The 72,089-nt window shown below is 34.8% G+C and overlaps 4 protein-coding genes across 5 annotated transcripts; 3 read left to right on the forward strand and 1 right to left on the reverse strand.

The window, feature by feature from the left end:
• Positions 1-10,144: 10,144 nt before the first annotated feature.
• On the forward strand, positions 10,145-22,088 carry LOC122610686 (alcohol dehydrogenase-like 6). Its single transcript, XM_043783658.1, has 10 exons — positions 10,145-10,287; positions 10,380-10,516; positions 11,408-11,454; positions 12,430-12,752; positions 13,845-13,927; positions 14,011-14,086; positions 20,226-20,287; positions 20,387-20,482; positions 20,565-20,726; positions 21,651-22,088. Exons 1-10 carry the CDS (start codon positions 10,230-10,232, stop codon positions 21,768-21,770), a joined length of 1,164 nt encoding a protein of 387 aa, XP_043639593.1. The 5' UTR covers positions 10,145-10,229; the 3' UTR covers positions 21,771-22,088.
• Positions 22,089-22,798: 710 nt separating this feature from the next.
• Positions 22,799-23,746, forward strand: LOC122585847 (NDR1/HIN1-like protein 6). The gene has a single exon (XM_043757969.1). The coding sequence runs from the start codon at positions 22,851-22,853 to the stop codon at positions 23,595-23,597; it is 747 nt and encodes a 248-aa protein (XP_043613904.1). The 5' UTR covers positions 22,799-22,850; the 3' UTR covers positions 23,598-23,746.
• Positions 23,747-28,674: 4,928 nt separating this feature from the next.
• Positions 28,675-36,031, forward strand: LOC122611281 (transcription factor TGA2.2-like). 2 transcript variants are annotated; one of them, XM_043784285.1, is made up of 9 exons: positions 28,675-28,893; positions 30,274-30,414; positions 30,580-30,645; positions 30,982-31,041; positions 32,271-32,348; positions 32,429-32,480; positions 32,659-32,930; positions 34,309-34,554; positions 35,565-36,031. In XM_043784285.1, exons 2-9 carry the CDS (start codon positions 30,346-30,348, stop codon positions 35,709-35,711), a joined length of 990 nt encoding a protein of 329 aa, XP_043640220.1. In that variant the 5' UTR covers positions 28,675-28,893; positions 30,274-30,345; the 3' UTR covers positions 35,712-36,031. The 2 variants fall into 2 exon arrangements, with proteins under 2 accessions (XP_043640220.1, XP_043640228.1); XM_043784293.1 differs by having other exon boundaries at positions 30,274-30,405.
• Positions 36,032-37,546: 1,515 nt separating this feature from the next.
• On the reverse strand, positions 37,547-39,335 carry LOC122609192 (calmodulin-7). Its single transcript, XM_043782253.1, has 2 exons — positions 39,214-39,335; positions 37,547-38,181 (listed from the first exon to the last, which is right to left on the reverse strand). Exons 1-2 carry the CDS (start codon positions 39,287-39,289, stop codon positions 37,808-37,810), a joined length of 450 nt encoding a protein of 149 aa, XP_043638188.1. The 5' UTR covers positions 39,290-39,335; the 3' UTR covers positions 37,547-37,807.
• Between the last annotated feature and the right edge of the window lie 32,754 nt (positions 39,336-72,089).

Consider the following 72,089-nt stretch of genomic DNA (forward strand, 5'->3'; position numbering starts at 1 on the left):
AACGCTGTGGAGTCTTGGTGCATAGTTGGCCAAAAATATCCCAACCTTATGGCCTTCGTCGCGACAGACCTTGCCCCTGAATGGGCTCCGCAGATTCCCTCGTGTATTTCTCTGATTATCATCTCCGCTTGTTTAGGCCCTACACAACGAAGCCACGGCCTGACGAAGCCTTTCTTGTATAATTTCTTGTCTAGGATTTTGTATTGTGGAGCTTTAACTCTAATTTTCCGGGCTTCGTCTTTATCGGCCAGAAGTATTCCGCTTAGCAAGAATTCGTAGATGGGGTCATCCAATTTTTTCCTTCTTCCTCCACTAGGTCCGAGACCTGTTTTCCTTCTATTGATCTTTCCTTCAGGACTTCTACCAGTACTTGTTTTCCCAAATGTCCAAATGTGAGCGAAGCTAACTTACTCAAGGCATCTGCTTTTTTGTTCTGGTTTCTTCGAATGTGTTCTATCTCAAAATGACTGAAGCATTTTATCAAATCCCGCACCTTTTGTAGGTATAACTTTGTTGTTCCCTGCTTTGCATCGTACTCCCCTTTCACTTGACACGCCACTAATTGGGAGTCAACGTATGCATGGATATTGCGGATTTTCATGTCCCTGGCCATTCGCAACCCTGCCAGCAATACTTCGTATTCGGCCTCGTTGTTGGTTACTTCGAATTCAAACCTCAGCGCATAAGTGAATTCTTTGTCCTCTGGGCTAATTAACATAAGGCCCGCCCCGCAGCCGTCTGAACTGGCGGCCCCGTCAGTGTACAACTTCCAGGTGTCATATTCGACGCTTCCCATCACCTCCAATGATACAGAATGCATCATGGAGTTCTTTCCCTCATGGACTTCGGTAATGAAGTCAGCTAGCACCTATCCTTTAACAGCATTCCTCGCTCTAAATTCTATGTCATGTTCTCCCAACTCAATGGCCCACTTAGCTACCTGTCCTGATTTTTCCGGCTTCACCAGTATTTGTTTTATCGGTTTATCGGACAGAACAACGATAGGGTGCGCCTGGAAGTATCTTCGTAACCTACGTGCTGCATGAACAAACGCCAGGGTAAGCTTTTCTAGCTCTGGGTAGTTGGCTTCTGCACCTTGTAGAACCCTGCTTACGAAATAGATCAGGACTTGATGTCTATCCCTTTCCACCACTAGTACTACACTTACACATTCAGCCGATGCTGCTAGATACACAAAAAGAGTTTCTTTTGACCTCGGGGCCGTAAGTGTTGGCAGATCTGCGATATATTCTTTCATTCGTTCTAGCGCTTTGTTTGCTTCATCCATCCACTTAAAGTCCTTGTTGCTAGCGCAGCCCTTTAGTATCTCAAAGAAGGGGAGCTGCCTGTCTGCGCCTCTGGAAAGAAAGCGACTGTGTGCGGCGAGTTTTCGGCGTCCTTAATTGTTTTCGGCGTCGGGATCTGCTTTAATTTATTTATCTTCGATGGGTTTGCATGGATCCCTTTGTTGCTGATGTAATACCCTAAAAACTTGCCTTCTTCTACACCGAAGGAGCATTTTTTAGGGTTCAGCTTCATGTTTATCCTGCGGAGGTTCCCGAAGGTCTCAAGTACATCTTCCATGAGGCTTTTCACGTCTCTGCTTTTGACGACCATATCGTCCACATATGCTTCCAGGTTCCTCCCGATTTGTGTTGCGAAGGCTTTATCGACCAATCGTTGATACGTTGCCCCTGCGTTCTTCAAACCAAACGGCGTCTTTTTATAACAGTAGGTCCTCCTACTCGTGTAAAATGTTGTTTTAGCTTCATCTTCTTCCGCCATTTGAATTTGGTGGTACCCTTTATATGCATCCAGGAAGCACTTTAGTCTATGTTCCATCAGAAACTCCACCTTCCAATCAATTTCCGGCAGGGGATAACAGTCTTTGGGGGCAAGCCTTGTTTATGTTCGTGAAATCGACACACATCCGCCATCCCCCGTCCCCTTTTCTTACCATTACCGGGTTAGCGATCCATATTGGGTAAGTGGACTCCCTTATTATGCCGGCTCGCAACAACTCCTCTACCTCCTTTCTGGAAGCTTCGTCCCTGTCCGCGGAGAGGCTGCGTTTTTTCTGGTGGACTGGTTCTACATGTTTTCGCTCGTTCAGGTGATGCTCCGTCACAAAAGGCTTGCCTTCTAATGTGAGGATCCGAGGTACTCCAGTCATATCATCGTATTCCCAGGCGAAAATGTCCATATTCGCCTGCAGCAGTTTTTGGAGCTTGTGTTTGCATTCATCCGAAAGGTGCACACCAATAAGATTGTTTGGTCAGTGTAACCAGGGTTGATCATGACTTTCATCGTATTTTCCTCTCCTTGCGTATCCTTCAGGGCGGGCGGACTTCCGTCATCGCCCCTTTTTACGTCACTGACTTGTTTAGCTGCCTCGTAGGTAGAAGAGATTGTTCATATCCCTGTCTCGGATTGGAACTTTATAAGCCTGTGAATTACTGAGGGCACTATCTCCAGCTTTTTCATTGCGGTTCTCCCCAGGAGAATATTATAGGGTGATGGGGAGCGTACTATCGAAAGATCCAGGGTTTCGGTTCTTTCATGTATTCCGTCGCTGATGGTGATGTCCAAGTCGATTTCCCCCAACGGCCATGCCTGCTCTCCCGAGAAGTCAATTAATGGGCCCTGGGGGTCTATTTTTCGGCCTTGCAGGGCGTCTTGGAGTTTGAGGAAGCAGTGCTCAAAGATTACGTCACACTCACTTCCGCTATCTAAGTAGACCCTTCTCACTTCGATGTTGAACACCGTGGTTTGAATAATGAGAGGGTTGTTGGATGGTTTATCCTTTCCCAAGGGAGGGAAGTAGAAACCTTTTGTCTTGATCCGACGCGGATCTAGGGGACTGGTGGTTCCTTGGCTGATCGCCAGGGCTGCCCTCCTGTCCTTTAGGGGTCTGCTTTTGTTCTTCTTCACCATTTCCTGCGGTGGGAGTGGACAAAGATATTTGTCGTGGGTTCTTGATTCTGGTTCGGATCCCACAGATGGCGCCAAATGTTTGTGCACCAAACCGGGATTAGGTTTAGAATGGAAAATGATTGGTGTTTTTGGTTGTTTGTTGGCGATTCCCCGAAGGTAGAGTGAATCTCCTTACGCCGGATGAGCTTATTTGTGGTTTGTGTGATCTTCGATAATCTTTGTGGGCTCCGTCTTCCTCCTTTTATAGAAGAAGATTTTCTTGAAGAATAAGTACACGCCTTAGGGTTTCCTAAATCTTAGGTTGGAGATATAATTTCCTTAGTTACCCATCGGAAATGATAGGACCAAATCCCGAAATTATAGGAAACAATCCTTATCCTTTTTACCTTACTGTGGAAGCCTTCGTTACGGACAGCCTTCGTGTTGTAACGCATTACTTATTCCTTTGTGTGACAAGATCTGCGTATTGCTGAGAGGGTACATCATCAGTAGCTAAATCAGTTTCAGGTTTAAACTGTTGGTTTTGAAATCATCCTCAAATTTGTTTCTAATTCGTTTCAAGTTACCTTTGAGTTAGTTTCAATTCCATTAATTTTGTTCTTTTATATCAACGTTGTAGTGAGTTGAAATCAAGGATACAGATGTACGAGCCTATAGAACAGATCCTGTTCAAGTAAGGTCGTTTGTAGTGAGTTGAAATATATAGTTTACTTCAATTTGATTCTTAGTTTTTATAGTCCTTAATCAGAAACATGACTGATATTCAAATTTAACGTTGCAGGATACGAATGGAGTCATTAGATATGAGACCCTCTTGCAACTCATGATTCCTATCATGTCTTTACAGGTAAATCTAAGAACCTTTATGAAACAATAGTTGCAAAAACTGCTTCTTGTGCATTTTAATGACCCTTACGTTTCATCTTTTTACTAAGCAATGAAGCTTCTCAAAAAGTGTAAAGTATTAACTATATCATATACAGTAGTTAATACTTATAATATTTTTCTATTGCAGTTAATATATTTATATTTATATATATGTGTGTATATATATATATATTGTGAATTAGCTAAAAAATCTATTTCTTATTTTAACTCGTTATAGATTTGGAAGCATAGAAGTCTGCTGACGTCTAAAGAACTCAAGGATTTCACACAAGCTATCAACTTCGTGCTTTCTCCACAAGACAGGGCGAAGAATAATATTTTCAAATTTGTATATAAAGATGTATCTATAGACATATAATTGTAATTATGTGTAAACTAACATATAATGTACGAAATCTTGTACTTTTAAATTTGTGAAATGCTTGTATACATCAGTTCCCAAATTTGTTATATATGTATATTGTTATGGTTTGGTGCATTTGATATTTTGATATGTGTCATTTACTGTGGTGGTGCATGAAAGTGTTTTGTTGTATTATTATAAATTATAAATTATATATTAGATATTTATGTTTTTAAAAATAAAATAAAATTAATAAATAACTATTTACTAGTATTTTTACCATACCAAAGTATGATCTATAAATTCTCCAAACCGATCTCTAAAATCTAAATAATTGATCCATAAAATGAGAAATAGTTGTTCTAAATGAACCATAGAAAGTGTTCCATATAAACCACACAGAGTTGTTCTATAAAATAATAATAGAAATGATCTAAATAATTAACGAAACTGTTCTAAAAAAGATTTTATTTTTTCGATCACAATCTTTTAGATCGTTTTAAAACCACACAAAACAACCATCATGTTTGATGCTTACCGGGAGGGACATCTTAGGCAGTAGAATCGAGCGGTGCCGTTCAGAACCAACCCAACAAACAAGGAAAGGATGACTATTTTTATAGTTCTAAAAAACATGTTTGTGTAGTAGTAATTAATAGTTCCAAAAAACATGTTTGTGTAGTAGTATAGTAAGCGATTCGGTTTTGTGCGGTTCATCAAAGTTGATAATGCGCATAAACATTTGGCTAATCTTAGAGGGATTTGGTTTGTGAATTATCTCATGTTTGCAGGATTGATGAAATATAGTCGGAGCAATGGGTTTCGAAGAGCGGATGCTAAGAAGGTTAACCATGTAAATGGCTCTCAGAAGACTACAAGTCAACAAGTGAGATCAAACGGCAACCCATAGTATTATTCTAGATGCATCAAGTAGCTAGAAGATTTGCACTTGGTCTAAAGTCAAAGATGAAGATCAAGGATAGAATGCCAAGCTGATGGGTGAAGTCAGCTTGGATGGTACAGATACAACTTAGACTATTGCAGGTGCTCTATGTTTTACAACTTTGTATGACTATCACTTAACTAGATAAGCATTAGAGATGACATTCTAGAGTTCTAGTTTGTGATTGTAAACATTCTATGAGGTGTCCATTATCATGTGGTTGCACGATCGTGTTGGAAAGCATCTGGGAATAAAAAGGACAATGTCACTATCATTCAGTATTGATCTTGTAGAAGCCATTGGATCAAAACGGGGAAGCCAATGGACGAAATCTAAGGCATAGTTGATGCTGATGAGCGTACATTTGTGATTATTTCCCATAACATTTGGCCACATTTCAATGTCTAAATGAGTTTATATATGTGAACTATTGGTACTTAATGAGATGCAATATTGATGCAAGTTCACGGAAGATGCGAACGAGGGTAAATGACATCTATCAACTCAACATGAAGGCCAATGGACTTTACAAGACACAAGATGGCGAAACGGAAGTTAATCGAAGAATATCTGGAAGTCGTTGAGTAACCAGCGCCGCTGGTCATCGTAACCAGCACCGCTGGTGGAAGAACAATAGCACCCAGCGCAGCTGGGAGCTCTTTCCTAGCGTCGCTGGGCGACCCGAAACCAGAATCGACTTACAACCTTATAAATAGAAAAATAAACCCTTAGACTCAAAGGCGGGTAGTTTTTCAGCCACCAGACACCCCATACAAACCCCAGGTCGAATTTTGCAACTATCAAGGAGGATTTGGAGCTTCCAACACTTCTTAATCTTTATCATCAACCTAGATCTATCATTCTTCTTTACTTTAATTGTTGGTAAACATTGTCTTTAATCTTTTCAGACTTTGTTATTCCTTTAATAATGTATGGCTAGTAGGATGAATACTTGTTTGGATTGATTTGATCATGTAGACTTTTATTTATCTTGTTTAATAGTTAGATTTGTTGGATTGTATTTACTATTTGTCACAGATCCATGGTTAATGAATTCTTCATATTGTTCTTGGTTCTATATCTTGATATATTAGTTTAATTTTGATGATCGACCTATAATATTCACTAGGACTAATATACGTAGGATGAAAAACACTAATCGATCTATAATTAGTTGCAAAAGGTGATTCAGTTCTAGCGGACGAATCCAGAACCATAACAATTAGAATTAGCTAAACATGAAGCTTAACATTGTCCAACACGATCTAGTTACATGGTAACGTGCACTATAACCACCGGAGAGAATTAATGCACAACCATGACTTAAGAGCTAAGCATAGTTAAAGATGAATCATTAACACAAGCTTAGATAATAATGCTTGAACAGTGAATCTAACGAGAATGTGTTTAAAGAGTAGTGTGAGTTTAGCGACAACATTACTAAATAGGCGAAGTGAATTGATATCGCCTATTTTATATATATTTATTTTATGCGATATCATTTCTTTTATTTATTTTATGTTTGAATTATTGTCATTTTTATAGATTTTTATACTTAATTTGTGAATTATTTGATTATAGGTCTATAAGATGAAAGATGATAAAAATGTACCGAATAAAGACCATTTATGAAAATAAATATTGGAGCTAAAAAGACGAAGAAGGCATTAAGATGACTCGGTTAAATGGAGTGTACAAGACACAAGACGGCGAGATGTGGTATGCGGTCAACAAAGTCAATGATTAATTGTGGGATTAGAAGTTGCAAAGTGGTGGTTTTTTCTCGTTGCCTCTGCCCAGCCGCAAAAGGAAAGCCCATTTGGCACGTGAGCAGCAGCCTAAAGTGGAGCAGCCACTTGGGCCTGTGGGGTTTGTACGTGAGAGGCAGCCCAGCAGAAAAGTAGAAACAGGTGGGCTCGGCCCAGAAGAAGAGAAATGGGTTGCGGCCCTTTTGTGGCTTATGTAGGTCGGCAGACAGGGAATTTCCCTTACGGGGGAATTAAGAAAAAACTATTATATATAGTTATATTAATAGGGATAAGTGCCCAGAAATGTAGTCAACTAATGCTCAAAAGTTATTGTGTGCACGAACTCTAGGTCAGCTTTATCGTGTCCACGAAACTTGAAGTTTTGGTTATTGTGATAATAAAACAGGATTATGGCTATGTGGGACCGGTTACTTTCACGTTGACCCGTTGACTGCTTATGTGGCATGCACACAATAACTTTTTGGGATTAATTTATGCATACAATTAAAAAAAAAAACAGATCATTTTTTTTCAAACTCGCCGGAAACATCAAATACTCGCCAGAAAACTTAAAAATCCAATTAAACATTCGTTTCTTTGAATTAGACCACGAAATTCGCACCAAAATGCTGAAAAATCAGCCGCAAACAAACCCTCAGTAAAAGTTAAAGCGATTGAGACTCGTCGAAAAATTCACCAATTCGCCGGAAAAATTAAAATCACCATAACTTTTTTGTTTATTCGAGTTTCGACTTGAAACCAACACAAAACTGCTCAAAATTGTTGTCCGAAACTCAAAGAAACAACAAAGTTTTGGTGATTTTAAATTTTCCGGCGAGTTGGTGAATTATCCGGCGAGTCTCAATTGGTTTAACTTTTGCCGAGGGTTTGTTCACGGCTGATTTTTCAGTATTTTGGTGCCAATTTTGTGGTCTAATTCGAAGAAACGAAGGTTTAATCGAATTTTTAAGTTTTCCGGTGAGTATTTGCAGTTTCCGGCGAGTTTGAAAATAAATAATCTGTTTTTTTTTTAATTTTGTGCATAAACTAATCCCAAAAAGTTATTGTGTGCATAAACTAATCCCAGAAAGTTATTGTGTGCATGTCACGTAAGCAGTCAACGGGTCAACGTGAAAGCGGTGACCGGCTAACTTTTGACCCGGTCACTTTTGCATGCTATAGGACTATTAAACAAGTTTCCTTAATACAATAAAGCTGACCTAAAGTTCGTACACACAATAACTTTTGAACATTAGTTAACTGTATTTCTGGGTACTTATCCCATATTAATATTAATTGAGGAGTGGATCATAATTCGTACGAGGGATTACGAATTGAGAAAAGTAGTCGGTGCGTGAAGGGCTGCGACAATTCGAAGCAGCTTGGAATTAATTCAAAAGATAGCCGCTAGTAACATCTTTGTTCGATCCTTTTTTGTTATTATATTTATCTTTAGTTACATATTGCAAGACATATTATCATACAATTATTACTATGAGTTTTACTTATTTAATAATTGTCATTCTGTTTATTTTTCTTGTCATCAGTAGTTAGCTAAATACTTTATCATCCATCTTGATGGAGTGAGACAATATGTAGGATTGCACTATTTTATTAATTCAAAGTTGATTTCAATCATCGTTGTGTCATGATCTTGATGATTTAATTCCTTATTAATTGTTATTTTGATATTGATGGCATATGTGTTCTTCGTTAGTGGTACTAGTTGAAAACGTATGTGATTTTCTATTAATTGTTTGTCTATAAACAGTTATCACTAGTTCATGGTATGATAGTGAATGTCATTTAATAAAGGGAGTTATTTTGTCAACGTGTTGTGTAATGGTTGGTGGTACCACGTTATCTTCACATAGGTACAATTGTTAATTAGATAGTCAAAAACTAGTTGGTTAGGGAAATTGTTTTAAGCATTGGTGGTACCGACTTTTACAAAGGAACTGATTAATTAGGTGATTTAAATGATTTTATAAACGTTGGTGGTACCCGTTTGTGTCTTTATTTTGTCACGATTATCTTTGTCAACTTAATTGAATTTGGACCTCATTTATGTGCAATCTGAATATGTTGTCGAGCGAAATCAAAATGGACTTTTAAATCTCTTTTGTCATAAAAAAGCACTAAATTCTCTTTTCGATTAATCCTGAGGGATTACTAATTTTTTTTTCTACTAATTTTTGCAAAGTGACAACTCGGTTACAACCCCTTTTTATTTGAATTACTTTATTATCAACAACTGCTTACAAAGTCCTTGTGTTCAACCTCGGATTTACCAAGTTATATATACTGCATACGAACGGGTCCACTGCCTGTAAGTGTGTAGTAGTCAGTTTCTATGTGATCCGTGTTATAAATTTTAAGACTCGGAAATACACATCATGAATCTAAGGAGAATCTGAACTGTGAATAAGTTTTCCAGCAGACTAGCAATGATAGAATAATAATTGTCATATTACATATGATCGGAGATGCCAAACAAATATTTGTTTTTACTGTTACTGCCTTTCAATTCTTAGTTTCTAGAAAAAAGAGGCTTCTCGCTAGACCAAGCGGTTGCGGCCTGCTATTTACTTTTATTGTTTTTAGTAGTTTAAATAGGAAATAGTGACAACCCCCAACCGCTAAAATTACACACCTTATTAGTCTAGGTAGTGCAAGTGTCTCTGTGAACAATCATGTACTTATCATTTACTATACTACAACTTACCAGGTTCTCTGCTCATTAGTGTGTTGTTAGTTTGAGGTAATTACTTATGCAACTCATTTTATAAATTTAAAAAGAAATAACCTTTTTCGACATCGATAATCAATGGGAAATAAGTTAATGTACTTAAAATAATAAGTTGTACTAATAATTAGGTACTATACTATTTAATGTTTAGCTTTTGGTTTTTTCAGTTCTGTTTTTGCTGCCTAATCAATGCTCAGTTCAGTTGTATGCAAATTTTCCTAATAAAAATGTATTTTTCTTATAAGAAATAATAAATATATTACAAAAAATGATAAATATGAAGCTTCAAATATGTTATACTCGGTAACGGTAGACTTAATAATAATTTCTGTTATACAAATATCAATTTTTTTAATTATAAAAAAGATAAAAGAAAATATATCACAAGAAATGATAAATATAATACAATGTACCAGCTTCAATTATGTTATGTTTAGACTTAATAATTTCTGTTGTATAAACTTTTTTTTTTCAAAAAGAAAGAAAATAAAAAATGGCTTTAACCTACCACAAAGACAGAACCAACCAACCAACCCACCACCTCCCTATAATTTGTCACCCACAACACAGTACACACACTATGTTGACTTTTCTAATCAGAAAGTGTATCTTTGCTTTACCAATATGTCAAGTAGCAGTTATAAGTTTGTCAAAAATCCTGGTGGAATCATCAAATGCAAAGGTATATATATATGTAAATATAATATACACACACAATATATATGTGCTTGTATATATATATATATATAATATAATGGATTGATTAATTTGCAGGTGCAGTGGCATGGGGAGCAGGGAAAGAAATGGAAATACAAGAAGTTGAAGTCAGTCCACCCCAACCTTCTGAAATCCGGATCAAAGTTGTTTCTACTTCCCTTTGTCGCAGTGATGTAACCGCTTGGCTCTCTCAGGTAAAACCAACACACACAAATTAAGTACATTTATACATTTGTTGTATACTCATCATCATTTTGTTAAAATGTCCCTGCCTGCCTAGGTTTAGATATAATATTGTATATATGTGTTTTGCTGTTTTTTGGGACTCCCGATTATTAATAAGATGAAACTTTGCCAATGGGGCTGGTGGCCTGCCGGTAAGGTCCTTGTACATTGAGGTTAATTTCCCAATTCTCACCCGGATTAAAGTCCCACTGCTCACATTTGTGAAGTCATGGGTTCTATCATAAGCATTCGGGTAGTTGAAGAGCAGGAGTAGGATAGTTTGTCGTTTTAATAAAAATAATTAAGAAATAAAAAGAAAAGATGAAAGTTTATTATGCCTGAAACTGCAACAGTGCCCTCTTTGTTTAGCTGTGTCTAGACTAGAGTTCCAATACTTAATTCTTGCACTCAATGAGCTTTAAGGTTTTAAAGAAAAAAAAAAGTTCTAATAAACTTTCTAAATGTGTAAATATTGCCTTCAACTTTTCTAAAACTTCATATTATTGGAGGTAATAGAACTTGCATCAAGTCGTTCATCTGATTATAATTTTGTTACTTTGTAAATTAATTCATTAACTCTGTTGAAACATACATATAATATTCCATCCTCAAGTCCCAAACTACCAGTGTGGTTCTTTAAAATACTCTAAAACCAATAATAAAATTTATACATATTTTAAAGGCCAAGTAAAAGAAATCATTATAGGCCTTTTCTTGCACACTTGCACGTAGTTAATGATATAAACATATTCTTGTCGCAATTCTCATCTTTGAGCCTTTTCTTGTAACTGATATATTTGTCCTTCATAAATCATAACTTGAGTTTTTTTTTTTATAATAATTGACTTTGAAATTTTCAGGCACAACCTCCATTATTTCCCCGGATATTTGGCCATGAAGCATCAGGGTAACTTATCAGCATTCTTTTCCCCTTAGGAACAAGGCAAACTAAACTTTCAACTTGTAAGACCTTTTTTTACCAGGTTAAAGCCACCGTTATGTAAAATATTTTCCAAAAAAGTTAATACTTTTGTGTACTAGTGTACATTTTTTTGGACAAATTTCATTGTGTAATGTACTTTCCAAAAAAAGTTCACTTAAGTTAGTGTTATGTTTAAGTTTATATAGAGAACCTCACAAGAAACAGCTCAAGGAGTCTTCTGAGAAGTGTTTCAAGTTTTATAGATGTAAATAAGGTTTGGAGGGAAGAACATATGATTATAGTTTTGTAAAATATGTTGCACAATGGTGGCTTTACCCGTTGATGGATTATAGTTTACAATATAATAGTTGTCTAGCAATTAGTTGATGTATTCTATGATATAAGATGGACCTTTCTATTAGGACTTTACAGGAGTGTGTGGCTTAGCATATGAAAGGGGCTTATTAGCTTACTAGTAGCATAATAAGCTCTTTTTCATCCAAACAACTTATTGGATTTTCAATTTATTAGCCTTAGATGTTGAATGAATTCCTTACAACAATATTAAGTGAAAATTGTAAACTTAGTATAGCAGAATTGATTCCTGTTGAAAATACCTGGGCGAAAGCATGTAAAAGATTCATCTTTATTTGTTAACATTTAAGAAGCAAATTGCCTTAAAGATTGAAAACTAGAAGGTAAAGAAGCCACATTTTTTACTTCATATACCTGATTTTAATTCTTAATAACATAAACTTCCGGTTACAGGGTATTTCACTTTCACCATCATACTTTCGCATTCATGTCTGTCATAGACACAATTATTTAACTCATTCCCATAAGACATAAATCACACGATCCCATGTTTTTTCTAAAGTTGTCCTCTTAAAAAGATAAAAAGAAAAAGAAGATGAATCTGATGATTAAATATTTTCTGAAATCTTTATGGAGATTTTGCAGAATTGTTGAGAGCGTGGGACAAGATGTAACTGAATTTGTGGAAGGTGACCATGTTCTCACTTTGTTTATTGGAGAATGCATGAGTTGCAAACAATGTATCTCTGGTAAAAGTAACATTTGCCAACAACTAGGATTGGAAAGGAAGGGTGTAATGCACAGTGATCAAAAAACTCGGTTCTTTGTCAAGGGAAATCCCATTTATCACTATTGTGCTGTTTCTAGTTTTAGCGAGTATACAGTTGTTCACTCTGGATGCGCTGTCAAAATTAGCAAAGATGCTCCTCTAGAAAAAGTTTGCCTCCTCAGCTGTGGGACAGCAGCAGGTAAACTTTTTAATAAGCTCATTTGTTTGATAGCGTTCATACATTTTTTGAAATAAATATTTTGCAAGATGATTTACCAACAATAATATGGGTGAAGTTTTTGTCCTTGTTCTAATAACTATGTTGCTTTCTTTTTAAACACCCATTGATTACTGAAAGAATTTTTTATGCGTTTTTCTCCTTGCCCTTGCCGGTATGAGCAATATGTTTCTTCATTGTCATTGAATTACTGATGATATATTTTTATTAATACGCTCTCGGAATTACTTTTGGTTGAAAGTCATTTCATTTTATCCTGCTTTTTTTTACCATTGTGTTTGCATTTCTTTTTCTTTTATTAAAATATCCAAGTTTGATGAAAAGAAATTTGCATCTATAGATATGACACTGCTAGTTCGAGTTTGATCTCCTCTCATCATTTTTCACGGCTGTTATGATTTATCTTTCAATATGTTACAAACTTTGCTTCTGTTTGTTCATAACTGGATGTATGAAAGTAGTCTCATTATGCTATGCTATCACTATCAGATTGGAAACTTCTGAACTTCACCAGTTTGTAGTAGTACTCATGAATAAAAATTGGAACTTTGAGGGTTTCTACACATTGATGTATAGCTTGGCCATTTTTTTATGCTTCGGAGTTGCAAGTGAACTGGACAAGTTTAAGAAATGTATGGAAATTGCATGATCTGAAGAATGACCAAGAAAATTTTGAAACTGAAACTTTGTGTATATATTCTAAGTTGAGTTGTTTTATGATTTAATACTTTATAGATACCATAATGGAATATATGGAAACAAATTGGCCTTCTACTACTTACTAAGTGTTGGAAGGGGCTAAATTTCCACTTGATGACACATCTTGTTAAAGTCTGTGAAACCCTAACATAGATAACTTCATATAAAGCTAATTTTAGTTCAGGTTTACCAAACAAAACGTGTAAGTTGAATCACGTATTATATCGGACTTCCAATAGACATGGTCCATGTCTACTCATAATACATGGTCAGGTTCAGCATTATGTATCTGTATCTAGGAGACCTCTGATCATTATTTATGTGCCTCTTACATAAGCTGCAATCTGTTTATAGGTTTGGGTGCAGCTTGGAATGTTGCTGATGTTACAAAGGGGTCAACGGTTGCCATTTTTGGACTGGGAACTGTAGGATTATCTGTATGTATATGTACATGCTTGCATAAGGTTTTATTGGTTACTTAATAGCTCTATCTAACTTTATGAGTTTCTTTATTATTAAGGTTGCACAAGGTGCTAAAATAAGGGGTGCATCTCGGATCATAGGAGTGGACACTAATTCAACCAAGAAGGAATATGGTACATCATAATTCATTTTTAAAATCTATAGCTAATGTAGTTTAAGGCCTCTGTTAACAAATCTGATCTAAAATTTTGTTTTATATTGTGATAATGGCGGTTTGCCATTTAGAGAATCGAGAGAGAAGATGATTTGGAAATTTGTTAAATATTTCATTAATTGATAAAAATGAATTTACAAATTATATATTTACACTAACCGACTAACTACCTCAATCCCTAATATTTAGACAACTATAGAACTTAACAGAATTGATCCTAACTAAGATAATTACATAAACCAAGCTAAATTGAGCTACATGTCTTGAACCATTCTCTATGCCAAAGATGTTGGTTTGTAGTAACATTGATGGATGGTGTATCACTTGTATATTTACCCCCACCACCCCCCCCCCCCCCCGGGCCGTCGCCGCTGCTGCAAATTGGCAGTGTGAAAGGATCACAAATGCCAAATTTGGCAATGCAGCGATGATGGGGAGTTTTGCCAATGTGTGGGGATGAACATGGGAAGGATCTGACCATTCTTAATCTTGTCTCTGACAAAGTGGCAATCTATTTCAATGTGGTTTGTATGAGCATGCCGGACATGATTAGATGCCAGAGCAATAGCTGAAGAATTGTCACAGTGTATTGGAGGGCTCGATATTCAGCTTCAGTTGAGGATCTGGAGACAACATTTTGCTTCTTTGATGGCCAGGAAATGAGGCAAGATCCCAAAAATATACAATAACCAGTAATAGACCTTCTGGAAAGATTGCAAGATGCCCAGTCACTATCACTAAAGGCATTTAGAGTTCCACTATCACAATAAGCTGCCAAAGTTGTTTTCTATGGATATCTAATCGAGACAGGAAGTGAAAGTATACTTGGAATGATTGGAACGTGAACCCTTTGCAAGATGGATGACTTGACCCGTTTGTTTTTCGGTCTGTGGCTGTACCCATATGGGACTGTAGAAGATGGTCGTCCGGTTGCTGGAAGCATTGCAATGTGTAAAGTGATCAGTGAGACGTGCATCATTTTGTGTATGGTTGATTGGAGTTGCCCTTTCTGCTTGTTGAAGATCTTCATCAGCAACTTATGGATATTAGGTAGTCATTACATGTTTTTATTTGCATTGTTTTTATTATATGCTCCTTGTAAGTTGTAACTTTTAGTTGCCCCCCGTGTCATGTTTGGGACTTCATAAAAAACATCACGAGGTGAAAACCGGTGGCTCGGCCCTTGTTGGTTGGGAGTTTTTCTTGTGCCTTCTTTTGGTAATTGACACCAGTTTTTTTTACTTATTTTGAAGTCCTCGCAGTTAATGATGCGGGATGAGTCTAGAATTTGTTCTTTAGTTTCTTTTCTAGGTTGTTCTTGTAATTGTTACTTTTGCATCTAGCACCTTGCTAGTTTGCTCCTTTTAATAATATTTACTTCTGCCGTTCGAAAAAAAAGTTGTTTTGGTGGTTCTGGGAAAATAGAGGCCTTGACCAAGGGAAAGTTTGATATATCTTAAAATTTTGTGGAGAGCTGTTAGATGTGTTGTTTTAGGATTATGTGAGAATTGACTTAATGCTTGTGCTGCAAAGAAGACATCTGGTCTGGTGATGGTGAGATAAATGAGTTTCCCAACTAGTTTTCTGTAGGTGGAAGGATCTTCTAAAAGGTCACCTTCATTAGATGTGAAATTGAGATTAAGATCCAAAGGAGTATTGGAAGGTTTGCTATCAAGTAGGTGAGCTATAGTGAGAAAATGCAAAGCATATTTCCTTTGGGACATATAAAGACCATCTTTATTTCTGAAAAATTCTACACCCAGAAAAAAAATGAAGAGGTCCCAAATCCTTGATACTAAAAGTGATGTCAAGTTGTTTTATGGAATAGATCATGTCTTTATTGGATCCTAGAAGTAAAATGTCATCAACATAGACAACCAGAGCTGTAAAGCTGTAAAGTGTGGTGGTTGTGAGAGGGTGAATAATGAATTATCAGTATAATTCTGAGTGAATCCCAATTGGAGAAGAAATGTGGTTAATTTGGTGAACTATTGCTTGTTAGCCTGTTTGAGGCCATATAAAGATTTGTTTAATTTGCAAACAGAATTGGGAGGGACTTTGACTTTGTACCCTTGTGGAATTTTCATATAAACATCCTCATGTAAGTCTCCATGGAGGAAAGCATTATTCACATCTAGTTGCTTATTGAACCATTCAACATCTATAGCTAAAATGGTTCTCACAGTGACCATTTTAGCTACTGGGGAAAAAGTTTCAGTGTAGTCAACACCTTCTTTCTGAGTGAAACCTTTGGCAACTAGTCTTGCCTTGTATCTCTTAACGCTTCCATCAGCATGGTATTTAATTCTGAACACCCATTTGCAACCAATGGATGTTTTGTCAGCAGGTAATGAAGTGATGGTCCAAGTGTTATTTGCTTCAAGAGCATCTATTTTTTTGGACATAGCCTCTACCCATTTCTCATCTTTAGAAGCCTGGGTATACGAATGTGGTTCCACTTGAGAATGCAGAGAATTGAGAAAGTGTTTATTGTGAGAAGAAAAAAACATTGTTGTAATTGATGTATTTGGTGTGATGGAATTTAGAAACAGAGTTGATGGATTTCTTAGGAAGAGAACAATGAAAGTCTTTGTATTTAGAAGGAAATTTCAGAGTCCTAGTAGAAGGTTCTCTTGCAGGTGGGGGGTCAATGGCATTGGAAGTGGATTCTGTGGGAATGACAAATTCATTTCTGGGAGATTCTGGTGGAGAAATGGTGGAGAAATGGGGGAAGGTGGGGTGTTTTGAGGATGTAGAGATGAAGATGATGAAGAGGATGAAGAGGAGGGTGCCGGATTGGTTGGTGTGTCACATGTGTCTAAAGATATAGTATGAGGAGAAATGGGAGTGGGAAGAAATATGGGTTAAAAGAGGAGATGGATGGTGGAGAAGAGTTGTGAGTAGATTGATTTGAGAGTTTGAATGGAAAAATTGATTCATGGAATTTGACATGTCTACTCACAAAAGTGGTTTTGTTTTGTAAGTCATATAAAAGATAACCCTTCTGGGTTAAAGGATAGCCAATAAGGACAATTTCAGTTGCTCTAGGTGCAAATTTATGTGAGCAAAGGCTTTGCAACCTATGATTTTCAATGTGAGTTAGGTCAGGTGGAGAATTTTAAAGTAACTCAAATGGTGATTTGAATTGAAGTGGTTTTGAAGGGAGTCTGTTAATGATATAGGCTGCAGCCATGATACAGTGTCCCCAGAAATGGAGAGGGAAATTAGCATGAAATCTTATCACCCTTGCAATTTCAAGAAGTTGTTTGTGCTTTCTTTCAACTCGTGCATTTTGCTGGGGAGTATAAGGACAAGATGTCTAATGAGAAATTCCATGGGTTGTTAGAAAAGTTTGAAGAGAGGAGTTAAGAAATTGAGTGCCATTATCCCTCCTAATGGTTTTAATTGAGATTTTGAAATGATTTAAGACATGGGAGTGAAAAGATTTGAAATGAGAAGTGGCAAAGTGTTTTGTTGGGTAGTAAATATACCCATGTGGCTCTTAAAAAATCATCAACAATAGTGAGGAAGTATTTGCAATTATGTAATGTAGATTGTTTGTATGGTCCCCAAATGTCCAAATGGATTAAGTCAAAAGGTGCAGAAGCATGAGATATACTTGATGGAAATGGTAAAGCATGTCGTTTAGACAATGGACAGATAGTACATGTATTGATAGAGTCATTACATTACAACACAGAAAAGGAGAAACGGTCTTTATTTGTTTAAGAGTATGAAAAGAACTTAGAATGCCATAAGTATAAATCATCCTTCCTGGTAGCTTGGAGAGATTGAGCAGGTTGTTGTTTGGTTGATTGAAAAGTGGTGAGAATTTTGTGGTTGTGATTGAGAGGAGCTTGCTGATGGAAGATGTAGAGACCATTATAGAGGGTGTCATGGGCAATTCTCTTGTGATGGTCCTGAAAATAGCAAGATAAAGGACTGAAAAGAATTGCAAGATTCAAATGAGCTCCTAATTTACTTATAGAAAGTAAATTGAAAGCAAAGGATAGAATCTAGAGAACACCATGAATGGTAATGGTAGGAGTTAAAGTGACAGAGCCATGGATGGTAACTGCAGTAGTTGTGCCATCAGGAAGTGTGACATATATTGCAGAGGGAAATTTCTTAAGATTGTGCATTCAAGTGAGAGATTTAGATACATAATCAGTGGCACCACTATCTACTACCCAACCATTCTTTAAATGAGATACAATAGAGGCAATAAAAGCATATCTTTGAGTAGTTAAATGGGAGGCAATGAGATGAAATTTACCTTCTGCAGGAGTGGTGGGAACAGGTGCATTAAGTTGAGACTGCTGGAGCATCATGGTCACTTGGTTGAGTTGGTTTTGTAGTTGATCCATCCTGGCATACATGGCAAGGTCAGAGTTGGGTCCTTGTCCATTGAGAAGTATTGGTGAATTGTTGACTGCAACAGACATTGGGGTAGTCTGTGTGGTATTCCCAGTTGGAATAGTGGTGATGTGGACAGTGGAGTAGTGGTGGTGATGTGGACAGTGGAGTAGTGGTGATGTGGACTGCCCTGAATGGTTGTGTTTGAGGTTTAAGGTTTCCATGCAATGGGTGAACAACACGATAACCAACAATCCTGCAACATTCCTCCTTTGTGTGCCCTTCTTTGAAGCAATTCTCACAATAAATCCCCTTCTTAAAAGTGCTCCTTCTATTATCAGAGAATGATGGGTTGTTGTATTTGGTCATTGAAGTAGATGGTTTGGTGTGTGTGTTGAAGGTTTGTCTAGCATGGTGAGATTGTTTTACCATCCAGATCCATCAAGAATTGTATAAGCCTCTTCCTATTATCTCTTTCAGAATTCTTTTTACCATTATCACAAGTACAGGTACAGAGAAAGGGTGTTTCTAGTGCATCAAGCTCATCCCAAAGACCCTTTAGTTTGTGATAATACACTTCAACAGCACAATTATTTTGTTTTAATTCAGTAATGTCATGAGTTAATTGATACACCTTATGACCATCTAATTGTGAGTAATGTTCTTGCAGTTTAGACCATAGTTCAGCAGCATTAGTAATGAAATTGAGAGAATTACCAATGTCTTCACTAAGTGTGTTGAGTAGCCATGATATGGTCATGTCATTGTTCCTATCCCCAAAGAGGTTGATTTTCAGTTGTGACATCACTCTTCTTGTATTCTCCTGTAACAATTTCCAGTTTATTTTTGGCATTCAAAGCAATCATCATTGACCTTTTCCATGCACCAAAATTATCAGATCCTGAATCAATCCTGGATCTGGATCCTGAATCAATCCTGGATGATCATTCTGATGAAGAAACAGAGGGTGATTTGGTGAATTTGTATCAGGAAGGTTAGGGTTTGATGAGTTTGTAACAGGAGTGGTTGTTGTAACTGTCGGAGCCGTTACAAACAATTAATTGAAATTTATTGAAAAATTAGGGTTTTGACAAGAAAATTTGGGGATTTTTGATGAGAACGGAAATCTGATCAATTATGATCAGTTATGAAGTGGAATATTGATTATTATGATGAATTAATACAGAAAATCAGTGTTATTGGTGATAGGAGACGAAATTGAGAAATCTCAATTTGGGCGGGATTTCGAAATTTCAAGAGAATTTAAAAGAAAAGTCGCCGCAAAGAATGACGGTTGAAGATTTCCGATTATTGATTCAGAAATGATGATCCACAGAATAAAAGTCGTGATTTTGAGCCCTGATACCATGATAATGGCGGTTTGCCATTTAGAGAATTGAGAGAGAAGATTATTTGGAAATTTGGAAAATATTTCATTAATTGATAAAAATAAAAATGAAATTACAAATTATATATTTACACTAACAGACTAACTACCTCAATCCCTAATATTTACACAATATACCCTCATACTATAGAACTTAACAGAATTGATCCTAAGATAATAACATAAACCAAGCTAAATTGAGTTACATGTCTTGAACCGATTTCTATGCCAAAGATGTTGGTTTGTAGTAACATTGATGGATGGTGTATTACTTGTATCTTTGTATTGCTTTGCTGACAGCATTTAAATCTTAATGATATATCTTGACTCTTCATGATCATTGTTATATTTGCAGCAAAAGCTTTTGGAGTAACAGATTTTATCAACCCAAATGAGATTAACGAGACAGTTCAACAGGTGCAGATTTTGCTCACCTGAAAACTATTTTTGGACTACTTATATAGAGTATACTGAGGTAATAATGCCGATCTTTATTTTTTACTTTATATTTTTCAGGTTATCAAGCAAATGACTGATGGTGGTGCTGACTATTCTTTTGAATGTATTGGCGACACTGAGATGATAAATACTGCTTTGCAATCATGTTGCGATGTATGTCCAGTGTTACCTAAAGCAAATCAGCCAGTTTTTCACTTGAAGTTATAGATTTTAATGCGATTCTTCTTACTTCTAGGGATGGGGTGTGACAGTTACCCTTGGGGTTCCCAAGACAAAACCAGAAGTAACAGCTCACTATGGGTTATTTCTCACTGGGAGGACACTAAAAGGATCTCTTTTTGGAGGATGGAAACCAAAATCAGATATTCCGAGCTTGATTGATATGTACTTAAAAGAGGTATGGTTAACAATAGTAATTTCTTCATGCCTTTATCATGCATAACCCATTAGTAAAAACTTAATTTTAAGCTTCAAATGATAGGTAAATGATTTTGAGATTTCTAGAGAATGTATAGGATGGCCAGATTATAAATGTCTAGAGAGGGGATTTGTTCTGAGTTTTATTAGTTTCTTTAGCCTATCTTGTTTCTAGGTTGGCCAAAATATCTCCAATGAAGAAATGTTTCAAAAGAAATTTAAAATGAAGAAGTGAAGATGACTACAAATAACTACTAAACAAGAAAAAAAAAGTGCTACTTTAGGATATGGGTAGAGAAATGGGTGTGTTTGGTGGTGGACTGATGGGCCAAAAGGAAATTTACACGGCAAGTCAAAATGGGCCGGGTTGGGTAGCCTTGACCCATCTTTTTGTCTTTTCTGCTTAAGTACTTTTCTAATTACACAAATAGTTATCACATTAAAATATGAAATTATGATTATATAATTCAAGTAATTTGAATAATAAATTAGAGGTTGTGACCATTTGGATAATGTCATGGGCCTTTCTAACCCACTCTGGCTTTTTATAAACTACGCTTTTATATAAATGGGTTCAAATTACTCCCAAACTGTTGTATCTCAACTGTCTGAAGCAAAAGGTGCCAGTTTGTGAATTAGAAACCTTATTGCCCTAACTTCGGTAAAAACTGTATACAAAAACACAGCTTTCCAAACGGTGCAAAGTCAAGGAGTTTTTGTTCACAATTGTCACCCTTTTTAAATACTTAGGTATATTTTTAAGTTTTGCCACATTCTGTACAGCTAAACCCAAGTACAATTGTTACAAGCTCGGTTTTATCTTTTTCATATTGTTTTAAACATAGAAGGTTCATAACATAAAATCAAAAGCTGTAACACACTAACACATAACTCGTATGTACAGGAAATCAAGATCGACAACCTTATTACACACAATATGTCTTTTGAAGACATAAATACAGCATTCTCTTTAATGGTTGAAGGAAAATGCTTGCGTTGCGTCATCCACATGCCAAATGAATGAATGTAAGCCCAGTCATTCTTGAGGAATTGCAATATCTGGATCCACTTACCTCCGAATCATGCTTCTTGTTGACGATAACCTGTATAATCACATTTTTTTGAGAAAAGAATAACATTTTAAACTTGTGTTTAAAGTTGCGGGGTTTTCATAACAGGCCGTGTTAACTGGAAACCCTGCAAGGAATTTACACTTTTCAAGATATCAAATGATTGTTGTATGGTTCTGTTGAATGTTTCTTTATGCAGCTTTGTGTTAAATTAGCAAGAATGTTGGCTCATTTTTAATCATTTGTTAAAGAAAACGTCAATGTTTTGTGTGCATCGTGATTCTGTTTCAACTTTCAACATGCTTGTTATTACAAGTTCCAGTCTGTTTCTGGAGTTATTATTACGTTAGACCTAAAAGACCTGGTGATTTTATTTTTATGATCAACTTATTGTCTTGTTCTTCGTTGAGTTTTTGAACATTCGCCCTTTTTTTGAGACGTGTGGTCAATGTGTGTATTTTGGTGGTGTATGGATTTCGTTGAGAGCTGATTATTTTGTCAATGTCTGTATTTAGGTCTGTAAGTGTGTTAATTGTATCCTCCAGAAACAGTCGATAATATTATATTATACTTTAACTCACATAATTAGAAGTTAGAAAAAATAATTAACTTTATGCCAAGATTTATCACATGAAGACAACAGTTACTATTTAGAAAAGAGTCGTCACATTTTATAAGAATATGTATATTTGTACCACGTACAGATTTATAGATGGGTGTACAGATATTGTGTACATATGTATGTGTGTGTATATGTGTAACACATACAGGTTTATATCTAATATAAACTATAGACTTCATGACAGATGGAACAAAAGCATGTATATAATTTAGAACACGAAAGCATTAGTCAATAGAATACATGTTGTTGTAGTTGCAGCTGACCTAACACTAACCTTCAAACTCCTTTACATATACCTGTTTTTGGTTGAGAAAGTTAAGGAGCTTCTTACCTAATTATTCTCACATATTTTAACCAATATTTCTCTTCCAGGTGACACTTAAACACTTGAATCGATTTGAGTGGACCAACGATGGGAGACCACGCGACCAAGAAAATTCATCCGGTAGCAGATGGAAACATCAAGAGTACTACCGTACCACCAGCCCACGGATCATCGAGTCTTGGCCATCAGCTAAGACCACCGGTGCTGCCAATAACCGCACCACTGGCACCACCACGAACGAAAAACAAAAGAGGTTTTACATGGTGCAAATGCATATGTTGGACTCTAAGTATCTTGATCACATTGATCATAATTCTTGCAGCCACTATTGGTATCCTTTACCTTGTTTTTAAACCAAAACTACCAAATTATTCTGTTGACCGCCTCACGATATCCCAACTTACCCTCAATCTCGATTTCTCCCTTTATGCAAGATTCAACGTCCAGATAACTGCTATCAACCCAAACAAGAAAATCGGCATCTTTTACCAAAAAGGAAGTCATATAAGCGTATGGTACAAGAACACAAATCTATGCCAAGGCTCAATACCCGTGTTCTACCAAGGCCACCAGAACAAAACCGTGCTAAATGTTGCATTATCAGGTCAAAACCAATATGGTCGGACGTTATTGGCGGCGATACAAGAACAACAACAAACAGGTCGGATTCCATTGGACCTAAAAGTTGATGTCCCAGTCAAAATTGAACTTGGGAAAATGAAGTTAAAGAAGGTGAGAATAATGGGGAAATGCATGTTGATAGTTGATAGTCTATCTGCAAACAACAAAATTAGCATCAAAGCAACTAGTTGCAAGTTTAGGCTTAAATTATGAGACAAATGTGATGTTTGTATGAGTTTTCATTGCGCTATTTTTGTATTATTGTCACCAGTTTGTTTTTTTTTCTTTTGAATATTCTGTTTGGATTTAAATTTTTGTAATCATTTTTACAATAGATCAAAAAAAAATATTATTTTATTTCATTAATAATGTACCAAAACAAATAAACAACAATATATATAAATCTTGATATTATTTTATGGTGGAACTAATATTGTATCTCACCCGTAATACCATATATTTGATAATACTCCTCCTTGTAACCAACATGGTAACAATATGGACTAAAATTGTTTTGACGATTTTTAGTGGTTTAAAACTTTTGGCTGTTTTACGATCTTTTAACAATTTTGACAATTTCGTTAGATTCAATGTTTAAAAGAATGTTTCAAAAGATTAGATCTAGTTCCAATCAACATGTATCTCGTAATTTAGCTGCAACACCATCAAAGAATATACTGTAATTGTTTTACTATATTTTCTTACACTAAGCTAGGTGAGCTATGAATAGCTACTTCTCCAATTCATATATAGTTCCGTCAATTAGAATCAAACATTCTATCATTTTAAATACCTGAACTTTTTGTTTAGGATATCTCTATCTCTATATATAATAAACAAGATTGTGTTTATAGGTATTTTTAGAAAGTTTTTGATGTGGAAAATCCATATTTTACCTTAAAACTCTTTTTATTTAATTATGATAGTCATATATAAATAAAATAAAAAATGCTCTTTTTTACATGTTTAATAAGAATATCAATCATTTATATAAAGAATAAAAATAAAAATTCTCTCTTATATAATATTACAAACAAAATGTATTTTTTATATTTAATTGATTTATTAACTAGATAATTATTGTGTTAATAGAATTATTATATTTATATCAAGTTATGATGTTTTAAGAACAAACATTACATAAATTTTTTTAATATATTTTATAATTTTAAATTTTAATTAACATAAAGTAAGTAAGTAAGTAACTGCTCAGTTCCGCCTTCCGCGGGTTTTGAGCCCCAATACCTCAACGGTGTATGGGGGAGGTTAAGATGTAGGCAGACCTTACCTCTAACAAAGTAGAGAGATTGCTTCCAGTTTCTACCTAAATGGTAGAAAAGGCCCTCCAACCTTTGCATGGGATGAAGATCGAACCCATGATCTCTGTCTTCAGAGGCAAGGGTGTTTACCACTGATCCAACCATGCTGCTTTAAACTTTAATTAACATGCCCGGATTAAACCCGGGTTAAATTATGAGACAAATGTGATGTTTGTATGAGTTTTCATTGCGTTATTTCTGTATTATTGTCACCAGTTTGTTTTTCTTTCTTTTAATTATTTTCTATTTGGATTTAAATTTTTGTAATCATTTTTTACAATAGATAAAAAAAACATTATTTTATTTCATTAATGTACCAAAACAAATAAACAACAATATATATAAATCTTGTAATTATTTTATGGTGGAACTAATATTGTATCTCACCCGTAATACCATATATTTGATAATACTCCTCCTTGTAACCAACATAGTAACAATATGGACTAAAATTGTTTTGACGATTTTTAGTGGTTTTTAAAACTTTTGGCTGTTTTACGATCTTTTAACAATTTTGACAATTTCGTTAGATTCATTGTTTAAAAGAAAGTTTCAAAAAATTAAATCTAATTCCAATCAACATGTATCTCGTAATTTAGCTGCAACACCATAAAAGAATATACTGTAATTACTATATTTTCTTACACTAAGCTAGGTGAGCTATGAATAGTTACTTCTCCCATTCATGTATAGTTTCGTCAATTAGAATCAAACATTTTGTCATTTTAAATACCTGAACTTTTTGTTTAGGATATCATAATAAAATATCAATGTCTTTTTGTATTATGATTACTTTGCATAAAGATCTATAATCAAAAATAATATATCAAGCTTTTAAATTTTTCATTTATCTTTTTATCAGTGACCAAGTTATATACGATTTAATTCAATGGGATAACTTTATTCTCATTTAAAATAAGCCCTAATTGGGTTGGCCAACAAATCAAAACAGGTAATTTTTTGTCTTGCTTGTGTTGTTATAAACATTGTGTGTAATTTTGTAAAGCATGTTTGTCTCTATTAAAAACCTACAAACATTTCAATCATACATTGTCAAAGTTATTAAAACCTTAATTAAACCATTAAATTTTAACATCTAATAGAATTTGTGAGTTATTTGTGACATTTTAACAATCCGATAAATATGCTAGCAACTTACCAACTCACATAAACTCCATAACAACCACGAGTACAAGTATATGAAAGGTGAGGATTCCTTCAGGTTTCTCAATTTGGATGTCCCTATCGGGTTTGAACCATTAAAATCTAACATTTGTTGTTCGAAAAAAAAAGATAATTGCAAGAATCATCTTGTTTGTGTGAAAGTTACTTTTCTACCTATCATATGTCCCTCACAGGCCCTGGTAACGGTGAAAAATAGACGACCATCACTTTTTGTACTAAGAGTGCAACTAAAAGTTGAAAGTTGAATCACTGTTGCAACGATAAGTGACACGTCCCACGGTGTAGCAATATACAGAGTATATTATACACAGAACAGTTGTAGAGGGGGGGGGTGAATACAACTTTACTCGATCTTTTCACCCTTTTATAGATAGTTTAAAGATTCAGCTAATGTAAATATTTAAACTAAATAACATAATCAATGAAACAGTAAAGCTGGAAAATAAAATATTCTTTGGCACAGATTGGTTTTCAAATGTAATTCTTTATTCAAGATATAATATATACAAAGAATTACTGGGTTGTTACGGAAACAAGATAGCCTACAGATATCTAAACAACCCTTGAAATGACAAACAACAATCAATAAGTTCCTACTCACGAAGATTCAGCCAAAGCTGATCTTCTACAGACTAAGCTGTGTATAAGAGCAGAGAACTTGTGTGAAGAATGATTATCAGGAATGTCACACATATGCTTGTCAAGGAGTGGAGCATTTATAGGCGAAGGCTCTACATCACTTGGTGTCCAATTTAACCACATAAATCACTCTGGTTAGGTGACAGAGGAATATTTGATCATGCTCTTTCATCGTACTTGTGGTCCCCATGTACCACTGCACATTCTTTCTTCAACCAATCGCTGTATGGATACGCATACGTAAATGCAACCACCAACCTGAATACAAGGAATAATCCTAGTCACATCATTTGTCTTTATCTTCACATTCAGGTTGTTATCTTCACTTGATTGTCAGGCACAGACTGGGCCGTTTGTCAAAGCACCAATCTGCACTCCTAAGCTGTCTTCCACTCTCAGCCTAGTCCTCTATCTTCAATCCTCCTCTTCGACTTGGATTGAATGCTATTACGTTTTAATGCAGCTTGAATAATACTAGCTTCCATAATATATAACAATTACAACATATGAAGCATGATCTGGGTCAGAGACAGATAGCAAGCTGTGTGAGTTTAGACTGACCCAGATCAAATTACAAAAACTCAAAAATTACTAAGTGTTTATGCATCAGATTTGTCATCATTAAATTTACAATTACATTGGACTCAACAATAAGTGAATTTGAACTGTGCATGCGAATTAGATTACAGCACATGACCACAAATGCAATTGACTCTCTTTATATTCTCTCTTTTAAACAATTTAAATCTTTAAAAGAGTTTAGTTTAGATCAAAACCTACCATGACTTTATGAAGTCTTGGAATGTGTGCTTACGTTTCTGCCTAATTTCAAGATCTAAATTTGATGAGTAAAATATTTAGGCCAAACTTTCTTTACATCTTCAAGGTACTCACGAACCATGGTTTAATAAAGGGTTTTTTCTCTAAAACCTCCATATACTTTTTATTTTGTCCCTTTTAGGCCATCAAACTTTTTTGTTCCTTAATATGTCATTAAAAGTTGTCAAATTATCTCATCTAGGTCATCGAATTTTTTAAATTCTTAATAGGTCACTAAATGATGTTATTAAGTTTTACAAAATGTATCACTTGGTTCGAGTTCGTATTCGGGTTTGGGTCCAGGTCTTGGAAGGGGATTTTTAATCGGGTCTGGATCTAGAATTACCTAAACTCTACCCATACTAGGCCCGTTGGCATCCCTAAGTATCAATGGATTTTTTTTAATTGAAAACCTAAATAAAACATAATCACGGTCATAAATCCCATAACTACAACTACTAATTTATGGCTCATATACTCCAAATCTCTTAAAAATTGATTGAGAATCAAATGATAGTGCCGATATAAAAGGTGGAAGTTCGATGACCTAGATGAGACAATTTGAGAACTTTTAATGACCTAATGAGAAATAAAAAAGTTTGATGGTTTGGAAGGGACAAAATGAAAATTATATAGGGATTTAAGAGAATAAACCCTTTAAGAAATCCCTGGTAAGAGAATGAGTTTTTATGTCTACCTTCATCCCAAAGAAGTACGAGGTCGCATTTCATATCGGGTAAGATTTTCATGGTTTGGAACCTTTCCAATCTTGCATCATCTTATCATTGGTCCTCAAAATGATGATCAATAACTGTTGGTAACTCATGAGGCACGTTGAGAATCACATTGTGATTCATGATATATACAATGTCATTTAAAATAAATTTAGGAGCTTCTTCTAGCATGTGACGATGCTTCCTCACAAAAGATATATCTTTTATTTTTAGAGTGAGACATCTTTTTGAGGCATTTCTTTTTTTATTTTCTTTACTATGGTTTCAGTCATTTACCTATTCGGATACATTCGGATTCTAGTTTTTTAAAATACTATCCGTTTGGATGTGACTGCTAGAAAAAAAAAAAAACTTTAATAAAACTATAAATGTAACCATAAAACATTAGGAAAATCTATTATGATGTTAACAGGACTACTGTTACTCACACAAACATCATCTTCTTCAACTTACACGTGATTAAAAATAAAAACCACCCCCGATTGTGAGGGTGCAGAAGCCGAGTTATATACTGCCAACAGTATATAATTTATCCCCTAAAACATTTCAAGGAAAATACACAATCGTCAAAACCCTGTTTTTAAACATTTTTCATTGATTTTAAGGAAAATAAACAAACAGTATATCGTCAAAACAAACTCTTTTCTTTCATTTTTCTCTCTCTCATGAAAAGCTGGAAAGAATTGTACAACACCACATACTGACTGACTATCAAAGAAAGAAAAAGAAATTAAAAAAGAAGAAGAGAGAATCAAACAGTGATTTTTGATCTTTCAGATTTACATCATTTGTCAATTTGGGTTCTCAAATTCTGTAAGCAAGCACTCCCTCTTGATTCCCTTTTTCTGTCTATTCTTTATCTGATTTGATTCTTAGCTGATTATCTTATATTTCAATCTTTATTATTATTATTTATTATTATTATTATTTATTATGATATATGTAACCGTTAAAGTCTACAAATTGTTACATTAAGATTTTTAATAACTTACTATCAAAACAGTTATGCACTTTGACTTTTAAAAATAATATATATATATATATATATATATATATATATATATATATATATATGGGTCAATCAAATGAGAACAATCTTAAAATAAAAATACGGTGAGAACACTTAAAAACTACATTTTGATGGTTTAAAAGTCCATAAAACTGACATAGTTACGATGCTTTTCAGCTTCTAGTTATTTGAAATTTTATTGTTTTCTTGATTATGAAGCCTGGAAATGATATGGGTAATTTTTTGTTGGTTTTTACATATGCCACTAATGTCAAAAATGAATTTTTTTCAAGAAATTAATATGTACTTTAAATTTTTTAAGTACACATAATTTACTATTTTATGCTTGCATTTAATATTTCAATCAAATTTAATGCAATATTAATCAGTAAAAACAAAATTTTAATATATTTTTTATTAATTAAAAAGTCAACATAAAAAAAAACACCAAAACAAATAAAGTATCAACTTTGTAGCATAATTAATATCCCTATAACTCCCACTTGAACAACCATCACGGACGTTGGACGACGCCAGCTTCAACCTTTTAATAGTGTATCGTTGTATCCTTGCTAAATAATTTGAAACATATTTGGCCGCTGTGCATTGCACGGGCACACTAGTTGATAATTAGCTGAACAAGATTGTGTGTTTTAAGTAAGTACTAGGATTAGAAAGTGCAAAAAAATCGGTTTTTAAATATTCAAGTAGTGATAATCACTATCAGCCTGGACATCTAAAGTCTAAACAGTAAACACCCTGCAAGATGTATTTATCGGTTAGTTTAAAGGGATTACTACCTATGAATGTAACTAACTATGCTAAAATGTCTATGTTATGTAAAGATCTTGTAAAATGTCTATGTCATGTAATGAATTTTCAAAGCCCGATTATTGGATGTACCTGACCAATCAAAAACTTACACGTGGCAGCTTATATGGTTGCCACATATACCAGATACATCTAATAACCAGAATTTAAAAGTTCATTACATTACATAGACATTTTATTAGATCTTTACAACATAGACATTTTATCATAGTTAGTTACATCCATAGGTAATAATCCCTAGTTTAAAATAAAGGGTTTTGCTAAATACAGGTTAAGGTGCATCAAATAGTCATACACTTACCATAGTTAAGGTTTGGATTCAATAGTTAAGTTTTTGAATTTGTGATTGGCAGAGTCTGTGGGATATCTATAAAGATATACGATACTGTTTCACGTTTGTACGGCGTGCTCGTGATTGGAAGTTCATGATGGCGGAGATGAGTCCAATGACCGATACTTCCACTGATGGGGACACCGATGATAAGGTTATGGGGGTATTCTTTAACCACTTAATGTTAACTTATCTTTTCAGGTCATTCTGTTGTTGTACATTTTGGAAAGTGTTATGATTTGTTATCTACAATAATATTTCACTAAAATATTTGGAAAGCTATTTATGGAGTTTATGCTGATATCCAGTATTGTTTATTCTGATGCAGTTTCATAGTGGTAATTCGCTTGGGCATGTGGTTTCTGATGCTAGTGATAAATCGAGGGATCAGAAGGTTTTTTGTTTGTGTTACTTTCATTTACTATTGTCCTTTTTCAATGCTATATCTTCTTTTAAGATATCCTAAAATGATTGCTATGTATCCACTATCCACTATTTTGAAATTCATTAAAAAAGGGAAGGAAAAACAAAATTGAAGAATGCGCTAATTTATCATCTGGACTTCGCTATTGTTGTTACACTTAAACAATCTGGTCTACTTTGTGACACAATTATCGCATTACCAATAATTGTACATGGCAAGTCTTTAAAACCCTGCACGTCCAATGCGGCCGAGCATTCAAGTTTCTCTTTCTATCTGTCTGATTATAACGGTAAATCATAATTTCAGACACTTCGTAGGCTTGCTCAAAATCGTGAAGCAGCAAGAAAAAGTCGTTTGCGTAAGAAAGTAAGTATCTTTTCACTGGTACTCATCTCCCATCTTGAATGTTTGTTCTGATTTGGTGCTAGAAACACAATGTTACAATTTTACCTAACTGATGGTGGATGTTTAGTTTCAATATGATATACTTCATTGTTAAGATATGCTCGTAAGATGCAAACCTTAGCTATGTTTAAAGGCTGTGGCAGAGCCGCCAGGCAACTTATGAGGGTGAACAAAATGTATAAAGTTGATTATAGTCTTTTTTTTTGGGGGGGAAGGGAATTAGGGAACTCTGTATTCTATGATTATATGCTAAAGATATATAAGTGCCTTGGTTAAACTAAATGAGTTAGAGAGGTGTTTGCGACTCTGCATCACAGCAGCCGCTGTGTAGCCGTGTAGGTGCTATAGTTAGAACATGTTTTAGTTTACCATTGCTGTTTCCACCAAAATAAATTGTACAAGATTAGTCATGTGGAAGACTTTAAGCAATCAAGTTGCTACCGGTTTTTCCATGTGGAAACATTTGATATTTCGTCTTTGTGACCAGTAAGAGGTCATTCTGCATCCTAAAGGAATCATAATCATATTTATCTTTGATGATCCCCATGGGCCTTGATATCTCTTTAGAAGGATAAGAAAAAGAGGTATAGTGGTGAATGCTCTCCTTAGAAGTCAATAGCAATGTCGCCTTCATTGACCTTTGATTGCTTCCAGTCTTTTCCTCCATTGTCTCAATAGAATTTCTAGAATATTTGGAAGCCAACGATTATGCAAGTTTTTTCAAGATGTAAAGTAATTGCCTTGCATGGTTGTGAAGAATTGAAGTAAAATTAGCAAGTCATGAATGGGCTTATTATAATGAAATTATGCAAGCCCTTTTCTGGTGTCTTGTCAGTCAACTGCCTCCGCCCATTTAATTTTCTGCCCAGGAACAATAACTGGACCTGACCTGGCCCAGATTGAGAACAACCTAGCTGTGGGATCTTATCATAACTACTGTTACTAAAATTTCGTAGTTTACTTTTCGTCCACAACTTCTCTTTGTTTTCTCCTTAGCACAGTGCATTTTAGACATTATCCATGAACTAAAATTTTTGTTGAGCTAGTGCCATATTAAATTCTGCACTATTTGGTATGTAGCATTTCAGATAACCCTATTTATAGCATCACTAGTTCTATACATTTCTTCACTCATAGTCAAGAGTTCTTGGCTGAAGTGAACTTATGTAAGTACTTCGATGGTTTTATAGGCATATGTTCAGCAGCTTGAAACTAGCAGAATGAAGTTGAGCCAACTTGAGCAAGAGCTTCAACGAGCTAGGCAGCAGGTTTGGTTTGACCAGTACTTTTCAACAACTCCCTTGAAGCACATTCATTTGTCTTAATGTTATTTTTCCTTTGCTGAAAGGGCGTCTACATTTCAAGTTCAGGAGAACAAACTCAATCTACCAGTGGAAATGGTATGGCCATGTTGTCATTTCAGTCTTAAATGTTCTGTAAATAAAGTTTTATTTCTAATATTTGAAGCACCGATGGAGCCAAGGTGGTGAGGTCATGGGTGCAGTAGGGCCCCTCTAATTTGTACTCCCTGCGTTCCAGTTTAAATGTAAAAATATAACTACTGGTTTATGTATGCAGGGGCCTCATCTTTCCATGTTGAATATGCACGGTGGCTGGAAGAGCAAAACCGGAGAATTAGTGAGCTAAGAGAAGCTGTTAGCTCACATGCTGCTGATGGTGAACTTCGTACTATTGTTGATGGATGTGTGGCACATTATGAAGAAATATTCAGAACAAAAGGTGATGCTGCAAAGGCTGATGTCTTCCACATTCTATCAGGCATGTGGAAAACACCTGCAGAACGGTGTTTTCTTTGGTTGGGTGGATTCCGTTCTTCAGAACTCCTCAAGGTGAGTGGCATATCATCCATCATGCTATGTAGTCAATCTTGGTGGTATACCAATGGTATATCGGTTTTCGGTCCTCCACTGGTATACCAGTCAAGATTTCTGTCCAAAATTTCGTTACCGGAATTTTCGGTCAAATTTCGGTCCAAATTTCGGTGGTATACCAGTTTTTCAGATTTTATTTATTTTTTATTTTTGTCCTAACTTAAAATACAACAGAAGAAACACTAATTTTCGCAAGTATTAACACTAATCTATCAAGTATTGACACTTTTAAGCTTGACTTTTGATATTTAGATTAAGTATTTAATTAATATAACGGCTATTTGTGTATAATTGTGATATTTTTGGTATATATATATAATTATATATAATATTTTACATAAAATTAAATTTACCGAAATACCACCGAAATTCCACTGAAATTACCAAAATCTCCTATACCGGTCCTTGACCGAAACACCGAAATTTTGGTCCTTAACTACTTAGCCAACATGTCCTTACTGTTGATGAATATCTTATAAATCGAATACATATATTAGCTTAAAAGTCAATGAGTCAAGCAAGTTAAAATTTACTTGAAGTGTATTTTAATGCGTACAATGTCCTAAGTTACTTTTTCCAAAGATTCAGATTACTACTGTAATAATATTGATGCATATGGTTTGGGTCTTTGAATAATCGAGTGTTCTTGAGCCACTTGATTGCTAAGAGAAACTGCATCAAACATATATGTTATACATTAACTGTTAACAAAGAATTAAAAGAGATGAACAAAGTAATGTTTTTAGGTCAGTCTAACCTGAATTGGCCTGTTTTAACATGCAATTCAACTCACCATCTTACAACCTTAAGATTATAGTGATAGAATGTTAGTTCAATTCAAAAATTGCATCGATCCTACTTGCCATTTATTGATGAGGTTGCTTTCTGAAATACATAAGATTGATGAATATGAAATAGAGACCACAAGTTATACACACCTTGACAAGGAACAAGAGAACATAAATGGTTTTACAGGTTGATTGTCAACAATTTATAGTGCAATTCGTCTGACATGGGTAATAATTTGTTGCTTGTGTGACATGTGTAAAGTTGATAAATTCAGCCAAAAAGAAATTGATAATCAGCTTATGGCTTTCTCAAGTTTTGCAAATGATGGTAATAACAATAAAACTCCTGAAAATTCCTCGGATGTGGCACTAGGTACCAAACCAAAAAATCCTCATTTTTAGTCTAATGCAGGGACTATATTTCCAGAATTGGGTGTTTAAAACTAGAGAGAGAAACCAGATAAACCAGAATTAGTTTTAGGGGGTTTCTGTTTTTGGTGCGTATATAAAATTACAAATACTAATTTATAATCATGATTTGCTTGCAGCTACTGATAACCCAGTTGGAGCCCTTAACAGAGCAGCAGTTATTGGCCATCAATAGCTTGCAGCAAACATCACAGCAAGCAGAGGACGCCTTATCACAAGGAATGGATGCATTGCAACAGTCTTTAGCCGAGACATTAGCAGGCTCACTTGTGCCCTCGGGTTCATCAGGCAATGTAGCAAATTATATGGGTCAGATGGCGATGGCTATGGGTAAACTAGGAACGCTTGAGGGCTTCATTCGTCAGGTGCTGATTAGTGATTACTGCATTTAATTCATGCTCTTTCTTTCTCTGATACACACACACACACGTGCATTGATGATCACACAACGCCACTAGAGTGGGTCATATTATATTCAGGGTCAGCCAAAAAGAAACAAGTGATAGACCAAACGGTTAGAAGTTGCCTGAAGTACAGGAAAATTGTTACAACCTCTTACCTCTTTGTTCATGATAGGTAGATCATTGAATAGATAATTATCCCTATGAGTATTTTATAGCAAGTATATATGTGTAATAAAAGATGAACAAAAAACCGTTGTTGTATCAACTAATATGATGCAGCTACTTTTGACCCGTCCTAGTAAGTCTAAAGACCTATAGTTTGCAACTCAAATTTGATTGTTATATATATGGCCTGCCCATTATTCCCATTAGCACACATCCAAGGGTTGTGGACTAGGTCAGTCATTAGCATGAGATTGCACCTTTGGTTCCTGCTAGCTGCATTTAATTTCTTTGAGAGCATGCATAAAGACCTATAGTTTTCTTGGACCATAAGTAGGAGAGGTTTGTATAAACCATGCATTAGTTGGCCCGAAAAGATTAAATACCACAGTTAGGGGTGGTAAAGTTGAACCATTTATTCTCAATGGGTCAGTGGTTATATTTTATATCTAACAGGTCAAACGAATAAGGTAAAAAGGTTGACTGTGGAAACATGTCAAATGAATGAAAGAGGTAGATAGTGTCTTGACTATATTTTTAAATTCTAACCGATACAATATTCTGAACCACTACATTCGAATAAGAAAGTATTTGTAAAAGCATAGTTTTTAATCATATTTACCACATATACTTTATAAATAATGCAAAAAGGGCACAGGTTTCCTGACTCGGTCTTTATCTACCTATACTAAAACTTACCCCTTTTGACCCATTATCCGACCCTTTGATACGTTTAACCATGGTTACCTTAAAAGTTAAAACACACTGGCACATTTATGGGTCTTAAAATACTTTGGTGGTGGTAACAGGCAGACAACTTGAGGCAACAAACATTGCAACAAATGCACCGAATATTGACAACACGCCAATCAGCTAGAGCACTTATAGCCATCAATGACTATTTCTCACGTCTTCGGGCCCTTAGTTCATTATGGATTGCACGCCCCCGCGAATGATATTCTCTTCCAATATTTCTGAATTCTGACTCATTTATATGCTCCCACAGTCCCACCACAGGTGGCTAAAGGCAAAAGGTAGCCAAGTCTAATTGTAGGTTTTTGTTTTTTTTTGTTGTCGATCATTTAGTCATAGCAGAATTTTATTGTTGCGCAGAATGTTTTAAAAGGGGTATTCAGTTTTAGTCATGAAATGACTAAATTTCTAGATATGTATTGTAAGAGTTGTGAGTTGTCACATGTCATTTTACATGCTCATTATATTTGGAGAAGTTGTAATTATTGAACTTTATACGCTTGAAAGACTTGATATTTGCATAGGATAGTATTTTGTTGGACGTGTAATTAAAAAACAAGTGGGTTGGTAATGGGTCAAATGGGCGTGGAAGACTTGAAAGAGGTATTTCTTACAACTAGATAACATCGTTTACAAGATTTCTTTTTCCTGCACTTCTATTTGGAAAATTTTCTGGGCGTAAATACTCATGTAAATTAACCTCTATCCTTTTCTGATTAAATGGTGTCAATTTGCAATCTTTGTCTTGCTAAGTTATCGGCGATTATAATTTACCATTATGGACTTGCACAAACATCATTGCATACAAGTGTAGGACACTGTAAGTTCACTATGACGATTAAAGTCTTCTGTAGGATATTATCTGTTTTAAACAGAAGTCCACTAAGGCGATGAAGGTCTTCTGTAGGATATTATCCGTTTGAAACAGATTTTAGATGCGTTGGTTGCTCTTTCAATGTGTTAATTTAGGCAACAAGAAACAACTCTAATATTGAGATCATTTGTTATAATTAAAGGTTACACCTTTTTAATGTTGGGGTTAAGATATTTTATTAATTTATCGAGTGTTAATTTACGATACTTTTTTTCGGGACTTGACAAATTATTAATTTTATCGAGATTTTAATTTATCGAGTATTAACTTATGAAGGTTCCATTGTAGTATGCTATAATTTATGAAACTTTTGACCATTTGATATTTTCTTACAATAAGTAGTTTTTTTTATCTATATTGTAAGTTAACATTGCTATCTACTAAAAGAAATTATTCATAATCAACAAATTATCATATGAATTGTCCCCGAGTTACAATGCATTGTAAACGTTTCTTCTTCTTTTTTTTTTATATTTTTTTTTATATTTTTTTTTGTGACGCTCGTACAAGGACAAAAATATTGACACAATCAATAATCGGTTAAATCTACAAAACCGGCAAGCAATTGCCGCAAAATGCTTGCGATGAAGTCAATATTATATCAACACTTTTGCAAGCACACTCTTGACCCAAAATCCAAGAAGTTCTATATCTAATAACTACAAAACCAAATGAAGACATACAGTAGCTTTATATTTACTCTGATGAGCCATATAAACAGATTATAATCTAAACTGAGCAGAAAACTGACTTGAAATGATTCTAAAGCCAACTTTCTAACCAAACATTTTATTCCAATATGGTTCACTGAGAACACACTGCTAGTTCAACGTTTGAACCGCCTCCATAAGAAGTCTACTGAAATACCCACAAACCTTCCAGAACAAAAAATAATATCAATATTGTAAAGATATAAAAACAAGGTATCTTTAAGATAACTCATACGACGGCATTATATACTTAAGTATGTACACAATAAACAATTATCTGGTTGTAAACTCTAGAGTGAATCCTTATAGTTGTCGGACCAAATGGCAGCAAGCCTCAATTCATCGCATATATGACTTGTGTTAAGGAAGATCGTAGAGAACCATGAAGCATAGAATAACGATGACAAGAAGAAAAAAACACCAAACTGATCTATATTTATAAGCAATTGCAAAATAGAAAGAAAATGGCATGCAATAAGAAACTAATCAAAACTAGTACCAAAGATACAGAGCAAACAAGCAAATGACAGTTGAACTACAGATAAATGGAAACAAGTTAAACAAAAAGTAGCCAACAAACTTTACGCATATGCTGAATGTTTAAGCACAAATAGGATCATACCGAACTTTAAAAGCTTATATCGACTTCTACTGAAATTGTTTTGATCGTGTTTTTACCTCTTTCTTAAAAAGATGGGTTTGATGTCAAAGATTCTCACTTTGCCATCATGACCTTCACGAATTCCTCATAGTTGATCTGGCCATCGCCATCAACATCAGCCTCACGGATCATTTCATCAACTTCCTCATCAGTCAGCTTCTCGCCAAGATTTGTCATAACATGACGAAGCTCGGCTGCAGAAATGAAACCATTTTGATCCTTGTCAAACACACGGAAAGCCTCCTTAAGTTCCTCTTCAGAGTCAGTGTCCTTCATCTTCCTAGCCATAAGATTCAAAAACTCTGGGAAATCAATAGTCCCGTTCCCATCAGCATCAACTTCATTGATCATGTCCTGTAGTTCAGCTTCTGTTGGATTTTGTCCCAGCGATCTCATAACGGTTCCAAGTTCCTTAGTAGTGATACAACCTGAATTATAGTGCATAAATCATCACCACAATGGAACATTGATTAAGAAAAAAAAAAGACGACCACACAAATATAGCATTGGTGAATGGTAGATTCAGGATTGTAAACAACTCGAGAACTAAACAAGCTACCAGAGAGTCTAAGACTACCTCAAAAATTAAAATAAAAACCAAAATCAACTGGATTTGAATCGAGTAAAAGTGAACTTGAGCTACACTCACGAAACGGCCTCAAGCATTAACATACTTCACTCTTTGATTTAAAAAGTGTGCCAAAGACGCCTCGGCACACTTCTCACCATACCCTGGGCGGCGACCTTACAAAAAGGCGGCTCAAAGGCAAGCCTCAGCCGCACCTATCAGTAAGGTTCGCCTCACAAACGTTAAAAACATCATGTTAAAATTGTCATGCAGAAGTGATTTATAACCTCCAACTACTCGCACAGAATGTTATAGAGAAGTGACTAAACTTAATACAAGTGTCTCGTGTACATGAGGCCGCGGTTGTAACAGTTAGGCCTTTTATTAAATAAGCTTTTTTTTGTGAAAATAGCGTCATTTTACATTTCACCTTTCACGTACGTGCATAATTACATAAAATCATAAATCACCATACTATTTAATCCACCAGAGCACAAAAAATATCAAGCGAGCCAAGTTTAAAAGTATCGTCAACAAACGGTATTCGTATATTAATACTAATCGCGTCGAGCCAAGTTCGAAAGAATCATTAACTAATCAAGCAAAATACCCTAACAAATTTAAGATCTAAATCACATTTAATTTCGAATTATTTAATACAACGACTTAATCTCCTACTCTATAAACCTAACCCGAAAAATAAGTCAAATTATTTAATAACAAAAAGCAAAAACAAATATGAGATATGATTAAACATGGAAACCCTAAAAATATAGAATGAGAACAAAATCCAGATCTGATATATGTAGAGATAATAACTGTGTACAGATTCGATTGTTAATACATATAGATATAGGTATAGATATAGATATATGGGAAAAGGGAAGGAGACCATCGCCATCTTTATCGAATAGGCTGAAGGCTTCCTTGAATTCTGAGATCTGATCGTCCGTAAGTTGATCCGCCATTGTCTTTTTTTTTTTTTTTTTTGCCCCCTTCTTCTTGTTCTTGTTATTATTGAGAATTGTGTTTTGTTAAATCGACAAAAATAAAATAAAATAAAGTGATGGTATAATATAAAGATACGGAGAGGTAAGATCGAGGGAAAAAGGGTGTTCTGGTGACCCGACCCGAGTGGGAACGACCGAACCTTTTTTTAATTAAAAACAACAATTTGTATTTCACATATTCCGCTTTATTAATTTCTTTTTTTAACGTTCAATCTTATTATTAACTAGGTAGCTCGAGCCGCCTGATGGGCGGCATCGGCTTTTGAAAATGTCTGCGTTATCAAATACTATTCTTTCGTAAAAAAATTATAAAGAAACGCATAAATCAAAAGAAAAAAAAAAAAAAATTTGATAACATACATGTAAAACAAAATTTTACAAATTTTTTTTATAAAAGACCAAAAACTTAAAGAAATGATGAATATACAAATGTAATATTAAAAAAAATACAGATTTATAAAAAATATTATATAAAAGTTTAAATGTTACAAAGTGTTTGAAAACTATTATATAATACAAAGACAAAAAAAACAATAAATTAAACAAAAGTTATATATATAAAAAAAAACTAAATGTTAAAACATCATAAACGACAACACATATGTCATTGTTATAAAGTACATATAATAAAGTTATAATAAATTTAAAAAGTTAAAAAAATTATATTACAAAGAATAAAATGCTAAAAATGTCAAAATATAAAAATGACAAAATACAAAAAAAAAGACAAAATATTAGTATACCATAAATGTATTAAAAAAACAAAGATGTTACAAAAGATTTAAAAAAAACAAATTATATAAGGTTAGGGGGTTCAAATAATAAAATAGAAACAGGAAGGACAGAAAAGTAAAGAGAAAAACAAAGGAGAGACCAAATTGTAAAGACTTTACTATTAAATACAAACTTAAAAAAACAAAAAAGGTGGGAGGGGTTGAACCTATGACCTCCACCCCTTAAGGCATAGAAAACAACCACTAAACCAAATCCATTTTATGTTTAATAGTTGCTAATTCTTTTATTTATCTTCAATGTGCAGATAAAGACAAAAAAACCACTGTTCACATCTTATTCCCTTATTAGAGTAGATAATATACTAGCTAATTAGCCTGGGTTCAATATTAAAAAGTTAAAATCAAAAAATATATACACTTATGTATATAATTTAGGAGAGTTGTGTATGTCTTCAACCCTATTTGCTTCTTTGGCTTGCTGGGAGGGCATTTAGGGAATTCTTACACATACCGCTCGTAATTGTTGGAACCATGCTTGGTTGTATGTACATAAACATGTTTATTACATTTGTAGGTTGGTGTTTAATAGGTTTAAATGCCTCTTTTACTATATATTGTCCATTTTACGCTAAAATGTGTTATGTGATATCTGTTATTCTTCTCTAATTGTAATGTAGTCACACAATACTCGACCAACATGTATGGTTACTAAACTTTTTACATTTTCTATTTTTTTCCTCTTTTTGGTCGGAGATGTTTTTGAAAGTAGTCTATCTATCTTCATGTAGGGTTAAGGTTGTCTACATCCTAACTCCCCCAAACACGGCTTTTGCCGGATTAGGTACCGTTGTTGTTAATATGTAATTTGTTGTCGACACATTATAATTTTTGATATGGAGATAGCAACATATTTATAAAGATAAACATTAATATATAAACCCGATTAGGTGATAAAAAAAAAAAGAAAAACTAACTACCATAAATCAGTGGTAGATATAGAATTAAAAATAAAGAGAGCTAGAATACAATCAATCGTTTTTCATATTAATTTTAAAAAAAAATAAGGCTACAAAAAAAATGTAGAAAAATAAATAACATAGGGCCTAATATAAAAGAAAGTTTTTAAGGTTACAAAAATAATATGTAAAAAAATAAATAACATATGGTCTAATATAAAAAAATTTTTTTTTTTGAAAATAAAGAAAAATAATTATGACATATTGACATGTTAAATTTGTATAAAATAGCTTAAGTGAAAATATGGGCATGCCACATAGGAAAAAAAGTTCTGGAAACAATTTTGTTTTATTTATATAAGAGATAACTTGTCCTAATATCCGTACGCGACGTACGGTAACTACATAAATTGTATCATAAAGAAATTCAAATATGTCACATACATGATTCATGAGAATGAAATAAATTGTAGTTAAAGTAAACCGATGATCGAAGTTAAATTATAATAAACAATAATGATAAATATAATATATGTTTAGTTAGAGTTTTGGATTTACCTTAAATTTTGACTATCACATCAAAATCGGAACATGTAAGCATACTGGATGACGGCAAATAGCCTTGTGATTTCGGATCGTAAACTCAAATTTTTTTAAGTCTTCATGTGTAACACCCGTGAGTCGACCATGACAAAATTCTGAGTGAAATTTAAAATTTTAAATACGAGAATACGACCTCGTAAAGTTAGTCGGCATCGTAATTGTAACGAACTCGTATTTGTGATACAACCTCGTAATTTTGTAACAGCCTCGTATTTTTGATTTGGCCTCGTATTCGTGTCTGGCATCGTATTCCTGAGTTAACATGGAAGCACCTCTACTTTACCCTACATATAAATACTCATTTTCTTTCATAAACCCTCATTCCATCAACTTAGCCTCCAAGAAAAAAACACACACAAACCCTTACTACCTCTCTTTTACTACCCCAAATTTGCTACCTCACTTTACAAACCCACTTTTACTACCTCTTACTACCCCATTTTACATCAAGTTTTATGAAAATCAAACCTTATGTTGTTTAGATTTAGCTTTAACAACAGTGTTTTTATGTCCTAAACACCTTTACAAACTCATATTTTACATATTCAAGGTATAAAATCAAAACCGACTTAATGCTCTTCTTTTTGGTATTTTCGGTTTTTCTTATAATACACGCACCACACAAGCCAAGTATCGAACTTTTTACGTCCAAAACGCTTAGAGACATATATTACAACTTTTGTCAAAGTTTCATGTGATTTCGTTAACAAAATCTTGAGATATAATAATTTTTGTATACTTTTTATAAACTTTGTTCAAATGGGTTTTCGAGTTTAAGTCTGTTTTTCGAGTTTCCGACTTTAGGATTGTTTTCCCATCATATTAGGGAGTATAAAAGTACAATCTAATGTTAAAAATGTCTTTCAGATAGAAATAAACGATTAGGGTTTTCTAGAACGAATTTTGGGGAAGAACAGCCCAGTTTATGACCCCGCCGATTTGCGACCTCGTATTTCCAGTTTGCGACCTCGTATTTCAAACGTGACCTCGTATTTCAAATGTGACCTCGTATTTAAAATGTGACCTCGTATTTCAATTTGCGACCTCGTATTTCAAATGTGACCTCGTATTTTCAAATACGACCTCGTATTTCATTTGTGACCTCGTATTTTCAAAATAAGACCCCAAATTTACTAGTCTCTCAAATTTAGCCTCTTAAATCTAGCCTTTTAATTTCAGTTTTGTCTTTTAGTGAAATAAGACTCCAAATTCAATTTAAGACTCCAAATTCAATTTAAGACCCCAAGATCAATTTAAGACCTCGAATTTCAATCGAGACCTCGGACTTCGATTACTACCCCGATTTAGTCAACTTTGGTTGGTTTAGTCAACTTTGGTCAACTTAGTCAAACTTGTGATTTGGTCAACCTTGGTCAAACTCGTAAAGTCTGGTCAAAGTCAAATTAGTACGCTTTTGGACAACTTGGTCAACACTTGGCGACACGTTATGAGCACGTTTACCTATATTGAATGAATACTTATTTGTGATAACTTGCAGCAGATTGACTGCGTACTGGTTACTTGCTTTCTGATATCTTTTGTAGCTTGATCTTGTTGCTAGCAGTCAGATGAGTTTCGTAGCCCCTCTTTTAATATGTTTTGGGGTGGAAGGATACTCGTTCCCTTGTGTCTATCATCATTATGGCTATTTGATTGTACTGTATGATGTGCACTGTGATACTTGACACTTGATACCTGATACTTATGTTAGAGTTTGAGATGCTTGATACTTGATACTTATGGTGGAGTTGGAGGCACTAGATATTATATACTTGATACTTGATACTTGCACCTTAGGCCTGGGATACCGTAAGTGCTGGTGGCATAGAGATACTTGATTCTTGCTATCATAAGTAAGTTGATAGCCATATTGCTGTGTGGATATTGATGATATTTCGACCTGGCACCATACTTGATACTTGTTTACAAAACCTACGAACTCATCAACCATTGTGTTAACACTTTTGAGTATCCTTTCGGGTGAACATGTGAACCGCATTAGAGGTGGCTAAGGAGCATAGCATGGTGATCTGTAGTAGACCAGACTAGGGTTTTGGAGCCGCATATCTTATGTTTTGTTATGTTTGCTATATGTTTAGACTATGGCATTATGCCTAAGTGTTAATCCCCTGCGTGGGAGTTTATCTATGTTTTAGTTTGGATCTTAACTCTATGTTGGATTTATGTTTCAATTTTATGAAATGTGTGTTATTTAAGTATTCATATAGCTACTCTACGTAATATCCATGACGCGTGTACTATGCGTCGCATCCCGAGTTTTCCGCCTTAGTCGGGGTGTGACAGATTGGTATCAGAGCCGTGGTTATAGAGAATTAGGTGGTTTTGCCTAGAGTATAACCTAAGAACCTCACGTAGCATGCATAATAGGAATTATGTGTGCATCCTGTTCAAGTAAACCTTATGTGATTTCTTTATGTAACGTATGATTTGATGATTCATATATATTGAGTTGTATGATCGTGTGCATTTAATACCATGCTACTTAGCCACTTAGGAATCAAGGAATGTTTTGCTATATGTGGGAGTTCGTAGGTGTGCTTGTGCCGGTCGAAATTGTGACTTGAACTTTAGGAGGAGACGTTGGAGATTGTTGGTTTTTATTATTCTTATGTCCCTAGCGAAATAAAGCGTTGTTAGCGACAAAGTATGGCGATATGTCATCACAGAAAAGCCTGATCAACTTTTCGCGTGTGGTATATCTACCTATGGAGTTGTTAGCAACATTGATCGCGCCCCGATGGTTAGAGTGTGGTAGCAACCCTGGGTTGCTTAATGGGTGTTGGTTGGGTGGAGGGTTAGCCGCTGGTACACCCTGTATACATACCTTGCCAATACCTAGAGAGCATACCAGTACCGTGATCTGACCTTGCATTAGATGTACTAGGGGTGTAGAGGGTTAGCCGCTGGTACACCCTGTATACATACACCACTAGTGCAACGGATGTAGGTGTTAGATTCGGACCACACTTTAGCTGTTGAAATTTGATCAATGCATCTTATTTACCGGACATGTGGAGGGTTAGCCGCTGGTACACCCTATATACATACATGAATGGTGGGTTGGATGTAGAGGTCAGATTCGACTTGCCCGTTTGTTGTGATTAATGAATGTTTTATTGTGATATTACCTTGTATTGCATGACTGGCATTGATGATATTGTTTAACATGAAATTGTGACACTTAAATTCTTGAGCTTGCGTGAAGTTATGAATGCATAAATGTCTAGAATTGTAAAAAGCTAACATGAGTGTGTTTGAGAGTGCGTAAATGATGTCACGAACGACTATTTCCTTGATCTAACGCCGATAACGTCTTTTCCTAATATAGGAAAAATGGTGCGATCTAGAGCAAATGCTAACGCCGAAACTCAAGAAGGCCAAGGTGGTCGAGGTGGTGGCCATGGTGGTCGTGGTGGTAGAGGTGGTCATGGCGGCCGTGGTGGCCGAGGTGCTCGTGGAGAACATGTGGAGGTTCAAGAGCTGAATGGAACCCTAGCTGAGCAGCTTACAACACTATTGCCGACTCTTGTGACTCAAGTGGCAGCCGTACTGGGAGTTAACATTGGAAATGGAGGATAACGAGCCAGAAATGAAGCTGAAGTGGAAAGACAAGAAGAGGTGGTTCAAGAAGCAGAGCAAGTTAGAGATGAGGTCGTTTTTGTTTCTGAGCGCGAAGCGATTGTTAAAGAGAATGGAAATCCGAGATATTGCCAAGGATGTACCTACAAAGATTTCCTCAACTGCAAGGCTATTGATTTTGATGAAAAGGGTGGAGCAACTGCTTATCTTCAGTGGATGGAGAAGATGGAGGCTGTAATTGCTATGAGTCACTGCACTTATGATCAGAGAGTTACTTATGTTGCTGGATGTTTTGTGTCTGATACTTTGTCATGGTGGAACAATGAGATCCGCGTCAGAGGAGGAAGAGATGCAGCCTTGGCTATGCCTTGGAAGGAATTCAAGGATCTGATGCAAGCAGAGTTTTGCCATGTCCACAAGATGCAGAAATTGCAGACTGAGTTCCTTCAGCTTACGATGGTTGGAGCAGACCATGCTGGCTACACTAGTAGATTCTATGAGCTATCTAGATTGATTCCCCACCTGGTGGATCCTGAGCCAAAATGGATTGAGAAGTATATTGCTGGGTTAGAACCACATGTTCGTGTGCAAGTGGTAACTACTGGACCTACCACTATTCGAGATGTTGTGAGCAAGGCAGGAAGTCCGACTGAAGAACTAGTAAGAATTGGTATTCTAAGTAGGGGAGGAAGCAATATAAGGGAGTTGGTGGAGACGAGTAAGAGAAGGGAATTCAGAGGAGACAAAAGAGCAAGAGTAGGAAGAGTGTTTGCAACGACTGAGATGGGCTAGAAGGGTTATGTTGGCCAGCACCCTCTATGTGGCAAGTGTAATCTGCACCATCTGGCGACTTCACCATGTAAAACTTGTTTCAACTGTCAAAAGTTTGGCCATCTTACAAGAGATTGTAGAGCACCATGAGTTCAAGCAGCACCACTGAATGTTGTACCATTGAATGTCATCCCACCTAATGCCAGAAACCCTCAAGGCAACCAAGGGGCTTGTTATGAGTGTGGGAGCACTTATCACTACCGTAACCTATGTCCCACACTTAACCGTGAGTAAGCCCCAGCAGCAGCGAACCCTAACCAACTTCAGATTGCCGGCCCACCTCCACCAAGAGCAAACCAAGGACAACAAGCCAGAGGTCGGGTCTTTGACTTAAATGTTGTGGAAGCTGCTAATGATCCTAACGTTGTTACTGGTACATTTCTTCTAAACGATCATGATGCTACTGTGTTATTCGATTCTGGAGCCGACTATAGTTTCGTGCCTACTAACTTTTTGTGTAACTTAAATGTGCCAACATGTTACTTGCATACTTATTATGAGATAGAGGTAGCTAGTGGTCAACTGGCTAGACTAGATCGTGTAGTGCCTAAATGTATTCTTACTCTTGAGGGCTATTCGTTTTACATCGACTTGATTTCGTTTGGAATGGGTAGCTTTGACGTTATCGTTGGGATGGATTGGTTGTCCTGTGTTGATGCATCTATTGTTTGTCGCACAAAAATTCTTAGAATACCTATGAATGATGGGCATGTACTAGAAATTCATGGTGAGCGAACCAAAACCATCGACCGACATCTTATAAGTGCTACCGAAAAAGTAGTCAAGCTAGCTGATATTCCTATCGTTCGTGATTTCTCCGATGTTTTTCCCGATGATGTGGTGAGATTACCCCCACCTAGACAAGTCGAGTTTCGCATTGATCTTATACCCAACGTTATGTAAGTAGCTAAGTCAGCGTACCGTTTGGCTCCTTCCGAAATGCAAGAACTAGCGGCACAATTGCAAGAATTACAAGATAAAGGATTCATCCAACCGAATTCTTCGCCTTGGGGCACACCTATATTATTTGTTAAAAAGAAGGACGGATTATCAGATAAGCATATTGATTGTAGAGGAAAAGGATGTCTGAGATCATCATGTGTTGAAAGGATTCTTCTTGAACAACATAAATGTTACCATCTGCACGTCGAACTTTAAAATGAACAAGTCTGATATTGTGGGCTTTCAGAGGAACAAACAGCTCTAGCACTTTAGTGATTGGACTTCCAAATTGCTTATACCACCATTCATCTCTTACAGAGCTTACTGCATTCATCAGTTCCATGTATGCATCTCTTTGATCTTGATGTCTGAACAAAAAGAATGCTCTCAGTCGGTTTAAGGTCATATTGAGTCTTTCATCTGGTGAGCAATAAATTTGGAAGGCTCTCTCTTCAAGATATCTTGCTCTACACACAATCTCTTCAGGCTTAGTACTCAAATCCAAAATCTGTTCATAATTCTCAGCAAAGTAACCCTCATTGATCTGCCAAATCTTATCTTTTGAGATCCTCAGGTGTCTAATTCCTTGTGCAAGCTCACTAGGAGTCTCAAGATTCTCTGTGTCTCTCAAATGATAGACTATCTCTTCAAAGATATCTTTTCCATATACTTCTTGAGATTGATGCTGAGATTGAGGAATAACATAATCAGGATCATCCGAATCAGATTCATCATTAGTTGCATCTTCTGGTTGAAATGGATTAGGATCACTTGACTCGTCAGAACTTGATGTTGTAGAATAATAATGAGAAATATGTCTGACAAGTGGAGGTAAGTCATCCGAATCTGATTCATGAACATGAGATGATGAAGCTTGAGTTTGACTTTGATTGATTTGATCTTGAACAGCTTCTTGAACAATTTCTTGACCACCTTGATCTTGTGTTTCATGACCCTCTCTAATATCTCTAATATTCTCCCCCTCGGGTTGATCATCAGGATCTTGATCATCCCGATTCCTTAAGTTATTAGCCAGTCTACATTGTTGGTCAAGTTCTCTGATTCGTTTCTGAAGAGCTTCAACTTCAGCTTTATTTTCTTGTTGAGTACCTCTGAAAGACATATATGCAAGGAGTGATTGAAAAATAGATCGTTTATGTGAAGTGAGATGTGGTTCTTCAGATCTCAACCGATGCATGAGTGCAACAATAAGAGTATCGGTTGACAGACCACTGGTGGCAATTCGTTTCGGTGAACAATCACTTAAGTATTCAGCTGAATCAGATGATTCGGAAGAAGAACTGGAAGAATGATGTGGTGAACTTGGATCAGGGAATGATTGTTGTATTGGTGTTGATGTTGTTTATTAGAAATTCAAAATAGTGATAAATTGTAATTTAAGATTAGTGGTCATACTTGTTGTTAAGTCATAGATGAATGATTTCTAAGGTTGAGGGACTAGATGTGATAATTAGCATAAATGTATAGTTAGACTATAAATAACCCCTCACACCTTAGAAATCATAAGAACTTTAAGCCTTTCTCATTCATTCCTGTAACTTTACACACACTTAATTCCAATCTTGTCTCTCTCTCTCTCTCTCTCCAAAACACACACTAAAACACCAAGAGCACACAAACACCAAATCCGCCATTGAATCTGTGAATCCGGTGTTGAAATCGTGTTAACTACATTGTTGTTGTTGTAGTTGTTGGAATTGTTGTTGTTGTTGTTGTTGGAATAGTTGGGGGTGTCGGTGTTATACGGGATGGTATAGAAGTAACTACTGGAGTACCAATGCGTAAAGGACCACCAGTTCGCATGATCTTTGAACAAATACAATTCAAGAAACAATGAATGTCGGGCATGATCTTTGAACAAGAAAGTTTGCTACCAACAAATAATGATGCGAGTGCTTCAAGTACTCCTACAAGGACTTCTACTTTAGCATCTAGATTCAAGAAGTTTCCAACTCCAACAAGTGATGAATTAGATATTCTTTTTGAAGAATTCTACAATTCCAAACCGATTCATGATGAAGAACCTCGTGTCATCGTTGAACCAATTCAGACAAATGATCCAGTTCCTGACAACAATCATGAATCATCATCAAGTTCTTCTGAGCAAGGTGCTACTTCTTCAAGTAGTAGTTCTTCATCTTCTTCTAATGATTCTTCTTCACCACCCTCTCCTGATAATTCTTCTCAAGTGAATGTTCAAGAACAACCTACCCAATTTACTTAGACAACAAATCCGATGAACACTCCAAATCTATATGTGCCACTTAACTTTGATCATCCATCCTATGAGGAAGCAGTTCTACCAAGCTATGATTTCATAACTCAATTAACCTCAGGGTTTTAATGATAATGATGTTGATATTCATCAACAAGATCCTCTTCCTCATGATTGCAAATGGTCACATATGCTGAAAGATCATCCTACTGATCAAATTATTGGAGATCCACAAGCCGGAGTAACTACTCGTATTTCAGTAAACGAGTGTCTTGTTGCACTTTCTCTCATCAACACTGAACCCAAAACTGTCTCTGAAGCTCTTCGTGATCCAGAGTGGGTTAAGGCAATGCAAGAAGAATTCGCACAGTTTGAAAGACTGAAAGTATGGAGATTAGTTCCAAATCCGAGAAAAGATGATCCAATAGGCACTAAGTGGATTTTCAAGAACAAAAAGGATGAGAATGGAGTGGTAGTAAGGAACAAAGCTCGACTTGTTGCAAAGGGTTATTGCCAACAACCTGGTGTTGACTTCGACGAAACTTTTGCTCTAGTTGCAAGAATGGAGGCCATTCGGATTTTCTTATCTTATGCCGCATTCCGAAACTTCACTGTGTTTCAAATGGATGTGAAGACAGCTTTCTTGAATGGTGACCTCAAAGAAGAAGTTTACGTTGAACAACCAGAAGTTTTGTTGATCCTAAAAGGCCAAACCATGTCTACAGGTTAGACAAGGCTCTCTACAGTCTTAAGCAAGCACCCCGTGCATGGTATGATTCCTTAACTACTTTCTTACTAAAAGGTGGCTTTACAAAGGCACAATTGACCCTACCCTATTCATTTGCAAATAAGGTAAGCATGTTCTTCTTGTCCAAATATATGTTGATGACATTATCTTTGGGTCAACCAGTCAAACATTTTGTCGAAACTTTTCATCTCTTATGGTTAATCATTTTGAAATGAGTATGATTGGGGAAATGAACTACTTTTTGGGTCTTCAAATCAAACAATTACCAAATGGTATTTTTATATCACAAGGTAAATACATAAATGACATGTTGAAAAAGTTCGATATGACTTCATGTTCTTCAATTTCTACCCCAATGGCTGCTCGAACAAACATAAATGCTGATAAAAATGGGAAACCATTTGACCAAAAGAGATATAGAAGTATGATTGGTTCATTGTTGTATCTTACAACATCTCGCCCAGATATAATGTTCGCAACATGTATGTGTGCTAGGTATCAAGCTGCTCCAACTGATTTACATTTTCAAGCTGTGAAACAAATATTTCGTTATCTAAAGGGTACACCCAATTTAGGTCTCTGGTATCCAAGGGATACTGGATTCAATCTAACTGCTTATTCAGATGCAGATCATGCAGGTTGTAAGCTTGATTGCAAGAGCACTTCCGGTAGTTTACAATTTTTAGGTGATAAAATTGTGAGTTGGTCTTCCAAGAAACAGAATTGTGTGTCACTATCAACGGCTGAAGCTGAATATGTGGCTGCGGCTAGTTGTTGTGCTCAAGTGTTATGGATGAAGACGCAATTAACTGATTATGGTCTGAAATATGATCATATCCCTATCTATTGTGATTCTCAGAGTGCCATTGCTATTGCTGTCAACTCAGTAAACCACTCTCGATCAAAGCATATTGATGTGAGATATCATTTTCTCAAAGATCATATTGAGAAAGGTGACATCGAGCTCTACTTTGTGGGAACTGACTATCAACTTGCAGATTTGTTGACCAAACCATTGGACGAAAAGAGGTTTAATTTTCTTATCTCTAAGCTTGGCATGTTAAATCTTGAACCTTAAATTATTTTGTTCTTGATACATTCTAGAAAAACAAAATACAAAATTTGAAAAGATAAAAGCAAATACAAAAATAGAAAATCTTGAAAAACAAAAAAAAGTTTTTTCTTTTTCAATGGTTTACATATACCATGTATGTAACCCGTACTTCATTGTTTTATTTATTTCACAGTGGCTTATACATACTTTGTGTATAACCCGTGCTTCACAGTTTTATTTATTTCAAAGAGGCTTACATATACTCTGTATGTAACCCGCTCTTCAAATACTTTATTTAAAATTATCAAATTTTAAATCTTCATGAATTATTTATTTTTAAGATTATGTTGTTATACATATAGATTGATATAAGAAAACAAGGAATCGAACGCCTTTGTGTACTTCCAAGTGATCTTATATCAAAATGTATGTGTCATAGCAGTTGATTGCTTACAAAACAAGTTTGCTTAAATGTTTTATTGCATCCAACTTGTTGATGTAAGATGCGAAGGATCGAACGCCTTTGTGTACTCCCTAGCTTTCTTATTATTAACATTGTTGATGAAGCAAAACTTTGTGTTTCTCAATTGAAAAATCTTGTTCACGTTAGACTCTCAAATTTTTCTGTATATATCACAACCAAGATTTTACTCTTTTTGATTTCACAAAAACCAATTTTTGCTCTACCTTTCTATGAAAAACATTTTGATCTATTCTTGCATAGATTAAGGGGGAGTTTGTGATTTCAAAACTTTCAAAACTTCAAATGTGTTTTAAATCTTTTCATACGCACGTTTGATGTTTTTCAAAATGACTTTTCATCAATTGAAGTTCGGTGATTAGTTTGCACATGAGCGATTCGTTCACTCCATGAACTTCATCATCGCCAATGAGTTCTAACCCCGGAGTATTCAATTCTTTCATTAGATTGTAAAGGTATTTTGGGTGATGATGGTTTCGTGCAAATAGGTTGGAGGGAAGAAATTCGAAAAGTGAGAGGTTAAGGTGATATGTTGTGAAAAATGGGTTAAAAAGAAATGATGCCCTTCCCTAAATTCTCAAATCGCCAGGTTAAATACATTTATATCAGATGTCATGTGTTGATATCTTGATAAAGACTTCATGGACCCAGTGAAGCGATGCACATCTTTACCTAACCACTCAAGTGTTTCTTAACAAATACTTGTTTCATTTCTCACGGAGATTTTCACATTTCTATTGACTCTTCATTTGGAAGATGTTGATATTGAATAAGGGCGACATTCTGATCCAGTCACCGACTTCATTTGATCACGTTGTGTCTAGAGCTATCTTGATTGATCATTAATTTGATCATTATTCATTTCTTTAAAACACATTCGAGTCATATCTTTGTGATATTATTGCTTATCTTTGTGATATAGCCGGAACATTTGTAGTGATATCTTAAATGATATTCCACGATGATCAAATGGAAATCCTACCAATGCTAACATCTTTTCCAACGTTGAACGTAGGTCTCATATTTACATTTATGTGATTATTGAGTTACCGAGAAGTCTAACAGTGACCTCAGATTTTACCTAAAAAGTTTTTAAGGATAATAGATTGTGGTTATCGAACGCTTCGGCTGTACTAACCATGATTTATATTCTTTGGAGCAATCTAGTGGTTGAAAAGCCGTAGACCGAACTATGTTAGAACATTGCTTTGTGCATGTCTCAATGATACATAGGAAATCCGAAAAATGTTATACATTTCTATCGGTCATTTCATTAATCCTTTTGATTTTTGAACATGTTAACGGATCATTCTTATCCGGTTTCATTTCTCATCTCACAAACACAAAAACCACAAACACCTTACTATAACGTTTGTATCAACAACTTCAACCTTACATTTTAGTTACCCTTAGGATTCTTTGGGTTGGGCTAATGGTTTGGGTTGATGCGTTGATGGTTGATATTTCTCCATGTGAATCTCGTTTTGGATTATGATATTTCTTTTAGTATTTTATCAATCAATGTTTGCATAATGACATTGGTTTCCAACTTTGTCATTATGAGGGGGAGAAAAAGATTATGATTGATTAGGAAAGAAATAAGAATAATTTGATGGAGAAGAGTTTGTGCTTGGTTTGTTCAATTATGGAGTTAGTATGTGAAAAGGTGTTTGTTTTAATAATGAAACCGAAGATAAAAGGATATTCTCTCAAGATGGAACAAATGTTCAAAGATGCTCCAACTAGGTTTATTCTCATGAATTGAGGGGGAGAATGATTACTTCATGAGAGACTTATCCAAACTTCATTCAGATATTTACTCTCCAAAGTGTTGAAATCAATATGACAAAGATCAAAGCTGCAAAAAGTTGTAAGATTGGTTAGAAGATTCAAGACAAAGAAGTAATGCTTCAAAAGAGTCTTCATCAACATACTTCATTGAAGATCTTCAAAGTCATACAATAATACTTGTTCAAGAAGCTCCAATGCATATATCAAGGGGGAGAGTACAAATTAATGATACTTCATTTCAAAAAGTTGAATTTCACTCAAGAATTGAAGATTGAAGAATCAAAGACAAGTTCATACCTTCCGCACCTCAAAAGATAACTCTGATTCATGATTCAACAATCTTCAAAGATTCAAGACACACACACACACTCTTTATTCCCTGTTCGAAAAGAACATTGAGAATCATCTCATGATTTAACTTCAAGAAGTCCAAGACCAAGATTGAATCAAGTTATCCAAATACTTGTTTCATCAAACAAATTTTCTTCACCACCGGGCTCATCAATTTCATTCCTACAAGACAAGATAACACGTACTTCATCCATTACAATATATCACTAAGGGGGAAAATGTTAGAAATTCAAAATAGTGATAAATTGTAATTTAAGATTAGTGGTCATACTTGTTGTTAAGTCATAGATGAATGATTTCTAAGGTTGAGGGACTAGATGTGATAATTAGCATAAATGTATAGTTAGACTATAAATAACCCCTCACACCTTAGAAATCATAAGAACTTTAAGCCTTTCTCATTCATTCCTGTAACTTTACACACACTTAATTCCAATCTTGTCTCTCTCTCTCTCTCTCTCCAAAACACACACTAAAACACCAAGAACACACAAACACCAAATCCGCCATTGAATCTGTGAATCCGGTGTTGAAATCGTGTTAACTACATTGTTGTTGTTGTAGTTGTTGGAATTGTTGTTGTTGTTGTTGTTGGAATAGTTGGGGGTGTCGGTGTTATACGGGATGGTATAGAAGTAACTACTGGAGTACCAATGCGTAAAGGACCACCAGTTCGCAATCTAGGTAATGGTGATCTTGTTTCTGAGGCGGGAAGTTTACCGGTGATGATGTTTCGTGAAACAAGTAATTCACTTGTTTGACCTTCTACAACTCCTTCAACAAAATGAGTGATTAATCTTTGAGCCTCGGGTGGTAATGGAATATCAGAAACTGGCACATTAGTAGTCTCAAGTGTAACTACTGAGTGACCTGAAGACATCATGACTGTCTCAGGATTTCCTGTTGGTTATGGAGTATGAACAACAGTTGATGATTTGGCTTCACAACCAGAATCCTTTGGGAAATGAAGGAAAATAACACCGGAGTCACTTAGACTTACCGTTAAGCCCAAAGCACGAAGAGCTAAAGCAACAGATTGAGCTCTTAAGAACTCAGATTGTCGCACAACTGATCTAGCTACTAGGGCACCTTCGTTCAAAGCTGGCGCGATGTTAGCAATGGAAGGACTTCCAAACAATCCTCGAGAGGGCACAATAGCCAATCTCTCTATGTTTGTTCCGACAGCATCACGTAGATGTGCAAAAGGTATCACAATCGGTGTCCTAAGGATACTAGACACACGTGCAGAAATGAAATTCAAGAGAGGGGCAGATGTCTCTTGTGATTCAACATTCACAGACTCTGAAGGAGAATGGAATGGAGTATGTGGTTTTTGCACGTGCGAAAATGAGACGTCAGTCTATTGAGAGACTTCCGAATGGCTTGCAAAGGTTTGTGCATGCGAGAGTTGGGAGCTCTCGTCTTCTACCCTACGGCGAACCTGGCGTTGAAAGACGTTTGATACTAAATGGAGGCCAATGTTTTCTTTTTGCCTTTCACCTAGCCCAGACCTCTCATCCTCTCTAGTATTTTCAACCCCTTCCTCATTCCCTCCTTGTTCCTCCGGGATGTCCATGACATCATCAGCAAACTGATTTGCATCATCAGAATCAGATGCATCATCACTTGAATTATTCACATCTTCTGGTTCGGTTGCTTGAAATCGATCATGCTCAAAGCGAGATTTCTTGAATGTTTTTCGGATGTTTACAATCGCTTCTAACCAAGCAATCAAAATAACTTTTACACAACCTAAGTTACCACTAAGATCATGCAAAAACTATCCACAATCAAGAGTTAAATAACAAAGAATTAATAAGCTAAGATCTCGACACAACGTTAAATCAAATCAACTTGAATTATAAAAGTAGTGCAACCATCATTCAATTGTATCACTTCATCTTAGTAATGATTAAAGATTTAGCTACTCATGACAAGACTAATAAGACTAACAATTATCGAATAAATAATATCCATAATAATAATAATTGTATAGTATATAGTCTTGCAACTAAACAATAAAGACAATAAGTAAAAAGAAGGGAAGTCGAACGAGAACTTTAGTTACGCGGGTGCTGCTGATCGACTATGGAGAAAAATTAATAATTGTCAACTTATTCTTTCTCCTCCTGCCTTCGTACGCCAACCTCACGAACTCTCTTTCAACCGACACCCCCTACGAGCCGACCACCTCTGCTCGCAAAATCCTCCTTAAAAACTCTCGTCCCCTTCATATGTCAAGCACCTCTCCAATATATATATATATATATATTTGTTGTCAGTTGCTGCGTTCAAAACAAAGAGGTCGTGCCCTCTCTTCTTTTATCGGGCTAGATGAACAATGGGCTAAGACCAACTTTTCCTTCTTTTCTATACAGCCCACTTCTCATTCTTTTCTTTCTGGGCTCATGCAACACCAAGCCCAAAACCTTTAGTCTTTTCTTTCTTCTTTTCGGCTGGACACAAATACGAGATCACCACCATTTTTCATTTCCAATCCTATAATTATTGTTGTTGTCCTCGTTAACTAGCACCACCATGGAGCTTTAATTTATTAGCCCATCCAGGAAAATGGCCCATGTGGTATTTGTAACAAAGAACCTTTTCGAAATCAAAGTGTTTGACTAGCAATATGTTTTACCATTCTCCACGAGCTCTTCTTTGCTTTTTATCATTTTACTTCATAAGTCATCATTTTAGCCATTTATATCATCTTTCATCTTTAACCTATAATTCCTTAAAATAATCTATTAAGCACCAAAAACTCATAAAACTAGGCATGTTTAAAACATAAAATACAAGATATCGCATAAAATAAATATGTATAAAATAGGTGATATCAAATTCCCCTACACTTAAGCTTTACTTGCCCTCAAGCAAATCCAAACTCAAGAATCTTCAAATTTACCAAAACACCAAATTATGTCAATATTAATCAAAGGAAACTTCACAAAAAATTCTATTAATCGGTCTTGAATTCCACATGCATTTAAATATTATTTTTTTCGAGAAAGCCTAAGACGAAATCAGAAATACATCTTAGCAAACAATCAATCAATCATAATTAGAATCAAATCCATACCGCGCAAAACCTCTACCATTTCTATCTTTCCAATTAATATTAAGCTCATACTTACTAAGCTCACAATTTATTCGCATACTTGATTATTATTGGCGATTTAATTAACAATCCAAGACGATTAACGATATTGTTATCCACATAAACACTCGGCACTTCCAGGTATCCATAAGTACTCTCTACTTTGTAGATTTATAACGCACTTAAGTTTATAAGCTCACTTATGTGTCCCATAACTAGCCATACTCCCGCAATTGAGACAAGCATCAAAACAAACACATACTAGAAACCTATACGGAAAATGTCCTTAAACAAACTAAACAATACTTTATTCAACTTCATTGCTTTCATTTGTACTTTGTACTCTTTACGACTTTGATATTTGAATTTATCCCCCCTTGGGATGGCTTCATGGCCTTTAAATTTCACCCTTGTGATGGCTTCGTGGCCTTTTATGCTTTTTAACTTGTAGACATTTCCGTATAAACCCCTAATACATGAAGTAACAACACTAGCTCTTTTGCAAGATTTAAGGACAAGATCAATTCACAAAGTGAAAAGCATGCATTCAAAGCCATATAACTAGTTATGTTCCTCACAAGAGTGGAACCGTGGTGCTTTGTGCCTACCGGTACATCATATGATGGAGTCATTAACTAATTCATATTTTAATTAAGTACAATTAATGCATGCATTTGTAATTTCCTAAATTGTGTTGAAGTTCAAGACAAACCTACTATTAACTGGAAAGATGAAATGTCACGGGTAATAGATATATGAAAGCCAATCACAACCAATCTCATGTTTATGTTATTTTTCTAACATTTTAAATCCCACAATTCATCACTTTTCGTCTTTAACTAAGCTAATTCAAAATTTTAAAATTTAAGCCAAAATATGCATGTAAGAATATAAACTTTAAAAAAAACTTATCAATTTTTACCAGGTTTTTCCTATTTACCTCTCCCCCCACACTTGAGTTGTACATTGCCCTCAATGTACAATAAACTAATTAAAAACTATGAGAAGTAGGAAAAAGTAAACAAAAGATTAAAAGAACTTAGAAACTTCCCGGGTTTAATGCGTGCTCCAAACGCTCGGTTGATTCCAAAGATAAACTATAAACTTTATTTCAACCGCGTTTAACTCCGTTCTTATATCTCTAGCACACACTCAACAAACACATCAAACATACCAAAATAAAAGTAAAAGAAAAACTAAAAATATTACTAAAAATTCTAAATACGAAAAAAAAAGAAACAAACTAAACTATAAACTAAAATCTTTTTGTATTTTCTATTTTTCAAATTTTTTTGGTACTTTTAAACTTTTTCAATTTTTTTGGATTTTTTAAGCTTTATAAAAATTAAATGACACTTAAACTAGACAAAAGAAATTAAAAATAAAATTACCTAACCTCGGGTTGCCTCCCGGAAGCGCTAATTTTTGTTCGAGTCATTAGCTTGACTCCAACGTTATTTACAAGAAATTATGGTGTTTTCCCCCACAATTAAGTTTAAGTGGGGGTGATAGTAGTGATACGTACCTCTTAAAAATAAATTATCTAACCAAAGGTTGGTAGGAGAAACGATAGATTCAGTCAGAAGCACATCATGTTGGAACACACTTGTTGGTTTCTTCGCATAGGGAATGGATTCTAATGACTTAACTTCTTTTAATTCAACTTTCACTAATGATAATGAAAGTAAATCAACCTCTAAAGCCTCTTGCATTATTATCTTACTCAAAATATATCTGGGCTCCAAAAATTCCTCCAAAAACTCCTTCATGGTCAAGTCACCAAGATCAGAATGTGAATAAACATCACTCGGCTCCCCAAATTCATGCAAGAATTCTTCCAAATCCATTTTTACCTATAAAAGTAAAAGCTAGAAACCCCGTGAAAAGCAAGTGTGTAACACAAAATAATTAAAATCAAAATAAAAAAAACTAATAAACTAATTAAAAATAAAAATAAAACTAAACAACGCTAAACTAATAAGGCAAACTACAAAAATCTCAAGCTAAACTCTTAAAATCAGTCTCCGGGCAGTGGACCCGTTCATATATAGTATAGCTAAAAGGCAAGTCCAGGATCGAACACAGGGACTGATAAAGAACAAGCGAGTTTAATGTAGTTTAAGAAAAGTTTGGATTTTAAAGACTCCCGTCATATTGGATTTGAAAATAGTTAGTTAAATTGAAAAAGTTAGTAATTCCGTAGAATTAATTGAAAAGTGAGTTTTTAATATCAAAATTCAAGCAATCAAAATAACTTTTACACAACCTAAGTTACCACTAAGATCATGCAAAAACTATCCACAATCAAGAGTTAAATAACAAAGAATTAATAAGCTAAGATCTCGACACAACGTTAAATCAAATCAACTTGAATTATAAAAGTAGTGCAACCATCATTCAATTGTATCACTTCATCTTAGTAATGATTAAAGATTTAGCTACTCATGACAAGACTAATAAGACTAACAATTATCGAATAAATAATATCCATAATAATAATAATTGTATAGTATATAGTCTTGCAACTAAACAATAAAGACAATAAGTAAAAAGAAGGGAAGTCGAAAAAGAACTTTAGTTACGCGGGTGCTGCTGATCGACTATGGAGAAAAATTAATAATTGTCAACTTATTCTTTCTCCTCCTGCCTTCGTACGCCCAACCTCACGAACTCTCTTTCAACCGACACCCCCTACGAGCCGACCACCTCTGCTCGCAAAATCCTCCTTAAAAACTCTCGTCCCCTTCATATGTCAAGCACCTCTCCAATATATATATATATATATATTTGTTGTCGGTTGCTGCGTTCAAAACAAAGAGGTCGTGCCCTCTCTTCTTTTATCGGGCTAGATGAACAATGGGCTAAGACCAACTTTTCCTTCTTTTCTATACAGCTCACTTCTCTTTCTTTTCTTTCTGGGCTCATGCAACACCAAGCCCAAAACCTTTAGTCTTTTCTTTCTTCTTTTCGGCTGGACACAAATACGAGATCACCACCATTTTTCATTTCCAATCCTATAATTATTGTTGTTGTCCTCGTTAACCAGCACCACCATGGAGCTTTAATTTATTAGCCCATCCAGGAAAACGGCCCATGTGGTATTTGTAACAAAGAACCTTTTATAAATCAAAGTGTTTGACTAGCAATATGTTTTACCATTCTCCAAGAGCTCTTCTTTTCTTTTTATCATTTTACTTCATAAGTCATCATTTTAGCCATTTATATCAACTTCCGTCTTGAACCTATAATTCAATAAAACAATCTATTAAGCACCAAAAACTCATAAAACTAGGCATGTTTAAAACATAAAATACAAGATATCACATAAAATAAATATGTATAAATTAGGTGATATCATTGTTCCATTGTTGGTGGTACAGGAGAAATTATTTCTGGAAGAGGTGAAGATTGATGAATTGGTGTTTGAGGTTTTTGAGGCAATTTAGTTGAAGATGAAGATGATGGTCTTTGAGGTGATGGTGTTCTGAGTGATGGTGATCGTCTTAAGTTGGTTGTCTTGGGAGGTGGTGATCGTATTGGCTTTGGAGACCTAGAAACATAAATTGTCTCCTCATAAGATGTTGGAGAAGAAGGTTCAGCTGGAGCTTTTCTCTTGAGTTTCTTTGATGAACTCCCCTTCTTCTTCTTTTGAAATACTTGTTTACTCAATTTCAACACAAACCTTTTACTCTTCAATTTCTTTCTTTTTGGCTCACTGGAATTGGATACACCCTCACGCTCTTTTCTTTTTTCTCTTTGACCCCTCACTTGGTGTCCTATGTACAGCTTGGGTAGGAACCGGGAGGCTTTCCGGTCCCAGAGCTGTTCTAATCCAGTCCAGATAAGCAATCTTATCCTCATCAGAATTAGAAACCATATCAAGCAAATGTGATGGAATCAGGAATGTATAACTAGCAATTCCGGAATCTCTGACATATTTGTACTGATAGATGGAAACTTGGGTATCATTTTGAAGTCTCGGAATGCTTTTTTCATGTCTTATTGCACTGTAGACAGTTGCTGTTAGAAATCGTATGAATGGAATATACTTCTTGGGAGCAGAGGCTTTGCCATTAAACAACACAATCAATTGATCCCACAGAAGTTGAGCAATGTCATAATGTCTATCAAAGACAACACCATAGAAAATGTGCAGCATAGGCTAAGTCAGATTGTCCATTCCTCTTATGTATGGAGTCAAGCAGTTGCTGAGGATGGAATACACATAATACCAAATCTTGGGTAGATTCTTCAACTTGAAGTCTTTTGTCTTGGTCAAAGGACCTTCATACCCAAGAGAAATCAAAGCAGCAAACATTACTTCATTGGACTCAAAAGTATCATAATCAGCATGTCCATTGAAGTTTGCTTCAGAGATCATCAGAATTCTTCTGAAGTCATCAAGATTGAACTCAAAATCATATTTTCTATCTCTGGAAGTTAACTGGTATTGGAAGTAGCCTTGGCGACGAAGTTCAGGTGATTTATATATGGCCTTGGCTTTTGAAACAGTTGGATTTTGAGGTTGAATGAAATTAATGGTTCTCCACATCTCAAAGAGATAGACTTCAGCTAAATCTCTTTCAACAGTAAGTAACTAAGTACATATGAGAGTGGATGATTATGAAGTAATCTTGGAACAATTGGAAACCCGGGAGCAACAAAAGGATCATATAGGACTCTGTTGTTTCTCATGTTTCTTGAGTTACCGGGAACAAGAATTTCTTCAATCGATTCATTTAGAGCAATTTCTTTGTTATGCTCAATTTCTTCTTGATGTTCCATTTTTGTAAATTTTCTGATTTTAAGACATAAAACAATTTAACGCACACATAAAACAATGTTTAAACAGGAAATAACAAGTTTCACACAAGTGATTTATATAAAATACAAAGAGGTTCACAAAGGCGATCAACTCAGTGTATTCTATATAAATAACTTGATATGAGAAAATAAACACAGAATAGTCAGATACATATTTCCATATATAAAATTATATAGAAGTTCACAAAGGCGATCAATTCTCTGCACTTTTTTATATTTTTCCATATGTAAATAACTTTGAAAATAAGGTAGAATCATATAAGTACAAGATATTCGAGAATAGTAAGGAAGTACACAAAGGCGTTCAATTCCTCATATTTCAAATATATTGCAATTATATGACAATACAAAACACTTTGTCACACCACACAAAAGAAAAAAATTTTGAAAAATTTGAAAAGTATTGAAAGCTAGGACGATCTTGTTAAGATCGTCCTGAGGTTGAACTCAGTTTTGGGAAAGAAGAACAAAATGACTTTGAAGAAGATCGTCTTATACTTTGGAATGATGAAAAAGCTTAAGTCTTGAAAGAGAAATGGGACGATCTTGATAAGATCGTCTTATTGTTTGATCTCTTGAAAAATTTTGAAGTGAAGGAAAAGTTATTAAGACAATCTTGACAAGATCGTCTTACACAATAAGTGACAAAACTTCGCTTCTCTTTTGAAAAGTTCTAACACTTAGAAATATAAATTGACATTATGTCAATTTCTGGAAAAATTGAGCATAATCTCTCCTTATATTTGTAAGTATTAGTTTTGAGCAAAACCAATCTCTTACGAGTTCAGTTACCTATTCAATTGTTTTTCTAAAAAAAATCATCAACCACACAGCGTACAGACCCTAAGACGATCCTGACAAGATCGTCTTGGTCTTGGTCTCAGGGGTTACAAGGGAAAACCCATATATAAAACTAAGACGGTCTTGGTAAGATCGTCTTATTTCCAAGTCGTTTTGGAACCAATAAGATCGTCTCAGAACCAAACCAACTTGAATCTAAGAAGACTTTGCCAGAATCGTCTTAAATCCAATCAGTTAACACAAATCACTAAACATATCAATTTCATCTTAACACAAACACTTATTTGAAACATTGTAAGCAAGATATCACTACTCAAATCACATAAATCAACAAAAATAACCTAGAATTTTGAAGATCGTCCTAGGTCATCTTCTTTAGAAGAACAGGGGTTGTATTTTTTGAATTTTCAAAATCACAATTTTAGGCATTTAAACATGTAAAAATCATACACACATAACCTAAACATGCTTCTAAATCATTCCAACAACACATAATCATCAACAGATGCAAAAATTTCGAGAAAAAAAGAGAGAAAAAGATCTACATTTAAACTCAAAATCTTACTTAAAGGAGTGATTAGATGACAATGATGTAATGGAATGAAATGTTCAGCAAGTAAATGGCTACAAAACCCTTATCTTGTTTCAATGATCAACTCAAATATGATTTGAAGTGATTTTTGTATGATTATTTTTATGGAGAAATGGAATGGATAAGAAAATTCCCTCCACCTTAAAGGAGAAGAAACCGGTCGGGTGGGTTTGATCATGTGGATCTTGACCCGGTTTGAAAGTATTTGGGCTCAGATGTTTTGAATTGGGCTCAAGGATTTATCATGAAAAATAGAAAATGGGCTTGGATTTTCTAATTTTAAACTAACCACAAACAAATAAAAATAAAATAAAAAAATATTATTGTTAATGTTTTTGTTTTTATCATTTTTATGAATTTTTTTAAATTTTTATATATTTTTCTGAATTTAGCAATAAGTTTCTCTTCAAATAGTGCAAATACACAAACTTCCCCCTAGATTCATGAATTACCCTTTTTCTCGATTCATAAATTATCCTTTTTCCCCCCTCAAACATTGCATGATATATAAACACAGTGCCCATAAGCATAGCATCAATGTTTGACAGATAATGAATGAAGGAGTAAGAGATGAAGGATTTGTACAAAAATGCAGAGGCAAGTAAGTGTATTGGTAATGAGCACTTATTCGAGATTGTTTCTTTGAAAAGAAACTTATTCCAGGATCATGTGTTGAACAGCATCCAAGGTTGGAATACTAAACACATACCTTTATTACCTGCAAAACACAATCAAGTTTTTCTAGGTACCCACCTTTGAATGGGTCCTTTTGGGTTAGTGGAATCAATCAAGGTATACAAATGAGGTTTACAAACAAGAGGTTTATTCTTAAGATTCATCACAATCCCATTAGGATCAACAATCAAAGGTTTTGAAATCATAGTTGAAGAGTTAGAATTTATTATAGACAATGGTTTAGCTAAATTACTCAAATTTGAATCAAATTTCCTATGAGGAATTTTCTTCTTGTAATCATTAGCTATCCAACTTCTTCTAACTGGTGATTTATCATACACTTGTGTTTTAGCATAGCTAGTAGATTTTATCAATGAAGATTTAGAAATCCACTTATGGTTACTAGCTAAGCTCTTCTCTCCTGTAGCAAATAAATTCTTAGAATTAGTTCGAGGAGTTAAAAACACATTTTGATTTTTGCTTTGTTTTGGGAAAGATTTGATATTCTGTTTCTTTGGAGTTGCAACAGTGAACCAACCATACTGATCTCTATAACTAGTTATACCATTAGATGTATCTTTTATTAGCAAATCTTGGCTAGATTTAGACATCTTGGGTAAAGAACTAGATTGAGAGATAGCTTTAGAAGCAGAGGTTCTAGAACTAGATGAAATATCAACCTTGAGCTTTGAGGTATTAGGAATGGTCTTTTTACCTTTGACAGCTGGTGCAGGCTAACTTTTGGGTGAATAAAATGAAGTTGGAGCAATCTTAGATTTAGATTCCTTCTTTGGTTCAGCTTTAGGTTTTTTTGGTGAAAGTTTTTCAAGTTCTTTTTCAACTTCTGGTGAAAAAATATGATCAGTTTCCAAATACTTATCAAATTCTTCAACAGAAAAATCTGGATAAGTAGACTTTACATCTTTTGTTTGAACTTCTGGGTTGAAAACAGTTTTGTTAGTGAACTTTTCAACTAATGCTTTTGCTTTAGCCTTAAGATCATTAGGAATCTCAATCTTTTGCTCTAAGTTCATTTTATTTTGGTCAACAGGGATGGTCACAAGAGTATCCAAAGTAAGTATCTTCTTGACAGAAGCACAATGTTTAGCTTTCAGGGCTTGAACTTTCTTTTCAATTTGGAAAAATGATGATAGCATTGAGGTGGACATATCATGAATCTCTTGAGGGGAGATGTTATCAACCTGCATATCTTTGTTTGAATTCTCACTCCCATTGGATGGAGTGGAGCAATCAACAGAAGTTAGATCATGCAACATTTTGGTAGGGGTGGTCTCACTTACCTTTGGAGAATGATCTTGAGTTTTCAGATGTTCAATGACTTTTTGTTGAGACTCAATCTTTTGTTTTAAATCTTCAATTTCTTTTTCCAATATGGTAGTTGGAATGTAAAATCTTTGGGAAATTTGTTTTAAACAATCTTTTTGAGAATCATTTTCAGGAATTGAAATGTTGTCAATTTCTTCTAACTCATAGATGGATTTGTTATGTGTTTTCTTGTATGTCTCATTAACAGCAGCATAATCAATATTAATCTGAATTGGTTTTGGTCTTTCAACATCATCTGACTCAAAGTCATCCTCAGATGGTCTGATGAAATCTTGAATCATGCCAAGTCTGAGAAATTTTTCATCATAAAGTGGACCAAGGTCTTCTTTTTGGATTTATTCTAATTGTGCTGGATTCTCATAACCCAAACCAAGAAGAAGTTCTGATCTGTCAATCTTTGACTTATTGTAATAAGCAGTGAAATTCAGAAAAGGATTTTGTTCAATCTTATAGATTTTTTCTTGATAAAACAAAACATTTGCTTTCAAATCCTCAACTTGTTTTTGAAGAGTCTCAATTTCAACTCCTTTGAGAAAACAAGTACTGTTTAAATCAGAAATCTGTCTTTCATGTTTTTCACAGTTGGGTCTGAAATCTTTCATTTTATTTGTAAGAAACTCAACATCAGCTTGTCTTGCATTTGCTCTTATCCATTCATTGGTTTTCTCGAGCTTTAAGGTCTCAATGGTTTGCTTGAGTGAATGGACAGTCTCTTCAAGGTCTTGACATTTGTTAGTCAAATGAGCATTGGGTGAAACAACTTGAGAATTGTTACTTGACAAATGCATTTCTTTTAAAGAATCATAGTTCACTTTGAGAGCTTCATGAGCTATTGAGAGTTCTGAAAAATCTTCATTAATTTTATCAAACTCTTGTTTAGCCATTTTCAAATTGTTTTTCAAAGTAAGATTTTGCTTTGTCAAAGTAGCAGCAGTTGTTTGGACAGACAGGTAATCATCTTTGGAAATGAATTCTACTTCACTTGTTGTTGCTTGTGAAGTAGTTTGTGAAGAAATGGTTGTTGAAGTAACAGATGTCATCAACCATGTGAGATCTTCAGAATCAGAATGTGAAGAAACTTGACTTGAAGTGTTAATGGCATTTTCTTGAACATGGAGAGTCTCGGACACAGCAAACTTTGTGAATTCATCCCATATCTCCTTGGCATTATGATCATGGTTAACAGCTGAGAAAATCTCATCAGGAAGAGATTGATAGATATAGGCTTTAGCTTGCTTGTCAGCATAAACTCTTGCTTTTTTATCATCAGTCAGTTGTTCATTTGAAAAAAGAAGTTCATTGGAATCTTTGAAATGAATTGGACCTTCAAGAATTGATTCTCTAACGTAAACACCATTTGGTTTGGTATCAAGAAAATCCAAGAATTCATTTTGCCACTTGGCATAAGAATTTTTATGAAGAATTGGAGGTCTGATGATTGACATCATTAGATCAATGTTGATTGTTGTCATTGAAATGAATGAACAATGATTTGGAAATTGTTTTTGTTGTTTTTGATTTTTGAAAGGCAAAACGATCTTGAGGAGATCGTCTTAAGAAAAGGAAATTGAAACTAGAACGGTCTTGAGGAGATCGTCCTTGAAATTGAATTGAAAAATTTCTAAGTATGAAATAAGGAAAAGTAGGACGGTCTTGGAGGAGGTCGTCCTAAAGAAGGAAAGGTAAGACGGTCTTAAGGAGATCGTCCTAGGAAAGGTTTAGGTGTAAAATTTTCTAAGTATAGAAAATCTTAGAAATTTGGGTAAAGTAACAATATGTTTTCAGAATTGTTGAGCAGAACCAATCTCAAAGAGATTAGTTACCCAAAGAAGTGTGTGATTCCCAATCACAACAACTTCAATTGTTCAAATCACCACAAACAGTTCACACGGAACCAAAAATGTTAGGACGATCTTGGGAAGATCGTCTTAACACCAAAGTCAAATAAGCACTAGGACGATATTGAGGAGATCGTCTTAGTACCAATTATGGAGGAAGATCTTCTTGGAGATTGTCTCAAGGAAATTTCTCCAAGAACACCAGAAAACACAAAATAGTCGAGTAAATCACTAATTTGCTCTTTTCTCACTCAATTTTGAGAGTTCGAACACAATTCAAACACAGAAATTCTCAGAATACGATCGCGCACAACCCTGGCAACAAATTCATAGCTCAAATTAACTCAAAATTGAAAATCAAAATTTCATCAACTTTCCAAAAATTTCAGAAAATGATCAATACTGTGAATTGGATTCTGAAACTTAACAGGATGTATTTAGAGGTGATTTGGAATGTATTTGTGAACAACAACAGGAAAATTGATTGAAAATTGATGGTGAATTGGTGAAAAATAGAAACGGTTATGGTTATGAACACGAATTTTCAAATTTGAACAAAACTAGCTCAAATATGTTTGAAATTTTTCTAGATCGTCAACAGATTGTTGTTTTGCTCTGATACCACATGTAAAACCTTGATATAATTCGTGTTATGGTGCGGAAGATAGGTGTTCAACAATGGTGGAATGTGTGTGTTAGTGTGTTTTCTTGAGAGAGAAAGGTGTGTGTGTGGGGAAGATCTGATTTCATACAATAATCAAAAGTTGTGAGAGTTTCCAAGGAATGAAGGCTTGAGGGGTATTTATACTCTAAACATTTTACACAAGCTCCCCCTCAACCTTACAATCCATGTACAAATATACATTGTTTTTACATACAACTAAGCACTATTTTATATTTCTAACAGGGTGTACTTTTAGCTACAGTAACACCTCTCACATTCCAACTTTAGTTTTTAGTATATATATATATAATTTGTACAACTTTTAGTATTTAAAAAAGTACTATATAAAAAGGATGATGCCAACTCATGTTGAAAACATGCATCATGATCTTTTATGTTGTGATTTTTGTGAGTATAAAAAATATGTAAGGTTTTTATCATGGACCGATTTATTATTTTGTTAGTGTTTATTCTCACACAAATCAAAATTTGATAGGTCAAAAATAATAGTTGGGCGCCATATTTTAGACACATGTTGATCCTTAATGAGGTGGTTGAATATTTGTATCAGACTAGCATTGTACCCGCGTAATGCGGCAACGGTGACGGAGACAGTGGTTTAGTGGTGTCGGTGACGGGTGGTGATAGATGATATCGACAATTGGTGTCGAGTGGTCTAACCGTGTAAGTTGATACAATGGTGATAGTGATATTTTAGAAGATAAGGGTTTAAAGTGTAAATTAATTCATTAAGGGTAATTTTGGTAATACCTAATAACCCTTTACTTAAGGGTTGTTTATTAAGGGCAATCTAGTAATTTCCTATCTAACTATTTTCTAACTCTTTCCTAAAATAGGGGGTGAATACTCATTATAAAGTAGTAGTAGATTAGGAAGAAAAACGTGATGTTGTTTAAGATAGACTTTGCTAAAGCATATAACTCAGTTTCCTAGAAGAAAAACGTGTCGTTTGTTAAACCGTTGTATGAAGTTGAACTTATCGTGACCTACTTGGATTAAATGTCCAAGTGTCTTTACTGTAATCCTTCGGCGCCTTGCTAAATATTCTTTTCTATATCTTAAGTTGTTCAAAAAAATATTTTTTTTGAACTTAAATAATTCCTTATCTATAAAATAAAATAATTTTGATGCGGAGAGTTAAAACCTTAGATATACTAATAATGGTTTATAGGACAAAAAGAAATCAACGCAATTTAATGTTTAACACATAGGCATGTATATAAAAAACGAGAATAAAATTAGACTAAAAAAAATCATTTGCATCATTTCAAGCCTCTGTTTCAAAGAAAATAAAAATGAGAATAAATTTAGACCGAAGAAAAATGACGATGGCAATGACAACGTTATATACTCCCGGCAAAAACGGGGTATGAGATATTGTGATGTGAATTGTTTTTATTATTATTGATACAATAAAGGCCTATATATAGCCAAAATACAATTGTTAAACAACGAAATAAATAACTTAATAAACAAGAATCCTAATTAGCTTTATGAACAAGAAATATAATTAACTAGGGTTTTAGTATTGTAAAACAAGTATTAAAGTAAAATCAAATAAGACAATATCTTGACCCTTAGATCATGGTAAAAATTATGCACGAAGATTCACGAGACAATTGATGCATGATGATTTTCATGATGCACGGTGATCTTTAATGAAGAGAAACCTATTGTTTTGTTTCTTTTACTTTAATACTTGTTTTATTTTACCTAAAAATTAAATGGTTTCCTTAATACGCCTCTGCAAGAAGGCTGACCCGTCAGGAAAGCCAATCTTGGACTTGAACTCGAATCTTGGACTTAAACTTGTAGATAACTTCCTTGATACGCCTCCGCAAGATGATTGATCATATCTTGGACTTAAACGTGAGACATTTGATCTTTGGCTACCGGTTTTGTTTTAGAGGTAGCGAAGAACCCGACTGAGGGGCTAAAAATTTGATGAAAAAAATAGGTTGCTCATTGGAGCAAAAAAAAAAGGAAATAAAATAAAAATATTTGGACGAATTGACACCGGCCACTACGGTATGGACTTATAAATGAAATTGCTCGTTGGAGATTTTGATTAATGAACCGACCACTACGGTATGAGCTGAGAGAAAAAAAAATTGAAACCGGCCACTACGACATGGCAGAGAGAGAGAGAGAGAGATTGTTGCGCATTGTTTGAATGTATCAAAGAAATCGACCATTACGGCCTAGGCTTTGAGAGAAAAAATTAAAACCGGCCACTACGGTATGGGCGGAAAGATGTTGTTGCGCACTATTTGAAGACAACAAGTCAAAGAAACTGGCCACTACGGTATGGTGTAACAACCGTACTTTTAATATTATATATGTGCTAGTTAGGTTGTCTACGTTCCCGCAAGCCATAGTTATACTTAAAGCTAGTAGGTAATGCCCCAAATTAGTAATCTAAAGCTAATGATATGTAAAAGAATTTCCTAATGAAAATACCTCGGAACAAAAATTTTTAGAGGTGATCAATCGATACGATAATAATAGCTTAAGACTCGTAAATTGAGATACCAATCAAAATTCCTATGGAATGCCCAACAAATCAAAAATAAAACCAAATCAAGATGATATGATCATGACAAGTAAAATTTTCAACTAAAAATATAATTGGAAATATTATGTACGCAAAAGCGTCGAAAACTTAATAAGTAAGCATATAAGCTTAAAAATTAATACAAATTTACAACCAATGACCTATGTAACCAACTAAAAATACAAAAATATATCCATACACATAAATATACATGACTTATACACATATATACATATTCCTAACTAAAACAACCAAATAATTACATTTTACTAACAAAACACTTACAAATTAAATCCACACTTAACATATACCTACACTTATACTTATACAACAAAACTTTATAAAAAAATAAAATGTGTCTCTCCCTTTTCCCCCTCCTTTTGGCCGTCCCCCCCCCTTAGATACACACACACACTTAATTCAAAATACACACTCTTACACTTCCAAGGAATTTAACACTCAAACTCTCTCTTCTCCCAACACACACATAACTCATTTTCTCTCAAAAACTCTTCCTTTTCTCCCTCTCTCCCTCTTGATTTTCGGCAGCCATTAGAGAAGGAAGAACAAGACTAAAAACTCATCTAAACACTTGATAATAATAAGGGTTGTAGGTTAGATAAACAAAGGGTTGATTCAAGAATAGTTTAAGGGTTGTTTCAAGTGCTGAATAAGGGTAGTCTTGGAGATATAGGCCACGAAAATCTGCCATTTTTCATCATCTAGAAGTGATCTTCAAGGGTATATATCTTCATCTCTTTATTAGATTAATCTTGTTCTTGTTTATATTAAAAAGGTTTTATCAAAAGATTGTGTTTTCTTCATGTTTTCTTTTGAATATACACTTGATGAGGGCAAAGTTGATAGGATCTTTCTTTCCATGCTCATGCATGTTGAATCCATGAAGAAAGATCCAAGGATTCAACTAGTTTAAGACCCAAAAGTGTGGATAAAAGTTTAATAGTCTTTGATGTGATTTTTCCTTTGAAGGATGGCTATATTCATACATATTATGAAAGTAATATTTCTGGAAATATTTATAAAAATATAGATTTTATTGATAAAGTGTTGGATCTATAAAAGCTAGCATCAAAAAGGTGGATATGTGTTGATAGATTGTAAAGTAACTTTTTATATAAAAAGATGAACATGATGTATAAATATTTGTATATATATTTCTGGAATATTTCATGAAAAATACATTTTTATGTTGATGGATTTTTGATAGTTAAAGCTTTATGTTAAAAAGTATTGATTTAGATTTAAGAAGGTTAGATTAGTGTTTGGATTATGAGATGAAGCTAGGCTTGTCATAAGTGAAAAATGTGTTAAAATCAAAGTTAATATTCTGGAAAAATTATGGTAATAACAAAAATATGATTATGGAACCAAACAAGGCAAAATAGGCTTGAAATCGAAAACCAAAAACTTGTTAAAATGCATTTTGAGCACACACATGCACCATAACTATATGACCATGAAAATGTGATGAACATACTGGAAATATGACATATTAAAAGTATAAAACTCAAGTCATTTGATGCATGGCAAGAATAAGCTCAAAAATAGTCTTTTCGGGTCAAATAATCACTAACCGAAAGCACAAAATTGCACATAGCACACCACCACCACAATCACGACTTAGGTCATCAAAATATGATGGACACTCTGGACAAAATGAAATAAGAACAAAAATCCCTTTTGAAGCATTTAAATTGATTGAGAAATGAGGCAAAAATCACTATTTCGGTAAACGATTTTATATTTAAAAGTCCTCAAATTATAAGAACACAAGAGAGATTGAATGGTTACAAATTTTTATTGATAAAAGTTGCCTAAAAAGGGCCTGGGATTTTAGACAAAAACTCTTGTGATGATTTCTAAGTGTTTTTATAATTTAGTGAATTTAAAAGGGATTTTAAAGAATAAATAAATCAATAATAAATTATATAAATCATGAACTTGGACAAAATCACATAAATAGGATTAAAATAACTTAAACCTACTGGAGAAAA

This window comes from Erigeron canadensis, chromosome 1 (assembly GCF_010389155.1).
Source record: "Erigeron canadensis isolate Cc75 chromosome 1, C_canadensis_v1, whole genome shotgun sequence".
Taxonomy (NCBI): domain Eukaryota; kingdom Viridiplantae; phylum Streptophyta; class Magnoliopsida; order Asterales; family Asteraceae; genus Erigeron; species Erigeron canadensis.

What these genes read in the sequence shown, in the direction of transcription:
- LOC122610686 (XM_043783658.1), top strand. Translation starts at nt 10,230, where the DNA reads ATGTCAAGTAGCAGTTATAAGTTTGTCAAAAATCCTGGTGGAATCATC. An exon ending in CAGCTGTGGGACAGCAGCAG is followed by an intron (nt 12,753 to 13,844) that starts GTAAACTTTTTA and finishes ATCTGTTTATAG; the next exon opens with GTTTGGGTGCAGCTTGGAAT. An exon ending in TTCAACCAAGAAGGAATATG is followed by an intron (nt 14,087 to 20,225) that starts GTACATCATAAT and finishes TTATATTTGCAG; the next exon opens with CAAAAGCTTTTGGAGTAACA.
- LOC122609192 (XM_043782253.1), bottom strand. Translation starts at nt 39,289, where the DNA reads ATGGCGGATCAACTTACGGACGATCAGATCTCAGAATTCAAGGAAGCC. An exon ending in ATTCGATAAAGATGGCGATG is followed by an intron (nt 38,182 to 39,213) that starts GTCTCCTTCCCT and finishes ACTATAATTCAG; the next exon opens with GTTGTATCACTACTAAGGAA.
- LOC122611281 (XM_043784285.1), top strand. Translation starts at nt 30,346, where the DNA reads ATGATGGCGGAGATGAGTCCAATGACCGATACTTCCACTGATGGGGAC. An exon ending in CCGATGATAAGGTTATGGGG is followed by an intron (nt 30,415 to 30,579) that starts GTATTCTTTAAC and finishes ATTCTGATGCAG; the next exon opens with TTTCATAGTGGTAATTCGCT. An exon ending in AAAGTCGTTTGCGTAAGAAA is followed by an intron (nt 31,042 to 32,270) that starts GTAAGTATCTTT and finishes ATGGTTTTATAG; the next exon opens with GCATATGTTCAGCAGCTTGA.
- LOC122585847 (XM_043757969.1), top strand. Translation starts at nt 22,851, where the DNA reads ATGGGAGACCACGCGACCAAGAAAATTCATCCGGTAGCAGATGGAAAC.